The sequence below is a fragment of the Furipterus horrens genome, unplaced genomic scaffold, assembly GCF_987537825.1.
Source record: "Furipterus horrens unplaced genomic scaffold, mFurHor1.1.pri manual_scaffold_9, whole genome shotgun sequence".
NCBI classification, from domain to species: domain Eukaryota; kingdom Metazoa; phylum Chordata; class Mammalia; order Chiroptera; family Furipteridae; genus Furipterus; species Furipterus horrens.
Window position 1 is genome coordinate 95,463,595 of NW_028327179.1, and position 57,159 is coordinate 95,520,753.

At 42.6% G+C, this 57,159-nt stretch overlaps 4 protein-coding genes across 5 annotated transcripts in view; 3 read left to right on the top strand and 1 right to left on the bottom strand.

Moving 5' to 3' along the window:
• Positions 1 to 2,209: 2,209 nt before the first annotated feature.
• TAS2R4 (taste 2 receptor member 4) lies at positions 2,210 to 3,127 on the top strand. Its single transcript, XM_090286825.1, has one exon. It carries the CDS (start codon positions 2,210 to 2,212, stop codon positions 3,125 to 3,127), a length of 918 nt encoding a protein of 305 aa, XP_090142951.1.
• A 10,536-nt stretch (positions 3,128 to 13,663) lies between these two features.
• Positions 13,664 to 14,554, top strand: TAS2R5 (taste 2 receptor member 5). The gene has a single exon (XM_090286826.1). It carries the CDS (start codon positions 13,664 to 13,666, stop codon positions 14,552 to 14,554), a length of 891 nt encoding a protein of 296 aa, XP_090142952.1.
• A 12,412-nt stretch (positions 14,555 to 26,966) lies between these two features.
• PRSS37 (serine protease 37) lies at positions 26,967 to 32,656 on the bottom strand. Of its 2 annotated transcripts, none has more exons than XM_090286828.1 (5): positions 32,623 to 32,656; positions 30,601 to 30,742; positions 28,409 to 28,659; positions 27,659 to 27,795; positions 26,967 to 27,107 (listed from the first exon to the last, which is right to left on the bottom strand). In XM_090286828.1, the coding sequence occupies exons 1-5, from the start codon at positions 32,654 to 32,656 to the stop codon at positions 26,967 to 26,969; spliced, it is 705 nt and encodes a 234-aa protein (XP_090142954.1). The 2 variants fall into 2 exon arrangements, with proteins under 2 accessions (XP_090142954.1, XP_090142953.1); XM_090286827.1 differs by having other exon boundaries at positions 28,406 to 28,659.
• Positions 32,657 to 56,998: 24,342 nt separating this feature from the next.
• The window catches only part of LOC150002242 (olfactory receptor 9A4-like), a 991-nt gene continuing 830 nt past the window's right edge, over positions 56,999 to 57,159 (top strand). The window contains 1 exon segment of the mRNA XM_090286829.1: positions 56,999 to 57,159. This exon segment is cut by the window's right edge and continues 830 nt beyond it. Within this exon segment, the coding sequence (XP_090142955.1) occupies positions 56,999 to 57,159 (161 nt within the window).

Below are 57,159 nucleotides of genomic sequence, written 5' to 3' on the forward strand. Positions count from 1 at the left end.
AAAAAGCCAAACAAACATGTTTCCTTTTTCTTTCTCCTAAGCCATCTTGATGATCTTGGAAAAACAATTCAAAGATTGTAGTTATTACTTATTCATGACCGATCTCATTCTTCAAAGCCTTCATCAAGCTAAGTTAAGCTAAGTCATTCTTTTGCTCTGATCCTTTGCCTAAAGCTTTCCCTGCAGGCCTGCCAGGGAGCAGAGTTGGGATTCATGACCGCAGGGCTCCCACCAGGAGGTCCTCTTGGGCGCCAGTGAATAGTCAGGTGACAAGACTGTCTTAGGCCCCGGTGTTGCCAGTCTGCTCAGACACACATAGATCAGGACCCAGCTCACCTGAGGGTCGGGTCAGGCCTTCCTCTTTGCAGAGCCCTTGCTGCCTCTCACACAGCTCAGGCGCCAGGAGATGAGGTTCACAAGGAGCCAGTGTGTTTGTAAGGGCCTCACAGACAGAGCTTCTGGAGCTGAGCCAAGGGACAAACACAGAAGTAGAGTCACTACAGTCAGGGAGGTTCATAAGATACTTACATTGAACCGAAGGTCAAATGCTCATACCGCGGAAGAACGGGTTTTTAACACTTTTCCTTTATTGACTCTTTCAGAAATAACTTCTGACAGAACCAGCTTACTCACTGATCACGCTAACTGCATGATCGCATCTCAATTATAGTACCCCCGGCTACTGAGAACCCCAAATGTGAATGCAGTCGGTACTGCTCAATACGGCATCCCCTGCTTTGGGGGACATTTAATTCTAATATCTTCTGTATTACTTATTCTATTTAAGTGTGATATTTATAGTATCAAAACTTCATTACTTTAAAGCAGTAGCCTATTTATTTTATCGATACTTAAGTGGGAATACGTGCTATGATATACTCTTCCCTTTAATCAGTGCCTTGCTAGCACCCTCGGTGTTTGCCTGTGTAACTGATCTGGGCATGCCTCTGTCAGTGCCTGGTAGTTTTGTACCAAAAGTCTTTTGTGCAAAAAGCCACTGGGCTCCAGCCCAAGGAATTCTTCAAGGCTGGCCTTCAGTCATCTGTGTTATAGGGCCTCGTGACTTTACTACCCCCTTCTGGACCGAGTAATCTTCACATCTTAGCTCCTTCTTGCCTGCTCCCATTTGGGTTGGGTAGCAGGACATTGGATGCTTTGTGATGCTAGTTTCATAACCTACACGTGGCTCATCCAGGGTTGTGCTGTGGTTTCATCCAACTGCTGGAGTAGAGAAGAGATGCACTCACTGTTTTCAAAAGTATCATTTGCCAGGAATATTGTACCCTTTTGTCCCTGAGCAATTACAGAGAAACCAGGCAACGAGATGTCTTTCTATGTGGTCCACAAAACTATAACTAAAGCATTCCTGTGCATCTGGTACCCGAGTACTTTGATTGGCAGTTAAATGCCTAAGAGGAAATAGTCACCTGAGAGCTAAGCATAATCCCCGATCTATAAAGGAAACGTGAAATGGCTGACATTTCTTTTCCAAGCAGAAGCAGATTGCAGCAAATGACTGTGGCACCAATCCCTATCTGTGGCTGGTGAGGGGACGCAGAGTAAGGGATCATCGCGAGAGGATGGAATTAATGGAAAAAGGCTTTCTCGACGAGATGTCAGGTCCTTGAACTTGATCTGTTAGATAACTGTCAATCACCAGAGGTGCTAAAGGATGAAAGGGTAACATTGGTCAGAATGACAGCTGTGACATGACCAGATCACAGGGGAGAGAGAAGGTGGGTCCAGGCGACCCACGGATGTGCGGATGGGGTGTGGCTGGGCAGTAGTGAGGCGTATTCTGGGGTTGCTGTGAAATAAAGCTGCCTTCCCTGTGAAACAGTGACCGCAACCGTGCTGGGCGGGAACTCTGTCCTTTGGATTTGAAGTCCTCGGAGCTTGCCAGTACTGTCTCTTCAGCTGTCCTTCTCTCGGGGGAGTGGCCTCCCAGGTTCACCGAGGCTGCTCTGAATTAGGAATTTATAAGGAAAACAGCACATGAGGGAAGAAGTAGTAACGTAATCTTTGGAAGATTTGCATCTCAGTCAAAGCAGCTGGCTCTGAGACCACTAAAGGGCTCATTTGTCACACTGGGGAAAATTGAAAAAGGAAATGTCCTTCCTGGCTGGATACCGGTGCCTCCCTTTACATGTCAGCATTCCTCCTGTTCCCCGCGTCTGCACCACAACTGCCGGACCCTGCGTGAGAGAAGATGCTCAGAATACTCTTTGCTGTTACTGTCTCAGCAATTCTGAATTTTGTAGGACTCATTGTGAATTTGTTTATTGCAGTGATCAATTACAAGACTTGGGTCAAGAGCCGCAGAATCTCCTCTTCGGATAAGATTCTGTTGAGCTTGGGCATCGCCAGGTTTCTTATGCTGGGACTGTTTCTACTGTCCAGCGTCTACTTCTTTATGTCTGCTGAGTTGGAAAGGTCAGTCTTCTTGTTTACTCCTTTCCTGTTCAGCTGGGTACTTTTGGACTCCACCATTCTCTGGTTTGTAAGCTTGCTCAATGTCTTGTACTGTGTGAGGATCGCTAACTTGCAACACTCACTTTTTCTCCTGCTGAAACGAAATCTCTCCCCAAAGACCCCCAGGCTGCTGCTGGCCTGCGTGCTGATTTCTGCCTTCACCACGCTTCTGTATGCCGTGCTCAGACAGACGATGGGCATTCCTGAATTTGTGACCAGGAGAAACGGCACAGAACTGAACGTCATTGAGGGCGCCTTGTCTATGGTGATCTCTTTGTTCTTGAACTCGTTTCTCCAGTTCATCATCAATGTGACTTCCACTTCCTTGTTAATAAATTCCTTGAGGAAACATATACAGACGATGCAGAGAAATGCCAGTGGCTTTTGGAATCCCCAGACGGAAGCTCACGTGGGTGCTATTAAGCTGATGGTCTATTCCCTCCTGCTGTACATCCCATACTCCATGGCTGCCCTGTCCCTCCACCTCTCTTCTTCTCTGAGGGTGAATTCGGGACTCCGATCCGTGTGTATGATTATCTCCGCTGTTTACCACCTGGGACATGCTGTTCTCATTATTCTCACACACCCTAAACTGAAAACAAAAGCAAAGGAGATTCTTTGTCTCAACAGAGAGTGGAATATCAGTAGTAAATAGCGGCTGCAGCCACTTCATGGTTTGGGAGCAAGATTTTTTTCTGTTAGCAGTTTTGCCAGTGATCCGAGGAATTTATATTTGTAATTGCTGATCAGACTTCCTAGGCCTTTAAGTGCCTGCATTTCAGTTCATTTTGCAAATGTTTTGCTAATATTTTTAAATGAGGCATTTTATTTAAGGAATTTATTTGAGGCATTACTTATGTATTTTGCATGGGCATTGCATTCTGGGATCATGGAGGTCACCACATTGTTTTATCAGCTACTGAAGTATAATGGAAATACCCCAAATTAACCAGTACATCATAGTTCACATGTGTAATGTAAGCTCCGACAATTGTTTATCTTTTTTGTAATTCAAGTGCTTGGTTTAAGCCTTTCTTTTCTTTTCTTTTTTTAAATTGAGCAATATTAATTATTAACATGAGTTTCAGGTGTGCAATATTGTAATTTGTTTTCTGTTTACACACTAGCATGCTCACCAACAAATGTCTAGTTCCCATCTGTCAGCAGATAATTGATCCCCTTTACCCCTGTCACCCTCCGCCTACCCCCTTTCCCTCTGGTAACCACCAATCTGGTGTCTGTATCCATAAATTTGTTTTGTTTGTTCATTTGTTTTATATTCTACATACCACTGAAATCACACAGTTTTTGTACTTCTCCATCTGACATATTTCACATATTTCCAGGTCCATCCACATTGTTGCAAATGGCAATATTTCACCTTTTTTATGGCTGAGTAGTATTCCATCGTATATATGTGCCACATCTTCTGTATACATTCCTCTGTTGGTGGACACTCCGTTGTTTCCATATCCTGGAAAACAGTGTGGATATTCTTAAATGAAATGAGTAGAACTACCAAATAATCCCCCAATCCCTTTCCTGGGTATTTATCTGAAGAATATAAGCACAATAATTTAAAATATATATACATCACTATATTCATTGCAGCATTATTTACAATAGCCAAGATGTGGAGACAGTTTGACTTAAGCTTGGATTGCAAGGCATCCACTTCAGCAAATAAACACATTGTTAGTCACACAACTAGGTCAAGGGCCAGGCCACCTCCCCACACTGAGGCTCCTTTGTTTTAGAGATCTTGTTTGATTTTAATAACTGATCAATTGGGCAACATGTTTCTTTTTGTTTCTCTGCATAAATTCCCGCTCCTATCTTCTGAATTCACCAATAAAAACTATTCCTTCGAAATCCTGTGTCCCCACCCCCTAACTGCAATAAGAGCAGAACCCTAGGCACTTCCCTCCTCCTCTCTCTCTCTCTCTCTCTCTCTCTCTCTCTCTCTCTCTCTCTCTCTCCCTCTCCCTCTCCCTCTCCCTCTCCCTCTCCCTCTCTCACATTCTCTCCTTGTGACCGCACTGTGTGGCCTCAAGTGTGCTGTGTCATTTCCAGGTTCTGTGAGTAATAAACCTTTATTATTTCGAAGTTTCCTGATGGTTATTTCTAAAGGGTGGTTGCAGTCACAATAAGAACCACAAAGGCCTGTCCAGCCACAATATTGGTTATTGATAGGCTGAGACCAGCACACAATGTTATTATATTTCTGAGGTTTAGCTGAGGTGTCCTGTGTAAGGACTCAGCACTGGGAATCACTGGATTGGCTTAAAGTATAGCCAGAGAGGGCAAAGAGGAAAGGAAAAAAGGAACATTTCAGAGAGAAAAGGGAGCAAAGAAAAAAAGTGAAAGAAGATAGGTATACGCTGTGGCAGATGCACGTAAAAAGTGTCCTCGACTTGCTGGTGATAGTAACTGAGCTGTATATATACACACACATACACACACACACACTCAACACATACAAATACATACAAGCCACATCTTCTTTATCCATTTGTCTGTCGACGGACACTTAGATTGTTTCCATATCTTGGAAAAGAGAACAGACGACTGGTTTTTCCAGGTTTGTTCTAGAAGGAAGGGAAGAGCCCGAGTTGCTAGGTGAGGGGAAGTGATTAGGATTAAAGAAGACCAATCTAGGATAGTTCCAAGCATCTTAAAACCCAGGGAGTTAACCTCAGGGCAATGTCCAAAGAAAGTTACAGAGAGTACCCTTCTAGTGGCTTGATGGGATGCTAACCCATATGTGAATCTCTTAATTAAAGCCAATTCGATCTTCAAATTTAAGAAAAAGCAAGTTTCAAATAGTGGGATTAACACAATCTTTGTGCAACTTTATGGAAGATTGTACCTCAGCATGTAATAATGGAATCCAGTGGGAGGCCAAGAGGAGCCATTGGACGGGTAGTGGGAATGCCTGCCTCTGGTGAATTTACATCATCTTTTGTGAATTTGTGCACCGACTCGTATGAGCACTGCACAGTTCTCCAGGACAACGCTAGGTTTTCTTTTGCTTTGTTGGAACAGCAGAACTGTGGGTACAGAGGTGAAGGAGTGTGAAGGTGGAATACTGATAAGCTGTGGAATGGGAATTGGGGAAAGACAATTTATATAGTTTTTTGGTGTTTATAAAACAATCATGTAGCATTTGCAGGCCTCAAACTAAATAGTCTTATTCAAATAGCCTTCTCTTTATTAACAACAAAGAAGAGAAATCACCAAATTTTACAAATTATCTGAATTCTTTCATTTTGGCCACTGGAATGTTGACTGCAACGTTTAAGTAAGACTTACCCAAACCAGTATTTTATGCTAAAGACCTTGGAGGTACTCATAACTTTAGAATCTTCAGATTAGGAGATAAAAGGGTTACTAAGAGTGATTAAATGCACATTATGACATAAGAACTCTAAATGAGTAGCAGAAACCCTCAGGGTTCCCCAATATTCGCTTTTCCCTCTTCTCTGCCAAAGTAACAGAATTTTGGCAGCTGATTGCATTTTACAGCTTTCTCTCAGAAGTAGATGTCGCCATGTGACCAAGTTCTCCCGATAGAGTATGAGCAGCAGTGATGCATAATTTCTAGGGGACTCCCCTAGACAGGTATGCCCTTCCTTCCCCTTTGCCTGTTCTTCTTCCTATGCACTGGAAGGCAATGATTGGTCATCTGGGACCATGCAGATGAGGGGACCACCTGGGAACTGTGAAACGATTATCCATCCTAGAGTTGGCTCCGTCGTTCGCGACACCTGCTCTGGGTTGCTAACACCTTACCTGCAGGACTGTGCATGAGACGCAAACAACTCCATTCTCCCAGACACTGTATTTGCCTTACTCAAATAAATTATGCTACACTGCCAATTACGTACAGTAATATATCTTCATGATGAAGTAGTTTGTAGTTATTTATTGTCTCGTAGTCAAAGGACATTTTTATATGACTTGAGAAAATACTTGTGATAAGTGAAATGAAAATAAAAACATGTATATGCAGTATGATACCAATATTTGCAAACAGCAATGATCTTTAAGTGGAAAGTTTAGAATAACTTTTTTTCTTTTTTTTACATTTTCTAAGTTTTCTATGATGAACATATATTTCTTCTGTAATGAGAAGAATCACATACTTTAAACATACATGGTATATAAATTTTCTATTTGTCTGCCTATTGAAAGGATATAAAAGGTGTTCTGATGTCAACATTCATTCTCCTCTCTAAGAAAGGCTAAGTGAATACCTTGCTTCTGGTTGGTCTGGGTTCCTTTCTTGTCTTGGCAAAGTTCTGCTGTTTCATTTTTTGATTCCCTTACATTGCTTTTAGTTTGTCCCCATCGGGGCTGGATGTGCTGTTCCTACATTAGGACTTTTATTAGGACTGTTTTTGCTGTTTGAAGAAAGTCTTGAGTCTTTGTTTAGGCCCTTGCCCTGTGTTCTCCTTGGGCACAGCTTTAGCAACATTGTGGGCCTAGAGCTTTGCTGGTTCCAATGAGCTCTGCCACTAAGTATTTATTAACCAGGAATTTAAACAAATTTTTTGAAGTTAGTTTCTTCAAGATGTGATAACTTCTAGGCTCTCTAATGCTACATTCTCTGCCTGTTCAGGAAAGGAGGGGATGTTTGAAACTCCTTATTGAGAAGAGTCACTTCTGGAAAGGAAGGGTGGGTGCCAGGGCAGGGTCTGTATGACATCATGACACACTGTGGCAGCTGTGACTCGGGGGCATTACCATTAACTCTTAATTGCCACTAGCCCAGTATTGGCTTAGCTACATTTTCACATGTTATTTTATTATTATTTTCACTTCTTTGATGGTGTATGTATTATTGTACCCATTGTACAGATGAGAAAACTGAGGCACAGACAGAATAATTAAATGGCTCATTATAAGAAAACTAGGAAGGGGTAGACCCAAGCCTCCAGTTCATCTTCTGATTCTAAAATCCAGGCTTTTCCTACTATATCAAGGTAGGTTGAAAGACATAGGGATGGAGTAATACCATGCCCCATTGTAAAGCTTTATTTTCTTGAGGAAGAAAGTATTCAAAATGATGTCCAAAGCAGGACTTGTCCAGCCTAAAAATCTGCTCAGGACTACTGATATAAATATTTATCTGTCTGTCTCTCTGTCTGTCTACTGAGGTTGGGGAAGGAAGGTATGAAAATCTTGTGGGTGTTTAGTTTCCTTAGGTGAAACAGATATCACGGTGTTCTGTAAATAGTGGGCTTTTAGTCCTGAAATTTATGTGAGGTCCATTTTTAAACCAAGAAATATTAACTTTATAGAAGGAATCATTTAAAATTTTCTCTTGAATGCTGCTTCTGGAGAAGGAATAGGCTAACAGAAAGATGACGAGAAAGTAGAATTTATTTAAGAACTAAATGAAATTCTTAGCCAGTTAAAGGATTTAAAACACTCATTTATATTGCCGAAATTTCACTTACCCATGCTACTTTGGGTTCCCCTAATCATTGTTACCAGTATTCTGTTGAGCCCTTTTCAGTTGTTTAAAGAACAAACCAACAAAAGAAAGAATCAAGAGGAAGGAGACGTTCATCTTATAAAGCCTGAATGAAATGTAACTTTGAAGATAGCCCTAAATGCCAGTGTTCAGGTGACACTGAATCTCACTGAAGGCTTTAAAGGAAGTTTCCCAGGAACGTTCCTTTTTTAAAATTAAAGGTGGAGATGGGTCTTCTAGTCTAGCCTGCTGCTTCTCAGAGAGGGCAGGAGAGGTGAGAAGCAGTCGGGGTCTGCTGGGAATTTTCTTCACATTTTGTATGCCCTGCCTCCCATTGCTCCGGGGAATGGGGGAAGATTTCAGGACACTCCCTGCTCACAACAAGGGGAAGTGGTTTGACAAAATTCTCCAGGGGAAGGAAAGTGTGTGTGTGTGTGTGTGTGTGTGTGTGTGAAGATTTGCCTGGCATGGAAATTAACAAGGAAGTGAGAGAATTAATGGAGGTCGGGGAGGAGAGAGTGAAAGGGTGTGTGAAGGGTCAAGACCAGGGGGGCGGGGCATGGGCTGCACACCATCCCCCCACGCTGGGTAGTGGGTGTGAGGTCAGTTTTTGGGGAGTACAGTCGTGCCATCATGTCAGAAAAGCTGGACTCTGTGGATGTCAGCGGTAGGGTATATTCGGCAAAGCCATGACTGACTATCACTTTCGGAAGGAGCGGGAGACCCTGGTAAATGACTCAATGTGTGTACAGCCTGCTTGCAGATGCGCTGTCTAAACACAGGGACGTCCTTTACAGATTTGTTTGGTAACATTTCTGAGCACTTTTAAATGCAGGAAAATGGGTGGTCTCAGTTTTGCTGCGTTCATAGTTGGGACAGCAACTGTAGAATGATGACCTGAATCTCAAGAGAAGAAATAGTTAGATATACTGCTATTGCTCAGAAAACCTCTTTTCCTGGCTGGTGTGGCTCAGTTGGTTGGAGCATTATCCCTTACACCAAAAGGTTGGGGGTTCGATTCCTGGTCAGGGCACATACCTGGGTTGTGGGTTGGATCCCCGGTTGAGCAGATATGGGAGGCAACCAATCAATGTTTCTCATATCCATGTTCTTTCTCTCTCTCTCTCTCCTCCTTCTCTTTCTAAAATCAGTAAACATTTTTTAAAAAATTAAAAATAGAGAAGATCTCTGTATCTTTGACTTTAGCATATGTTTTAAAAGACCTTTAGTGTATGTTTTAAAAGACCTGAGGTAATTTGTCTTCCGTCTTCATTCTTGCTTCCTAGAAATTCTAGAATCATACAGATCACCTTTCTCTGGAAGCGACAACTAGGAACAATTCAGTTCTTTCCAAGACTAAGCAGACTTCAGGTGCTCCCCTATTTCATTGGAAGGAGTGAGTATGGAGAGAAATCCCCAGGGAAGGAAAGAAAAGTAACATTAATTAGATAATAGAATTTTCTGGACACCAGGCTGGGTGATATTATATGTCCTTTTATCATTACCATAGTCCTGCGAGGTAAGTATTACCCTTTTTTAAAAAAGATTTTATTTATTTATTTTTAGAGAGAGGGCAAGAGAGGGAGAGAGCGAGAGAGGGAGAGAAACATTGATGTGTGACAGTAACATCGATTGGCTGCCTCTCAAATGCCCCCAACCAGGGACCTGGCCTGCATGTGCCCTGGTTGGGAACTGAACCAGTGACCTTTCAGTTCACAAGATGGCTCTCAGTTCAGTGAGCCGCACGAGCCAGGGCTATTATACTCTTTATAAAGAGGAACCTGAAGATCTGAGAGGTTAATCGCCTTGTCTAACTAAGGACACAGCTACTAACTCACTGAGTTGGGAAGCAAACCCGCACCTGTCAGACATTGAAGTACACTGCCTTTCTATAAGTGGCCCCAGTGCCCCATTTATAAGTCCCCTCTGCAGGGAGCTAGTCATGAGGTTTGTGTCCCGTTGGGGTCTGGTGCCAGCATGAACCTGTGAGCTCTTTGCTTTGGATGAGGGGATCCCAGAGGGGTACGGACCCCGTGAACCAGGACCCCCACCTCCTTATAAGGTGATGGGGAGAGAAGCTGGAAAGACTCTGAATATACTCGTGTGTATGCTGACGACTTTTGTTCCTGTTACGCATGCTCGTTAAAAGCTCAATCTGCTCCGTGTCTGCATTTCTGGACTCATGGCGCGTTAAGTAAGAGAATTAATTTCCCGGGTTAACAGCCGCTACAGAGGAGTTGCCTTGACGCCACCTGGTGGCAGTGTGGCCACAATTCCAGGGTGCCTCCCCAAGGCCAGGGGGTGGGGTGGCGATGGGACATGTCCGGTGCGCACTAGGGATGGCGCTGCCCTTAGTCTTGCAACTTGGTGGGGGAGGGCATTTCTGGGGTGAAAGGTCAGATGCGAGTCTTTGAAATTGAAGGCTTGTAGGTACTTCTTTCTCTTTTACGTGGCTTTGTGTACCTTGGCTGGCCTTTTCCCACGACGATCTCCAGCTCTTCCCCCTCCGGCTCACCGCCGTCGCGTCTCTGGGGCACGCGTGGCTGCTGCCCTGCTCCCCACTCTATCACGACGGCCTTGCTGGGGACGTCTGTGGGGGCGGCCTGAGCTCGGAGGTCCTAGAGGCCACGCACGGCGCGGGAGAAAGACCCGGCTGGCCCTCACTCCGGGCTGTTGCCTGCAGCAGAACTAGTTTACGGTCAAATTAATTAGAATTTTTGTTCTCAATTCTTCTTCAATTCTGATATAGAATACGAGGGTAACGTGAAAACCAGAGCAGAAACCAGAGCTATCGCTCTGTAAGCAATGCAAAGTACGTTCTTTTCATACTCTCCAGAAGTCAAAACTGAGTTTTCCTGTTTTGCATGGGAAGGATCACATTTTTCTGAATTACTGCAGATGACTTCATTTTCTTTGGCAACATACTGTGTCTCCCCTGATGAAAATAAGTGGAAAATAGCTATTATTTTGAAATAATGTGTGTTTGAAAAAAAGACAAACCATGCATCAATTGCTAGATACTTTTTAGGCAAGCATTTTTCTTATTGAATTAACTCAATTCGCCATGCGGTTTAGCCTTTCTTAACACCAGTGATAAAGTAGTCTGTCAAGAAACATATTCATGGCAATTTCCCTCCTTCCCTCCTTCCTTCCTTCCTCCCTTCCTCCCTTCCTCCCTTCCTCCCTCCCCCCTCCCTTCCTTCCTTCCTTCCTTCCTTCCTTCCATCCTTCCTCCCTCCCTCCCTCCCTCCCTCCCTCCCTCCCTCCCTCCCTCCCTTCCTTCCTTCCTTCCTTCCTTCCTTCCTTCCTTCCTTCCTTCCTTCCTTCCTTCCTTCCTTCCTTCCTTCCTTCCTGGCTAGACGAGGCTTTCTGGATACATGTCAGCTGACTACTATGCTTTGTATGCAGTTCACTGCCCAGAACCTAGAGTGGGCCAGGGCAGTGTAGCAGGCAGGTGTAGTTATGTCTGCTGCCAAAAAGTCACCATAGAAACCATATTCTTGCTTTTCTCTGACTGGCTTCTTTCATTTAGCACAACACTGCCCCGGCCCATCTACGCTGTTGCAGAAGGCAAGACCTCCTTTTTACAGCCTAGTAGTATTCCATTGTATATGTGTACCACAGCTTTTTTTTTTTTTTTTTTTTTTTTTTAATTCACTCATCTACTGGATAGCAGCCCTTGCGCTGCTTCTAGATCTTGGCAATTGTAAATCACACTGCAGTGAACCAATGTTACCCCAATATATTTAATAAAAAAATTTAAAAAGATGAGAAGCCCCGCTCCTGAAGAGGTGCACATCTCATCCAGGTTTTCTGGCTCGTGGCAGATTGTGACCTTATCCTCTGTGTCTCCACAGCCGGGCCAGAGTTTTCGGGCACCAGGTCCTACATCTGGGTGGAGACGGGGCAACAAGGTGTACTCCCCGGAAGCAGGGCTGCACATGCTCCCTGCTGTGTTCCTGCACCTGGCACACTGGCACGGAAGAAGCATCTTGTCTTAGTCTCAATGAGTGGAAATCTGGTCCTACAATCCATTATATTCTTAGCAGGCTGGCTGAGGTCCAGAGAGGCCAGCGGTTTGTCTGCAGCTTCATACGGCATCCGAGGGCGCACTGAGGTCACATGCTGGAGCTCCTGACCCCTGGGACAGAGCTCTTCCCACTACCCCGGCGCTGCCTTCCTCGGGAGCTAGCCTGGCCTTCTTCCACCTTTTTTGTCTAATTCTTCTTGCTCCTCATTTGTTCAGAGTCAAGTGTAGCCTGGTTTGAACACTGTAATTTTTCTTTTTTAATTTCCTGTGTAATAACAAACTTAGCAACTTAAAAGGATACACATTTATTATGTCACAGTCTCTGTGGATGACGAAGTTTGGGCACAGCCTGCGTGCGTCCTCTCTGCAGGGTTTCAGAAGCTGCAGGGAAGACGTTGGCTGGGCTCTACATTCTCTGGAGCTCAGGGTACTCTTTCAAGCCCACTGGTCATTGGAAGAATTCAGTCCTTGCAGTCGTAGGGCCAAGGTTTTCTTACTGGCCGTCAGCTGTGGGCATATCCCAGCATCTGGAGGCTTTTCCGCAGTTTCTAACGTGGCAGCTGGACTCTGCAGGACCAGCAGGAGGGCCCTGTCCCTCGTCCCGGACTCGAAGTGATTAAGTCAGGCCCACCCAGAATGCTCTCCTTTTGGAAAAACTCAAGCTTGATTAATTTGGGATCTTAAGCATATCTGTAAAGGCCCTTCATCTTTGCCATATAACGCAGGCACAGAAGTGCCAGCCCATTTTATTCACAGCCCCGTTGCGGCTCGAGGGTTATTCAGGGTGGGAGTCTTGGGGGCCGTCTTAGAATTTAGTCTACCACACACACGTCGGTGTGGGGCTGGTCCCCAGGAAGTCTGAATCGGGACAGTAAATGAAACACTTGCCCTGTATTTCTGGATAACTGTGCTAGTCTTTTTTTCACTTCTCTGAGCCCATCTTCTGCCTCTTCTCCTTCCTCTAAGACCTGGATGTGAGGTATATGCCAAGTCAAGTGTGTGAGGACAGCTGGTCATCAAGGGCAGGTCGCTTCAAAGACCCTGATTAACAAGAATGGCCTCTCCACCTGACCTATATATATATTTTATTATTTGGCACTTGAATATAATGTTTTGACTCTCTGATTGTTTTCTTCCCCCAAACTTCCTCTACTTCTCTCTTTGGTAATGAACTATATTATACACTTTTGTGTTTATTCAGCTTTCATGCTTACACATTCAAAGTTCTTTTTGTGAAAATAAAATATCTTTTTTGTACACGTGAACTCACATCTGGCAGGATACAGAGTCTGAGAAGGCTTTGATCTGGTGTTTCTTGTTGACAAGTCTTCTCATATGATGGCGCAGGTGTCTAGACGTTGGCCCGTGTCCCCTGAGAAGGAAAGTTGGTGTCTTTGTTGCTGTTTCAAGTCTCGGAGTCTAGGCTCAGAGTTTATTCATATGGATGCAAATACAGAGGGGATCATAACTTCTAAACTCTGTTCCTGGTCATAGCTGGTTGGTGTCTGCTGGAGGACAGGTTACAGCAGGGCAAGGACAAATCCAGATTTCGTGGTGTGAAAATTCACTGTGAGTGTGGTGTCATGCTCAGGGGACCTGAAGTCCCACCAGGAGCCACGCACATTCCTCAGGACGGGAGCGGGGCACCTCCCGAGACCACTGAGAAGGCTCCTTGCCCGGCCATGCAGGCTGCTGCCGTGGGGCTGCTCATGCTGGTGGCAGTGGCCGAGTTTCTCATTGGCCTGGCTGGAAATGGAGTCCTTGTGGTCTGGAGTCTTAGTGAATGGATCAGAAAATCCAAGGGGCTCTCCTACCACCTCATCGTCCTGGGCCTGGCCGGCTGCCGATTTCTCCTGCTGTGCCTGATCATGGTGGACTTAATCCTGTTTCCGCTCTTCCAGAGCAGCCATTGGCTTCGCTCTCTCAATATCTTCTGGGTCGTGGTAAGCCAGGCCAGCCTGTGGTTTGCCACTCTCCTCAGTGTCTTCTACTGCAAGAAGATCACGACCTTCGAACACCGCATCTACCTGTGGCTGAAGCAGCGGGCCTATTGCCTGAGTGGCTGGTGCCTCCTGGGCTGCTTCACAGCCAATCTGTTTCTCGTCGTCCATGTTGACTTAGAGCCCTACGGTCCTTCCCAAGGGAACAGCAGCATTCGGGACCTACTTTCAGGCTGGCACTATCTGCGTGTATTGCAGCTCAACTCAGGAAACGGGGTCCCCTTCACGGTGTTTCTTCTTTCCTCCGGGATGCTGATTGTCTCTCTGTACAGACACCACCGGAAGATGAAGGTCCACACAGCCGGCAGGCATGATGCTCGGGCCAAGGCTCACATCGCCGTCCTGAAGTCCTTGGTCTGCTTCCTCGTACTTTACGTGATTTACTTCGCTGCCAGCCCCTACTCTATCACCTCCAAGGCCCCTCCGGCCGACCTCGTCACTGTCTTTATCTCGGAGACACTCATGGCTGCCTGTCCTTCTCTCCATTCTGTCATATTGATCATGGGGAATCCCAGGCTGAAGCAGGCTTGCCGGCGAGCGCTGCGGAAGCCAGTGTGTGCTTGGCGGTCCTGAGGCCCACGAGCCGGAGAGAGAGGAGCGGGCAGGATACTCTTCCCAGACACCCTTTGGATCGTGCTCTACGAGGGGGTTGACTTTTACACCTTTTAAGGTTTTCCTTCTTTCACGCAAATGGGCAACAGGAAATACCAAATAAAAGTACTATTTCTCTTTTGGCAATGCAGAGCACATTCTTTTCACATATTATGGAAATCAATGCTGGCATTTTAGGTGTGGTAAAAGGGCTGTTATGTTCTGTTTATATATAGTAAATAATTCATTTCTTTTAAAATTGCATATGTAAGTTACCTTTTTCCTATTGTAAGAAACAGAGGAACAGTAAATATAGTGATTACTTTTTGTGAAATTTCATCTGTCCATTAATGTTAGTAAATTTTGGATAAGCTTTTAAAAAAAAGTATCTAATTATTTTCCCATTTCCTTACGGTAGTAGGTCTAGTTCTGTAACTAAAAAACAACAATCACAACAAAATAAGACATCTTCATATTTCGGGACTTTTCTTTGAGCCCTAGAAGTCAGTTGGCAGCCATGATTGATATTAAGCTTCAAAGCCCAAATCTAGAGTGGGGCAAGAGGGGAGTGAGGTGTGCTTGCTTCTGCTCTCAAAAAGAACACCACTCCTTGAAGAGGTCAGGCCTTGTCCTCTCTGGTCATTTAGCCATCCTGACTGTCCACGCTGGCCTCCCCACGGCCCAGAGTCAGAGTCTGAGCATGCGGAGTCCTGGAGTTGGGTGGAGATCATCTTGAGGGGCAAATGCATAGCAGCATGAACTGTGTCTGCTTTTATTCTCCTTCGTTCCTAGTGCCTAACAGGCACTTAATAATTTTTTTTTAAATGATCAGTTTGCTGTGCTCACTAGTTTTACAGCTTCTCTTTCATGCCGTAGAGAAACTGGGGCCCAGAGAGGGCCATGGCCTGCCCAGAGGTTCATCGAGAGCTGCTGGCAGCGCTGGTACCAGAATTTAGTGTCCTGGTCCCAGAGTCTTTCCTGGACGTCATGCTGCCTTTGTAAAGACCTTCGCCGTTCCCGCCTCTGAATCCCATCCCTCTTCCCATGTGCTTTCTCAGCCTTATTTTTCAGCCTTGTGTGAACACATGGCTTTTGGTTCTATTCTAGGGGATCTAGAATCTAATGGATGGTACTTAATATACTTAAAGTTTTTTTTTTCACTTCTTACACAATATACTATTCTACTTGTATTAATTTATTTTTGCTAATGTGTCTTTTCCTCACTGAAAGTTGTGAATCGCGGTACATGGGATGTCAGTCGTTAAGGGCTGAGCTGACTCTGCCAATATCACTGTGAGTTGTACTGTCTTTTGTCTTCCGGGAATGATAAGTCGTCCTTTTCAAGTAGAGAGATGCTCCTCTTTGATTATATTTTTAGGCGTAGGATGAATTTTTCATTATGCCACATGGCTCTGTTTATACAGCTGTCCTTTGTGACCAACCATTGTAATGATGATAATAAAAACCAGTATCTAACATTTTTTGAGGGCTTTATATTTTATCAAGTATTCTTATATATAGTCCATCATTTCATTCCATTTTAATATAGCAACTCTGCAGTGAGTAATTCTGACCCTACTTTATAGGTAATAAAACTTAGGCTGCAGTGGTAATTTGCTCAAGATCATCAACTATCAACTGGTAAAAATACAGATAAAACAGCTCCAGATTTTTGGACTCCAAGTCTTGTGTATTTCCAGTAAACTTTAAGACCGTCTTGTTCATACTTGTAAGAATTGATGCTACCCTTAGACTGTGGAATTCTCAAGTTTATGAGTATTTTTAAACAGATGAAAGAAGCAGCTAATCTTGCAAGTCTAGTGTTGGTGGGATGCCTGAGAGCCAAGGTCCAAAATTATGAAAGTCCGAAGTTTCTATGACTTGCTTTCCTTAGGGACAAAATATTTGTGTTTTCCCGGTCACCTTTTGGAATTGGATTTCCTTCCTTTTCTGGACATTTAGCTCATGATGGGTGTGAGGCTGCTTTGTGTTTTATCCAAGGAAACAAATCTGGAAGCAAATCTGTGTTCTTGAATTGATTCCTATGTAATTAAATCTCCTGTAGTTTGCATTCTGAGAGCTGCAGCTGAGTCCGTGTGCATGTGTGTGCATGCATGTGTGTATGTGTGTGTCAATATTACTAGCCTTCCTTTCTATTATGGGGTGTGATCGTGATCATGTGGCCTAGAGGAGGACTCATAAAGATTTAAACGGTACAGAAAGGCAGAAAATGAACTGCGCATCTGCCGATTCCTCTCTCTATTGCTAGTCTCACTGACCAGATATCGTCACGTGTTACCATTTGTCTTAGTTCTTCTAGAGGTTGTTTCCACAACTGTAAATAAGAACATGTGGACTTCCGGCCAAGATGGAGGCTTAGACGGACACGCTAGGTCTCCCTCTACAACTATAGTGGAATACAACTACTTCAAAACAAAGGATAACTAGAAATTCCAGAAAATAAAGCTACACGGAAGCCCAACATATGAAGTTATAAACCAGCGGTGCCATTTGGGCAGGTAAGAGTTAAAGAAGGCAAAGCTGTTTGCGGAGCGGCGGGCCGGGGCGGCGAAAAATCCCGGAGGCAATTAAGCCCCTGGCCTGCGCGACTCCAATCAAGCCCCTGGCTTGCGCGACTCCGGGCGCTGGGGAGCAGCCGCAGCATCGCCTTGAACAGTGAGGCCCAGGGGGGCGGGAGGACGGATCCCGGTCTCCTAGCTGAATAACTGTGTGAATCCATCTTGGACCCCCGCCCCCACAGAAAGCACCACAGAGCTGCGAAATAGGTCGCGGACAGGCAGGCGCCGGTCGCTGATTTGTGACGCGTACACAGGCACTGCCCCCGACAGCCAGCCCAGGAAAACAAAACGCATCTGTCAAAATGAGGCAGACAACTATAGAAATCCCGGTAACACAACTCACCAGGCAGCAGATAGAGAACCTGACAGATGAACAGATAAGAAACCTGTCAGAGGCTCAGTTCTGGGCCATTGTTATCAGGTGGCTTACAGAATTCACAAAAGAGCAGGAAAAAGATATGAAAGAAGCGAAAAACTTTCATAACGAAAGGAACAAAACCACATACGAGACAGATGGTGAGGAATCCAGAGTCCATTTCAACAAACTGGAATATGGAGAAGGAACAAGCAGTCAACCAATGCAGCGAGAGGAAATGGCAAGCAACAATGAGAGGATCAGAAACCTCTGGGACAGCTATAAAAGGCCCAACATAAGAATCACTGGTTTGCCAGAGAATGAGGAAGATGAACTAGAACTTGAAAAATTGAGTGAAAATATAATAAAGGAGAACTTCCCAGACTTGGGGAAGGGAATAGACTTGCAGATCCAGGAAGCAAGGAGAGTTCCCAAGAGACTAGACCCAGGGAGAACCACTCCAAGACACATTATAATCAAAATGTCAAAAATTAAAGATAAAGAGAGAATCTTAAAAGCAGCAAGAGAGAAGAAAAGAATTATGTACAAAGGGGTCCCAATTAGACTATCAGCTGACTTCTCAAGGGAAACCCTACAGACAAGAAGGGACTGGCAAGAAATATTCAAAGTAATGAAAATCCAAAACCTACAACCACGAATACTCTATCTAGCGAAATTGTCATTCAGAATAGAAGGACAGAGAAAGTGTTTCCAGGACAAAATAAAACTGAAAGAGTTCATTAGATCCAAACCACTGTTATATGAGAAGTTAAAGGGACTGGTTTAAAAAACAGAAGCTAGGGAGATGAAACAAAGGCAAACGAAACAGGCAACGAGAATGGAAAAGGAACTGTGGGTAAGGGAAACATAGTGGGGGGAGGCCAACAGGGAGGGGGAGTGGGGAGAGGGAGGGAGATGATATAGGAATTGGGGATCATGGTAGGAGGGAATGGAATAGACGGAGAGAGGTTGGGAGGAACTGTAAGCACAACTAATGGACATAATCTAAAAGGGGGGGACAACTGGAGGGAGGGGGCCACCGGGTGGAGGGGAGCAGAGGGAAGGGAAAGGGGCACAAATGTAATATTTTAATCAATAAAACACATTAAATCTGAAAAAAAAAAAAAAAAAGAACATGTGACTGTAACAGCATAATCAATAAAATATATTTAAAAAAAAAAAAAAAAAAAGAACATGTGTCCCTCTTACTCGTTTCATCAACTTTGAACTGTAACTTCTGAATCCCATTCATCCAAATTTGGGGATTATCTCACTTAACCCCAAATCTATTCTCCTCTCCAACATTTCATTAGTTTTGTTTATTTGTCCTTCTACCAGCCATTAATTTTAAAACTTTGAGCAATATTTTTTAACTTATATTTTTGAACCATGACTTATGACAGTAGGTACAGAATCTGCATGGGCAACAGCAGACCCTCCATATCACCCTGCCCAGGCTCTGTAGCTTCAGCTTCATTGGAGAGGACACTCCAGCGTCATCACAAGATGTCGATTTAACACGGGAGGAGACAGATACCGTGTCACTCCCTAGTTGGACTGCACAGCCATTCTCGGCAGTGCAGATAGACTCTTAAGAAGCTACACCATCGTCTCTCGAGACGGACGGCTGCCAAGAAGACAGAATCTGAATTGATGTAGAAATAAGAAGTTAGTGCTTCAACTCTCCTGTACTCCTTCCAGAACCCAACCCATACTGTTCACCTTCCTGTGACTCAGGGAGGAAATAAATCTTTGGGAAGAATATTGGCTACCATCTGAAAGAATCGGGGGGAGGCTGGAGAGGCAGTGTCAGAATGGGAACCAAGAGGTTTAAAGAACAACAGAGAAAATAACCCAGTCACTCGACAGGACTGATGCCGGTGCCCCAACTCACATTTTATCTGTCAGCCTCTGAGAATGTGTCCCTTTCAGTCATAGCTCCGAGGTCCCAAATCCTGGCGAAGAGCCTCTGGTTGGCTGATTCTAGGTCACACTCCTGCCTAGTGGACAGGTCCTGGGTGGGGGGAGGATTCCCCTTTGGCTTCTGAACTACGCATTTTTAAAACAGATGAAATAAAGTTCTCAACAATTCATTTCAGCAGCAGAATCAATACAGCTGATGGTGAATTAATGAACAGGAAGGTCAGCCCAAAGAACTCTCTCAGGAGGTATGGGGGAGCAATAAAAAGATGGAGCGTGTGGAAGGGAAGAAAGCCGTGTGACACACTGAGCTGACAGACAGGGCAGGGTCGGAGCAAGCGAGCACAGACCTCGTGGGGAGCAGGAGTGCAGCGAGGTCTCGGGCAACGGGACTTGTTTGGCCAGGATCTGCTGGCAGCCATTCTGACAAAAAGTTAAAGAGGGAAAAGCACGTTCCTTCAGAAAAACATGCAAAGAAGCAAAGACAGGTGGAGGTTCAAGAGCTGTGTCGCCTTCTAAGCAGGCCCTCAGCGGCGGGGATGGCAGCGCGTTTCCGGCTGGGGGAGTGAGCTGAGCCAGCACGCGGGACGTTAGAGGAGAAGTAGTAGCTGATATTAGAGAATGCGGGATGGACTCAGAAGGTGAAATGAAACGAGGAAGAAAAGGTATTTCTTTAAATCGTGAGCAGTGGAGCAGCTGAAGGAACAGATTCCTGACATGGGCGGTGTCGTAAGAAAACTATGAAGTCAAGAGCCAAATAAAACTTGTATCGTTCTAGTTGTCTTGATCAGTCTTTTTACACTGGCTTTTGTTTTCTAAACATTTTCCAAGCTATTGTATATTTGGGTTGCAGAACAATCTGCAAGAATACTTTTTTTTTCATGTGCATTATTAAAAATGTTCGCAGTGAGGCTAATTGTTAACTTTATTGAGGATGATGGCTTTGTGCCCACAACCTAGTGCAAAATAAAATCAAGTAATACAAGAAATAAATAAATAAAAAGAAAATAACGAATGGTTCAAAGGGTGTCAAACAAGAAAGATTAAGTTAGGGGGAGCTCTTCACGATTATGCACATTACAGAAAAGTTTAAGACTATCAAAGGTGACAGGAAAGTTTATAGAACTTTAGGAGAGAAAGAGATAAAAAAGTCAGAGTGACATTTCTCAATAGAATGCGGAAAAACAAGATGTGGCATTATATTTCATTCCAACAAATGTTTTATTCTTAAATTCAAATAACACCAAGAAGAAAAGTTTAGAAATATTTTTCTGGCTAAAATGTTTATTTTGTATTAATTACAGGCCATTAATTTCTAAAATGTCATTAAAGGCTCAGTGGGTTGATGATTATGAGTTAGTGAGCAAATTCTGAAGTGTTTTAACAATAAAAGAAAATCGTGAAACTCTTAAGTGATTTTGAAAGACTGTGGTATCATATTTACAACTGAACTAAAAAGAGTCAATGTTGCATGTAAATAAAGATGAACTCTAGGTGGGAAAAATTATCTGGCACAAGTAAGTACCAGGGCTACAAAATTTGATAGAATGAAGTAAAGGAAACAGGATGAATAGATGAAAAATTAAGCTTATATATTGAAGACAGAATAAACTATTGGGGTAATTTACTGTCAATTACAATGAAAGCCTTAGCAATACATAAGTATGCTAAGAAGAAAGCTGAACGTTTTGCTGAAGTGCTTTCCTTTGGTGGGAGCTGGTGGAGTAGTGTCAAGAACCTCTACATTCTAGACGATGCTGAGTTCCTGGAAAAATTATGAGTGAGAATTCAGTAGCTGAAAAACATTCCTTTTGTGTTTTTAAAAAGGTCATTGTTAGATAAGGCTATACTCTGGTTCGTAGTTTTAATGGTAATGAAACTGATCTTTAGAAATTAATGCCCTCAAAGATTTGTTCTTTGAAAGGGGAATAACCCCAGCTTCGAAGCTGTGAATGATTGATGGTTAAGTGCAAAGGACCACAGAGATGTAGAGCTTTCCAGGGTTTTTATGAGGGTTGTTTTTACTGCCGTTAGTGCTGGGGTTACAAAGTTGCATAGGTTTTTGACAGTCTTCTGCAACGTTATTTTCTCCATAAGCTCTTTTATCTTTTTGTGGATGATTTTGATATATGTGTTTTCTAAGAACACATATATCACTTTATAGCAGGGAGACTTATTTGTCATAAGTTTGTCATGAAGATTAAATGAATTAATGTATGTAAAGTGCTTAGAAGAGTGCCTGGTGCATAGTAATATCTATAAATATTTAATATTATCATACCTTTCATATTATTATCATACTACCCTTTGGGAAAGCGAGTATTTGCACTGGCAAGGGATAACTGAAGTTAGAGAAAATAGAGTAGAAATACTTGATAAATATGGTTTGGCAGCATCTTCCCTAGTATCTGTGTACATCACTACCCCTTGCTAGTTTTTCTAATTTTGCCCACACCTTTATAAGTTATTAAGTTCTCTTCAATTATCTCTTGGAGTGTACTGTTCTTTTGACTTACATATATTAGTATGTCAAAAGTTTGTTCTTTGGAAAGTCTTACAAAGTAGAAAATCCACTGGTAAGATAGATTACTAAAAGAGAAAAGCTGATGACATAGTCTTGTATATAGAAAGTCCTAGGGACTCAACAATAAAACTATTTAATAAACAATTTAAGCAAGGTTACAAGAATGTGAGATCAATATACAAAAATCATTGTATATCTGTACACTAGCAATGAACTTTTCAAAAATGAAATTGAAAAATGTTTCCATTTATAATAGCAGGCTTTCTATTTTATAGAAAGAATAAAATACTTAGAAATACATTTAACAAAAGTATAAGACTTGTGCACTGAAAACCATACAACATTGCTGAAAGAAATTAAAGAAGACCCAAATAAATGGAAAGATATCCCATGTTCATGGATTTGAATACTTAATATTGTTAAGTTGACAGTACTCCCCATATCAATCCACAGATCAACACAGTTCCTATCAACCCAGTTGGACTTTCTTTTCAGATATTGATGAGCTGGTCCCCAAATTCATATGCTTTTTCAAGAGACCCATAATCAAAAATAATTTGAAAAAGAACAAATTTGGAGACTCTCCAAATTTCCAAACTTACTACAAAGCTATAGTAATCAGAACCGTGTGGTACCGGAATAAAGAGAGACATGTGAATGAATGAACTAGAATTGAGGGTCCAGAAATGAACCCTCACAATTATGGAATGTGGTCAAATGATTTTAGTTAAGGGTGCCAAGATAATTCAGTGGTAAAAGAAGTCCTCTCAACAAATGGTGCCAGGAGGTTGGATCCTTATATTGACTATAAACATATCATAGACTTAAGTGTAACACTTATGACTATACATCTTTACATCTATTAGAAAAAAATCTCTTGATATAACTCTTAGATTCACACCAAAAAATATAAGCAGCAGCAACAACAACAAAACAGATAATTTTGTAGGTAATTTGGATTTCAACAATTCTAAAAACATTTGGGCTTCAAATGATACCATCAAGGAAGTGAAAAGACAAACTACAGAATAGGAGAAATATTTGCAAGTAATATATCTGATAAGAGGCCTGTGTCTAGGAAATATAAAGATTCTTACAACTCTGTGGTAAAAAGACAATCTAATTAGAAATGGATCAAGGGCTTGAGCAGATACTTTTCCAAAGAAGACATAGCAGAGGACAACAAGCACATGGAAATATGGCCAACCTCCTTAGTCCTTAGGGAAATGCAGAGTGAAACCACAGTGAGTACTATTGCATACCCACCAGGATAGCTAAAACAAACAAACAAACAAACAAAAAAAACCCAATAATATATGTTGATGAAAATGTAGAGAAATTGGAAGCCTTATTCTTTTGCTGGTGGGACTATAACCTCATGCAGCCATTTTGGAAAATATTCAGCAATTCTCCAAAATATCCAAAACACACAGTTACCTTATGAACCAGCAACTCCAGTCATAAGTATCATATATGTCCAAGAGAAATGAAAATATATTTTCACACAAAAAAACTTGGGTATGAACGTTCATGGCAGCATAGTGAAGAAGTGGAGGCAATCCAGATGTCCATCATCTGAGGGATAAATGAAATATGGTATCTATATTCACAAATAGAATATTATCCAACCATAAACAGGGAAGAAGTGCTCATATATGCTACAACATAGATAGAAATTGAAAACTTTATGCTAAGGGAAAGAAGCCTGTTGTAAAAGACTACATAGTGTATGATTCCATTTACTATATGAAAGTTCCAGAATAGAAAAATCTATAGAGATAGAAAAAGTAGATTAGTTGTCCCCAGGGGCAAAAGATAAAGGTAACAGGTAGTGACCGCTTATGCATACAGGGATTCTTTATGGTCCTGAACATGTTCTAAAGTTAAATAGTAGTGATAATCGCTTAACTCTGTAAATATAAAAAAAAAAAAAACACACTGAATTATACACTCAAAGACCTATTAAATTATTAAAGACGTAAAGATTGTTGAAACGTTTGGGACGTAGAACTAGCAGGATTTAGCTATATGAGATATGAGAGAAGTGAGTCTAAAATTCTTGGCCCGAGTAACTTGCAGGACCGTCAGCTTACTTGGGGAAGACAGTGGGTGAAGGATGTCGATCTGGGGGTAGGACTTGGAGTTCAGTTTTGGACTTGTTAAGTCTGAGATGTGTATTAGACATCAAAGGAGAGATGTTGAGTAGACAGCTGAACATAGGAGACCGGAAGTCGAGGGAAAAGTCTGATCCAGAAATATACATTTAGAATCTGTTAGATTATATATGGCATTCAGAGCCTTTGCCCATTTTTAATTGGGTTGTCTTTTTGGTGTTGAGTTATATAAGTTCTTAATATATTTTGGAAATTAACCTCTATATCAGGTGTATCATTAGTGAATATATTCTCCCATGCAGTGGGTTGCCTTTTCATTTTATCGATGGTTTCTTTTGGTGTGTAAAAACTTTTCAGTTCGATATACCCCCATTTGTTTATTTTTTTCTTTGTTTTCTTTGCCCAAAGAGATATATTAGCAAAAATATTGCTTTAAGAGATGTATGAGATTTTACTGCCTATGTTTTCTTCTATGATTTTTATGGTTCACAGCTTACATTTAAGTTCCTTATCCATTTTGAGTTTATTCTGGTGTGAGTGTAAGTTGGTGTTCTAGTTTCCTTTTCTTTTTTCTCTCTTTTTCTTTCTTTTTTTTTTTTTTTGCAAGTACGTGTCCAAATTTCCCAACACCATTTATGGAAGAAACTGTCTTTACTCCGTTGTATGTTCTTGCCTCCTTTATCAAATATTAATTGACCGTAAAGGTACACCCCTGTGTTCATTGCAGCGTTATTTACAGTAGCCAAGATCTAGTAATAGTCCAAGTTCCCATCAGTAGATGAGGGTATAAAAAAGCTGTGACACCTTTACACAATGGAATACTACTTGGGTATAAAAATGAAGAAAATCTTACCTTTTGCGACAGCGTGGATGGACCTGGAAAGTGTTATGCTAAGTGAAATAAGTCAGTCAGAGAAAGACAGCACTGTATGATCTCACTTATATGTGGAATCTAACAAACAAAATAGCTTAATGATAAAAATAGAAACCGGAGCCTAGATACATAAAACAGGCTGGCAGTCGTCAGAAGGGTCGGGGATTGGGAGTCTGGATGAAAACGGTGAAGGGATTAAGCAGTGTGCAGATGATGTGTTATTCAGTTGTACACTGGAAACCTGTGCCGTTTTACTAACCAACGTCAGCCCCATCAATTCAAGAATAAAGAAATAAGTAAATAAATAAATCATAAGACTGGTATAGGTCGCTAAGGAAGCAGGTGTGTATAGATAGAAGAAGAAGTCCAAGGCTAAAGCTTGGGGGACTCTGGTGTTAAAAGGTCAGAGAGATGTGGCTGCATTCGTGAAGGAGACTGAAAGGAAGTCGCCCGTAGGGTAAATGGAAAAAAGACCATGATGTCCTGGAGGCCAAGTAAGAAAGTGTTTTCAGGAAGAGGGAATGACTGACTTTGTCACATGATGCTGATAATAGCAAGTCAACGAGACCTTTGACTTTAGAGATGTACAAGTCCACTGGTGACTTTAGAAAGAACAGTTTTAGACAGGGCTGAAGCCCCCATTTCCTCCCTGGTTGGTGGCTGAGGGGCCTTCTCAGTTTCTAGATTGCTCACATTTCTTGCCTTGTGGCCTGCTTCTTCCATCTTCAAAGCCTGCGATGATGGGTCAGGTCCTTCTCCTGCTTTGACTCTCTACTGCCTCTTTCTCTGTTGACATATCTCTTTGGCCAAATAGTCTGCTTCCTCTTCTGCTTTAAAAAACCCGTGTGATTACATTGGTCCCACCCACATAATCCAGGATAATCTCCCCATTTTAAGGTCCATAAACATGAGCATATATCTACAAAACTGCATTTTTTCAACATAAAATAACATATTCATGGCTTCTGGGAATTAGGGTGCAGACATTTTTATGAGGGGTGTTTTTATGCCTAACGCAGAAGTCATTAAAGTGTAGATTGTATTTTAAACTTTGGGAATAGAAAATATTGCCCAAGGATAGTAGTGGTTATTTCCTGTACCTTCTGCTGGGAGATTACTTTATCCATCCTCAATTTATATGCCCCCATCTCTTGGGTATCAGAATTCCTCTATCACTTCCAGATTTGGGATATAGAGAGAGGCGTTTTACCTAGTTCTCGACAAGAGGACTGGTACCTTCTTTCTTGACCTTGTTAATCTCATGATCTGTGGCTAAACCCAAATTTGATCCATCCTTCACCTCTCCTCAGCCATCTCTGCCTCTTGAACTCTGCTGAGATTGTGCCCTTCTTGGGCCTAGGTGACTTATTCACCTCGCTCTGGAGCTGCCAGGCCTCCTTTTAGGCTTTTAAAAAATTTTTTATTGTTGTGAACTCCTTCCCAAAGTTCTGTTTTTCACTTTCTACCCGCCCCCACTAGCTGTCTCCCTGCTGCTGCATGATACAGTCAGTACATCAGTGAGATCAAGCCCGCGCATCCTTAGGAGAACTTATTGCAGTGCCCGGAGCCTGGCCACAAGTGAGAACCTCCAGCCCTTTGAGTGATAAGAGAAGTGGCAGGAAAATAGAAGACAACAATAGATGCCACACGAACTCCCCGATTTGGAGGCTAAGAATGTGGCATTGAGAATCTGACCCAGGATCTGATACCTACCAGCTATAGACAATGTTAAGGAACCTCTTTTAGTTCCAGTTTTTCCCACTTGTAATGTGGAGATAAAAGATAACCTCCAAGGTTAGTTTTGAGTAGATGTACCCCAGCGCAGTGTAGGAAGTGTTCGTTTCCTCTCTTGTTTCTGGTGCTCCCCATCATTATGGGAGATGAGCAGAGGCGTGAGTGAGAACACGCAGGCTCCTGGTGTGACGCAGCCAGGTATTTCTATTGGGATGTTTTATTTTGAGCTTGTGGGAAACAGTGCTCGCATGGTCCCTGGCGGAGTGGCTGGGCTGCAGAGCGAGCAGGTGGGTCTCATTTGTCCTTCGTGACGCTCTCAATCCAGGATATATATTTGTAAACATTGGTGTAGATGCCGACGTCCCCACCCATGAAGTGTCCGACCTCGATCCCCTGGAGCTTGTCTTTGCAGACGACAGTAGCAACAGCCACCTCCTACCAGGGATGGCGCGGAGAGAGGGGGAGAGAGATTTGGTCAGATCCCCTCAAAGGAGCCCTCCAGCCCCTGGTTGGGTGAGCCCTGCCTAGAGGGGGCACACTGGGTCCTGGGAAGAGTACCAAATGGCGAGACAGGACGCTTGGGTCATTGATCTCGCTTTGCTGTCCTTATCCTTGTGTGACCTTGAGAAAGTCAGAGAAGAACCTTCTGAGAACTCACATGTAAAACGAGTCAAACCCCCTTTATTTGAACTAGTGAAGCCAACTTCAGTTTGTGCAAAGTCTGAATTATTTTTTTTCAGCAATGCCCATTTTCACGTGCAGCTGTGAGAATAACAGTGTTATTCACTGCAGGGACGACACGGGACCCTTAAGTGAGTAAAGGCGTTGTTGGTAAGGAGCGCCCATGACTGAAGAAACACCAGGGCTTGCTGCAGCCCTATCAGACCCTCAGAGAAAATTTGAGAGGATGAGGGCTTTCCCTTTTTCTTAAGTAGTCCACTAGACACAAGCAAATTCATGAAAGCTGCATACAGAGAAAAGCTTACCCCAAAAATTCGGTTGAACACTTTGACAAATTTAACACATAGGGAGTTCCGGTGGCTCTTTCCTTGCTCGGTTTTCTGGCAGTCTTGATCGGACATCACAGGGGCCTCCAGGTTCTGCCTTAAATCGGGGTGTCGGCCTGAGGGAAGACAGGGGTAAAGAAAGCTTTCTGTTCACGACTGTTACTTAGTCCTTCCCGCCACCCCCTCTGTGGCGCCTGGTGTTGTATTTGTGTGTCTGAAGACAATAAGGACTGAAGAGAAGGGAGGAAATGACCCTGGGTGTGGTTATGAGTCACTGCTGAGGAGTTTTAAGGAGCCTTTATATCTCTATCAGAAGCAGAGTTTTCTTCCTATTCTGGGTCCAGTCTTGGGGGAGTAAGAGGAGACCTGACTCAGGTTCTCAGAGGCCTCCTCTACGTGTCACATGAGGCTGTACAGGACGGAGGGGCTCAGCCTCTTTAATGTGAACTGCGCCTCTGACCATCGGGACCCGCGTCCTCTGTGCGGTCAGATGGCCTGCGGACCCGGCTGCTGAAGCCCTGAAGAGAGGCAGGAATGGGGCATTAGACGCCTGGGAAAGGAGGAGCTTTGGACTTCGGGGCGGGTGTCTTTTTGCCAGACCACTTGTGTGGTCTCTGCCTTTGGTCTCCCCCCAGTCTCCTGTCCTCCCCTCTCGGCTCTGCAGACGTGGGTGATCCTCCCGAGGGACTACTGATGACCCCGCCTCGCTGTGGGAGGCGCACTCACCACTGTTGTCCCGGCTCCAGTCCAGCCCTGAAAGCAGACAGACGGTGCCCGGCCGGACGTTGCTGGTGGCGAGCGGAAGGGGCCGCACCTTGTGGTTGAAGCTGGCTGCCTTCGCCAGCTTGATGAGCATGAGGTCATCCTGGGGGTAGCTGTCACTGTAGTTCCAGTAGCGGATAATACTGATGGGGCTGATGATCTGCTCCGTCCCATCTCTGACTCTGCTCTTGAAATTTCCCAGCATCACTTTCAGGTTTCTGGAGGGAGAAGGGTTTGGAAGTAAGTAATCACTATCACCATCACCATCACCATCATCATCACCATCATCACCATCATCACCATCATCATCATCACCATCATCATCACCATCATCATTACCATCATCATCACCATCATCATCACCATCACCATCATTATCATCACCATCATCACCATCACCATCATCATCACCATCATCATCACCATCATCACCATCATTATCATCACCATCATCACCATCACCATCACCATCACCATCATCATCACCATCATCACCATCATCACCATCATCATCATCACCATCATCATCACCATCATCATTACCATCATCATCACCATCATCATCACCATCACCATCATTATCATCACCATCATCACCATCACCATCATCATCACCATCATCATCACCATCATCACCATCATTATCATCACCATCATCACCATCACCATCATCATCACCATCATCATCACCATCATCATCACCACCATCATCACCATCATCACCATCATCATCACCATCATCATCACCATCATCATCACCATCATCACCATCATCATCACCATCATCACCATCATCATCACCATCATCATCACCATCATCATCACCATCATCATCACCATCATCACCATCATCACCATCACCATCATCACCATCATCATCACCACCATCATCACCATCATCACCATCATCATCACCATCATCATCACCATCATCACCATCACCATCATCATCACCAAAGCCGACATTGACTGTTACAGTGCGCCAGGTGCTGTAACATTTTTCTCCACCTGGATTTTGGGTCGCCTCATTTACCATTCACAACAGATCTGGGGAGTGGATTCTATTTTTAATCCGCATTTTTCAGATGAAGTCCTGGAGGCACACGAGAGTAACTCAACCTTGATCCCACAGTTAGTGGTGGAGCCTTTAATGGCTGTGTTTTCCGGAAGCATGCTTAATGCAGAGGGGAGGAAAGCTATGCCTGGCACGGACGTATTACTTCCCTCCCTTACAGCTCCAGCCTATGCAGCTGGGCGTTTCCATTCTGGTGCAGGGAGAGAGGGGGACGACCTGCGTGTTGGGTAGCTCCTGTTGGCTTCTTCAGATCCCCGCCCAGCCCCACTTTGTCCTGCTCTGTGCCTTTGGAAAGTGACATGTGTGGGTTAAATCACTGGGCTTTGCCCAGTAGGAAGCACTGGAAAGTAACTGGAGGAAGAAGTAGGGGGGTGGAGTATTTATCCTCCCAGCCCCCTTCCTGCAGGGGTGCCACACATTGTCTGTTGGCTATGTCTCATGACCGAAGGTTACAGCTCATATAAGACCGTCTCTCCATACGGTTCCTTTCTCTCTCCTCCCCATCGGCACCTGTTTTCTCTCCTCGCCCATTTAGATTTAGGGGTAGGAACCGTACCTTTCTAGCACTGACCATGCGAGTACGGAACCAGTCCGTGTGTTTTTTCTATTTCCCTTGTCTGTCCCTTTGTCGTAAGTTGTTTCTAAAAATTCGCCTGAATTTATCCAATTTGAGTGCAGCCCAGGTTAGCTGCTGTCCCTTAACTTATAAAAAACACTCCTATTGCCCGTACAAAGCTTGGATGAACTGATGAGAGACCGAGGAGGCATCATATCTAGAACAGGGCTCTTCAGTGGCAGTGCTGTTGACATTTGGGGGCTGGATTATTCTGTGTTGTGGCGGCTGTCCTGTGCCTTGTAGGATCTTGAGCAGTATCCTTGCCCTGGCCTCCATGCACTAGGTCAATGCCAACAGCCCTGCCCTCCCCACTCCCGACTCTGTTGTGACAACGAAATATATCTTCAGGCTTTGCCAAATTTATCTGGGCAGGCAGGGGGTTAGGGAACATTGGCTCTATTTGAGAATCACTGACGCAGAATGAGTAGAAGCTATTTCAGGGGACGGGGGGCGATGCCCGACACTCACGGTAAGTAGCAGTGAGCCGGGGCCAGCACCCAGCTTTCTTTGATGAGGACGCCCACACAGGGGTTGAAGTGGGACCTGAGGTACACCAAATAGGGGGCGTGGTCTTCCTGCTGTACAGCCGAGTGAGCAGAGAACAACGTCCCTGAGAAAATAATATTCTTCATACATAAGATGTTCTTAGAGCAATAATGCCATCAGCAATTTCCTAGTTGAACAGGAGTATGTACAGTTTTAAAAAAGTAATCAATTGGCCAGGAAATGTTTGACATTTTTTTTCTAATAAAAATATGAATTAAAATGCCATACCATTTTATCTAATATTTATAATAAGCACTTTTCTTTAATGTTGGTAAGAATCAATCAAAGAAAGAACAATGAGAAAGACTCACTCACTGCTTGTAGGAGTGTGAATTGATTCTGACTTTTTGAAAAGCAATTTAGAAATAGGCATCAAGAATTATAAATGGTTCATCACCTGTGGCCTAATTGTCCCAGACCCAAGAATCCATTCTACTGAAGTAATCAGATCTAGACAAAGATTATGGATAAGTATGCTCATATTAGCACTATCTATAGTAGCTAAACATTGGAAACATAAATGTCCAACACAATAATGTTGGACATTGAAATGAAAAAGTACATGTACAACTGGAACACCTTTCATATTAAAATTGTATAAATAATATTTATTAAACAGCAAAGAAACTATTGGTAACTTTTATTTTTTTAAAATTTATTTATTTATTTATTTGTTTTTATTTTTAGAGAGAGAGGAAAGGAGAAAGAAAAGGAGAGAAACATCACTGAGTGGTTGCCTCTCACTCGCGCCCCCAACTGGGGACCTGACGTGCAACGTAGTCATGTGCCCTGACTGGGAATTGAACCAGCGACACATGGCTTGCAGGCCGACGCTCAATCCACTGACCCACAGCAGCCAGGGTGGTAACTTTTCTTTAAGTTAAAAATAATTACATTCAGTAATTCAATTGTCTAAAGACAAGTAGAGAAGCCAAACATAAACCATTTAAATTCAAAAATATATAAATAAATAAAGTCAGGGAGTAAATTCAGACCAAGCATTAGCATGTGTTGTTTGAGAGGTGGGATTATTTGGGAGGTGGGAGTGATATTTATCTATTTTTTACTTTATAATATTTCAAAATTTCCTAATATGAACATGCAATATCTTTTATAAACGAACTACTAAAAAAAAACTAGAGATGAAAGAGGAAAAAGGCTAATCCCAGTATCAGAAACAAAGTCCTGCTCTTGCTCTGGCTGCCCTTGGTACTTCTGTTAGTCCATCCCAAACTTAGCTAGGCCTACGTCTCACCAGAAGCTTCCCTCTGGGATCACACTTAAAAACACCAGGGGAAAAAAGGCAGAGAATTAACGAGGATAAGACATTGAACTCCTGGATTTACTTAACCTTCACCATGACCCTCTAATGTACGTAGTAATATCTCCATTTTGACTATGGAAACTGAAGCACAGATAGATGGAGTCACTTGTCCAAGCTCACACAGCTGATCTGTGACGTGGCCCAGGCAGCCAACGGCCTCCAGAGAAATCTGCCATCGGAGCTCCGTGAAGGCCAGGGGGTGCGGGCTGTAGGGCCCCCGCATTTGATCCTTTCTTCCCACCTTCTCCATTCCCTGCATTCTGTGTTTCTAAGCTTTTGGTATCAAAAATGAGCTCTCCAGCCTCATGGCTACACGGGGACTTTCCCAGTGAGCGACGAGGCCCACATTTGAGGAGGCCACGGAGGACCCTCACTGTTGAGTATTCTTCAAGGCAGGCGTGCACCGTGAACCACCCCATAGTGTAGCACTGGAAGAGTGGGCTCGGCCTGTCCTGAGAGCCTGCGGGTGGGGTGGAAGAGGGGAGGACCCTGATTCTGCTCCTGGCCCTTTCTCTTGACTCTTTCCTTGCGCCCTCCACACATCCTGTGCCTGTTTGCCTCACTCCGTCCTACATTAACTTCTGCCTTATAGGACAGAGTAGAAGGTCATGGATACATACCGACAAGGACACTCAAGCAGAAGATCAGTTTCATAGCCGTCCAGATCTTTCCCTGTGACGTGTAGAGAGGATGTGTAGCATGTGGAACTTTCAGCTCAGGCTTCCCCTTGAGAACACCTGGTAGAATCAGTGGACATGGTTAGGCACAGGGGCACGCAGTGGGATGGGAAAGCAGCTCTTGTCTCAAGCACAGGGGGCAAAAGAGAGTTCTAGATAGACAGGTGGAGGCCCATCTGCTCCAGGAAGATGGGGGGGGGGTGTACCTCTATAGGAGTCTTTAGGGAAGGAAAAAGAAGCCTAGTTCCTTAAATAATTTCTCAATCCAGGTTTCTCTCCCTGCTGTTTCCAAAAGCCCATCTGACTAAAGATAGTTCAGTTGTCTGTGGGCAAGAGAGCCTAGGCTCAGGACATATATTCCCCCATGGAGTTTCTGAGACAAGGACCGTGGGGGACAGGATTCTACACCTTAGCTCAAGAAGGCACTGTCCCCAGGTTTGCTCTGAACCCCCTAATAGTCACTTATACTTCCCCTCAGCCCCTCCCTTCTTTATTACACTGGCTTCATCTTTCCCTGTTGATCACTGTTTCATCATTTGGTCATCATCACCAACTTGGTCTGGTTGTCCTGGTTGACAGCTTTGAGCTGAGGAATTGTAGAAATGAAAGGCATTCACAGAACAGTTCTTTTGACATTGGGAGGATGGTTTGAATTCTAGATTCCTTGTGTTGGCGACAGTTAAGGAGGCAAGACCTCTAAGTGCTTTTTAACCTAATGAAGAGATTTCCCCGCCAATTTCATCCTGGGATGATCCGGAGCAGACGCTAACAACAAAAAGAGCAGTCGTGCTAATAGCTAGCATCCATTGAATCCAGAATGCTATGCCCTAAGTCCTTTACAGACATCGTTAGTGGTGATTTTATATTAAGTTAATCTAATATGATGTAAATTCGGTGACTCTATCACTGTCACCCCTTAGATTTTCTTAAGCCCATAATCTCATTCCAATATCACAACAACCCTGGAAAGAGGAGACAGGGCTGGGCTTCTATTATTATTATTTTTTTTTCTTTCAGAGCTGTTGGTGACAGAACTGAAAGAGGGACAATTTGAGTCGTCGTCGGCAGCCGTCTGTCTCGAGAGACGATGGTGTAGCTTCTTAAGAGTCTATCTGCACCGCCGAGAATGGCTGTGCAGTCCAACTCGGGAGCGACACGGTATCTGTCTCCTCCCGTGTTGAATCGACATCTTGCGATGACGCTGGAGTGTCCTCTCCAGTGAAGCTGAAGCTACAGAGCCTGGGCAGGGTGATATGGAGGGTCTGCTGTTGCCCATGCAGCAGACCCCCCCTCTCTTCGCAGCTGAAGGGTCCAAGGGAAAGACGGAGTCGATACAGCTTGGCTTCAGGTGCGCCGCAGGAGTTGCCGGTGTTGACTACAACGTCAAACCGCCTTAGGGACTCCGGCTCCGGATTTTCTGTCGGGGTTTACTCCCTTAGCCTTTCCCCTGAAGAGGTATGCCGCAAGGCAGCGGAGGTTTTTTGGAGTCAGAGTTTTCCTTCTCTGACAATTTGAGTAATTATCTCAAAATCATACATGACCGGAAAGACTCGGAGTAGAATCTGGGTCTTGTTAGATACGCACAGCTTTTCAACCACATCCTCTAGGCTGCAGCTGCTCAACCAGCATCGTGGATCCTGGCCAACTACGCTCCCTCCCACCAAGCCCCTCAGTGTGAAATGAAAAACAGACAGGGTGCGGGCTTTGCTGAATGTCACAGTGAACACGGAAGTACGTTCTGGAGCAGGGCAGGTTTACGAAACACAGGGTGGGGCAAACGTAGGTTTACAGTTGTTCTGTGGAAAATCACACGCTAATTAATAAACAATAATGCAAGAATAAACTCCGTGTTTCACGTACCCACAACAGTAGACCCACGTTTACCCCACGCTGTATACAGAGGTTTGAGGCCAGCGTGGATCTGGGTAGGGTTTTCTGTGCTGGGTGCTGGGGTTAGTTAACACTGGGGAAAAGTTCAGAAAGAGACGCTTTACGCCGTGGTCGTTTGGGAGTGGGAGGGCTGAGAGCAGAAAAGCAGGGTTGCTGTCTAGGAAAGGTCTCTAAAGACAATAGATTTTTGGCAGGAGGTGGGCACTGGGGACTGCTACCTACCTCTGGGTCTCACATTGGTACCTCTAGCCTGGACCGCCCATCCCACATCTCCACATGCCTCTTAGAAGCCATTGCTGGCATCTTCTTTAGACCCCTGACGTGTAGCATGTTAAAATAACACTTCCATTCCTCCTGCCGTTCAAAGGCATTCTTTTACCTGTTTTCCTTATTTTGGGAGAGAAATCTAGGTAGGTCCACTTGTTCGATTTCTCTATTTCTCACTCAGTCCCAGAGTCCAGCCACTCCTATCTTTCCATTCTCACTGCTGCCACCCTAATCCAGGCCCTAAAGGCATCTGGCATGAACTAATGCATGTGACCCTCGACAGTGGCTCAAGTGGACACCTTCCCTTTGACTCAGAGCTTTTTTTTTTTTTTTTTTTTAATGCAAATGAGATCATATTAGTCTTAAAGCTCTTTAACAGTTCCCTAAAGTAAAGAGACACCAGTCATGGTTTAGGGACCTCCATTGATCCTCAGTTCCTCTTTGTCACCCCCCTCCTCTCATCCCCTCTCTGACACCCCTCTCCCACCTGCCCACCAAACTTAAGTGTGGGTTTTCTTGTTTTAATACTGATAACTTTTTCTATTACCTTAGCCTTTGAATTCTTCCTTTAGTCTGGCAATCCCACTTACAGTTTCCCTTTCTGTTTTAGGTACTAATAGCTGATACGGACATTTCTCTTAAAGCTTCTCTTTGAAAAAATAAGTTTAGAATCCTATGGATGGATGGGTGGTGTGTGTGTTTATGAAATAGTCAACATTTCCTCATATGTTTGTAGATTATTTGTTATTAAGTTTTTTATGTATTAGTCCCCAGCCTTATTCCACAGAATATCTCAAATTTATAGGAGTCTAAATCTATTAGTGTTTCATTCTGCCATCTGATTTTCTGTTTAAATAATATTCTTATTATGTTTTGCCACCAGGCATAAGTTTGAAAAAGGCAGCTACTGAGAAAGTTGAGGGAGAGAGTGTGCAAGTGAGTGTGCAAATGAGCATGAGCGGGCCACATCCAGGAGGGCAGTGTAGTCAGGACAGATGTCAGGGTCTGAGGCGGCCACTGGTATGGACGTCGGTTGGGAACTTTTATTCCCACGATGCGTGTGGTTGTGCAACATGAATCTGTGCAAGTGAAGCAGTTCTGAGGGGCGTGGGCTGAGCGGGACACGTGCGTACGCGGGAGGGGAGTCACACAGAGGGGCGGGACAGCTCTGCTGCATCACCGCTGCCCAGAGAGGAGAGGGGTCAGTGGGACACGCAGAGGGAGGGGTGCAAGGCACACACTGTGGGGAAGGAACTGGCGAAAAGAAAGAACCGAGAGGCCGAGGAAGGAACTTGGGATGCATTTTAACTCCACGGAAGGTTCACTTGACTCCTTTGGAATTCTTTCCCCTAGACGAGAGGTTACAGCTCAGATCCTCAGGACTCACCATCCCACCGGGCAGATTTCCCTTGGACTGAGAGGATCTCCGTGTCTACTGTCCTTTTTCACACCGAGGCTCGGGACTGGAAGGGGAGCCCTCTAGACTAGACTTCTATAGACTCCTCATCCCGGTTCTGTCCCCTGCACCGTCTCCCGCTGCTCAGAATCCCCTTGCAGGCCCTAAGTCCTATACCTGCTTTGTGCCAGCTAGCTTCCACTGCAGCCTTACCTTCAGGACAGGACTCAGGCGTGGGCACGAAGTGTGTGCTCTTAGTCTTGCTGACGGTGACTGGTGAGGGACTGAATCTCTTTGTCAAGTTGATTAGGACTCTGTTAGGGGGTGTCTATGGAGCTTGTTGGGGAGGGAGAGCTGGCGAAGCAGGAACATGAAAGTTTGGGAAGTGGGTGATATTCTAGTCATGTTATGTGCAGGCTCAGTCACCTGTTGTACTTGACTGAACCTTTTCATTATGGGTGTAAAACCTCCTCCGAGTTTCTGAAAACCTGGGGCTGAAACATGGAGGCATGCCAGAAGGGGGGTGGGAGGGAAGATCCTGGAAGGGGTACCAGGAGTTGATAAAAGACAGAAAAAGCAAAAATCGCAGGTATTTTGCTCTAAGGTTCAAAAGGAAACAATCTTATTCTTTGGGCTTTAAAACATAATGTATAGTAATAATAATAATAATAATAATAATAATGATAATAATAAATAAATCACCATTATCACCACCATGAAAGCATATTCTTATGTAGTACTTATATAATGAACACTGCCCTGTTTTCTACATATTGTTTCATTTATTTCTTATTACAACTTTGTGGTATAAGTATTATTGTTTTCATTTCATTGGTGAGGAAACTGAGGCACAGGGCAATTAAGTAACTTGCGCACAATGAAATTAAGTTGGCTCTGTAATTAGGCAGTAATGCTCTCCTACTTAATAGTTAGGTGGTTTTGGACAAATACCCTAACCTCTCTGAACCCCGGTCTTCCTATGTGAAACATGAGGAAAATAATATCTATCTTTTAATAATACATAATGCTTCCTAATCCTATACTAGAGTGAGTGTAGTTCACAACGTTAAGTGCAATAGGGGGTGGGAGGATTTTTCATTCACATGGAGGAACCGGCAAGTGTGACAGTCATGAAGTGTGACAGGTTTAGAAGACCACCTCTTCAGCTGGAGAGCAGAGGAAGGAAGTGGGTTGAGAGTTATATAGTATAAGGGTCTTCCATCCCTGGTTTTAGAAATGATCCTGGATGTAATAGAAAGCTTTGAAAGAGTTTTAAATATGGGAGTTCCATGACCACATTTATGATTTAAAAAGATTCATGTGACTTCAGTCAGCATAATTCTCTTGGGATTTTCCCAAGGTGTGTACATATCAATGGTTTGTTCCTTTTTATTGTGAATATTATTCCATGGTATGGATGTACCATACTTTGTTTAATTACTCACCCAATGAAGGACTTCAATGAACAAAGCTGCTACATTTTTGTGTGATAACTTTTTATTTGTCTGGGATACAGTCCCCAAAATGCAATTTCTAATGCTATGGTAATTTTATGTTTACTTTCATACCAAAATGCCAAACTGATTTACAGTTGGGCTGCACGATTTTACATTCCCACCAGCAACATATGAGTCAGCCGTTTTCTCTACATCCTCACCAGCATCTGGTGTTGCCATCATTTTTCACTTTAGCCATTATGTTACATGTATAGTTTTAAAGTTCATTTACCCAATGATTAATGATGTTAAATATTTTTCATGTGCCTATTACCATATGTATATATGTATATTCAGTGAAATGTCTATTCTCGTCTGTTGCTCAGTTTCTAATTAGACTTCGGGTTCTTTTTTCTTGATTGTTGAGTCTGAGAGTATGTAACAAATAGTTTAGATTCAAGTACTTTGTCAGTTATGAGGTTTGCACCTATTTTTTCCCCAGTATGTAACTTGTCTTTGAACTCTCTTCGGAGGGTCTTTTATGGACTAACCTTTTTACTTTCGATGAGGTCAGATTGATCAATTTTTCCTTTTATGGGTTTTGGTTTTGGTGTCAAGTCTAATAACTCTTAGGGTAAACCTAGTTCCTGAAAATATTCTCTTGTTTTCTGCTATAAGTTTTTTAGTTATATATTTAAGTCTGTAATCCATCTAAGTTAACTTTTGTTAGGGTATGAAGGTTTTTGTTTTTGTTTTTTGTCTATGGACGTTTAATTGCTCCAGCAATATTTGTTGAAAGATTGTACTTTATTGAATTGCTGTTGTACCTTTGGCAAAACTCAGTTGGACAGCCCTGACTGGTGTGGCTCAGCGGGTTGGGTGTCATCCTGCAAACTCAAAGGTCACCAGTTCGATTCCTGGTCAGGACACATGCCTGGGTTGCAGGCTGGATCTGGGTTTGGGTGTGCAAGAGGCAACCAATGGATGTTTCTCTCCCTCTCTTTCTTCCTTCCCCTCTCTCTAAAAATAAATAAATAACATCTTCAAAAAAATCAGTTGAACATACTTGTATATGTCTGTTTCTGGATGTTCTGATACGTTCCATCAATTTATGTGCTTGCTCCTCTGCCAATGCTCACATTGTCTTGAATACTGCATCTAGATAAGCAAGTCTTAGTATTGCGTAGTGATCTCTTCTACTCTACTAGATATTTTTAACGATTATGTTAGCCTGTGACTTTTCCTATAAAATTTTCAATAAGTTTCTCTCTGAATATAATAAATCTTGCTGGAATTTTGATATGAATTTTATTACACCTGTAGATCAGTTTGGGTAGAACTGACATTTTTACTTTTTTGAATTTTCAGTTTATGAACGTAGCATGTCATTCCTTTAACTGAATATTTAGTTTTTTGATTTGTTTTATCAGCATTTTATAGTTTTTAGCGTGAAGATCTTGTACATATTTTGTTAACTATATGCCTAATTAATTTTCTTTAGAGTAATTGTACACGGTATTGTATTTTTAATTTTGGATTTTATATATTCATTACTAGTATGAAATGTTGATCTTGTATCCTGTGACCTTGCTAAATTCACCTGTTCTAGGAGTTTTTGGTCGATTCCTTGGAATTTTCTATGTAAACAATCATGTCACATACAAATAGGAATGGTTATATTTCTTCCTTTCCAATTGGTTTGTCCTTTATTTCTTTTTCTCTGCTTGTTGCAGTGGTTAGAATGTGCAGTGCTATTTTGAGTAAGAGTGTTGGGAGTGGACAGTGTTGTCTTATTTTAGATCTTAGGGTGTAAGCATTCAGTTTTTCACCATTGAGTATAATGTTAACTGTAGGGCGTTGTAGGTGCTTTTTATCAAGTTGAGATAACTATTCTTCTTTTGCACTTACTGAGAGTTTTTATTAGGCATGGACGTTGGGTTTGTCAACTGCTTCCCACCATCTGCATCAATTAACATAATAAATTTTGTTGATATGGTGAATTACATTGATTGGTTTTCGAATATTAAACCAGGCTTGTATGCCTGGAATAAGCCCCATTAAGTGTATACTTTTCTGTACATTACTAGATTTGATTTCCTGTTATTTGCTGAGGATTTTTATAGCTTCAGGATGATAGCCGTTTTAACAGGTGTGAGATGACATCTCATTTTGGTTTTGATTTGCATTTCCCTGATTGGCAAAGTTGAGAATCTTTTCATGTGCCTGTTGGCCATTTGGATGTCTTCTTTGGAAAAATATCTGTTTAGTCCTTCTGCCTATTTTTTAAAAATTGGGTTGTTTGTTTGATTTTGTTGAGGTGTATAAGTTCTTTACATATTTTGAATATTAACACTGTATTCAATATGTGACCTGCAAATATTTTATCCCATTCTGTAAGCTGCATTTTCACTTTGTTGATTTTTTTTTTTTTTTGCTATGCAGATGCTTTTTAGTTTGATACAGTCCCACTTGTTGATTTTTGCTTCTGTTGCTTGTGTCGTAGTCAAAAATTCATTATAAGATCCATGTCGGGGACCTTCCTTCTTCCTTATGTTTTCTTGTAGGGTTTTTACAGTATTCCATTCACAATAGCATCAGAAATAGTAAAGTACTTAGGAATAGATTTAATCAAGGAAATGAAAAATCTGTACAATGACAACTACAAGACTTTGGTGAAGGGAATTGAAGATACAAACAAATTGAAAGATTCCTCATGTTAATGGATTTTAAGAATTAATATTGTTAAAATGTTTATACTACACCAAGCCATCTATAGATTCAGTGCAATCTCATCAAAAATTCAAAGGCATTTTTTATAGAAATAGAAAAAGATCATAAAATTTGTATGGAGCCACAAAAGACCTCTAATAGCCAATGCAATCCTGAGGGAAAAGAAAACGTTGGAGATATCATACTTCCTGATGTCAAACTATACTGAAAAGCTATAGTAATGAAAACAGTATGTTACTGGTATTAAAATAGACACACAAACCAATGGAACAGAATAGAGAGCTAGAAATAAACCCCTGCATGTATGTCAACTAATATTTGACAAGGGAGCCGAGAACACCCAGTGGGGAATGAATAGTCTTATCAACAAATGTTGGGAAAATGGGACAACCATAGGCAGAAACATGAAATTGGACCCCCTATCTTACAACACTCACAAACATTAACTCAAATGGATGAAAGACTGAAAGTTAAGATCTGAAACTATGAAACTCCTAGGAAAAAACATAAGGAAGAAGCTCCTAATTGATTTTCAAGTTTGAACCAGTCTTGCATGCCTAGGATAAATCTTGTTTGGTCTTGGTATAGAAGCATAACAGAAATAGACTCATAGATACAGAAAATACTTTTATGGTTGCCAGATGGGAGGGGGGATGGAGTGATAGGTGAAAAAGGGAAAGGAATTAAGAAGTACAAATTGGTAGTTACAGAATAGCCATGGGGGTGTAAAGTACAGCAGAGGGAGTATAGTCAGTAATATGTAATAACTGTGTATGGTGTCAGATGGGTATAAGATTTATCAGGGTGATCACTTCATAAGGTATTCAGATGTTTAATCTTTGTGCTGTATGTCATATAATATTGTATGTTAACTATAACTGACAAATACAAAATATTAAAAAACCAAAATAACCTAGTTCTTTCTTCCTATCCCTTATACCATTGCTGTCATTTATTTCACTTATATATAAGCATATACACATATGCATAGTTGAAGGCATTGTTGCTATTATTATTCTGAGCAAACATATCTAATATATTAATTACAAATGAGAAAGTAAAAGATTTTTTAACTTCATGTATTTCTTCTTGGATGTTCTTCCTTTCTTTATGTAGATCCAAGTTTGTGACCTATATTATTTCCCTTTAGTTAAAGATCTTGTTTTAACATTTCTTGCAAGGCAGATGTACTGGCAACAAATTCCTCAATTTTTGTCTGAGGTAGTGTTTATTTCTTATTCACTTTTTAAAAATATATGCTTTATTGATTATGCTGTTACAGTTGTCCCAATTTCTCTTCCCTTAGTTCCCCTCCACCCAGTGACCCCCCTCCCTCTAGTTGTCCCCCCACTTAGTCCATGCCCATTGGTTGTGCATATAGTTCTTCTCAACATCTTCCTATCTACTCCACTACCTCCTACTATGCTTCTTAATTCCTGTACCATCTCCCTCCCTTTCCCCCTTCCCCCTTTCTGCTGACCTCCCCCCATAATGTTCTCCATACCTATAATTCTTTTCCCACTCTCATTGCCTACTTAGTTTGCCTTTGTTTCGATTCCCTAGCTTCTGTTGTTGGTTGTTGTGATAACAGTTTTCATTTTAATGTTCATAGTTTTGATCCTCTTTCTCCTAAACAAGTCCCTTTAACATTTCATATAACAGTGGTTTGGATCTGATGAACTCCTTCAGTTTTACTTTGTCCTGGAAGCACTTTCTCTGCCCTTCTATTCTGAATGACAGCTTCGCTGGATAGAGTAATTGTGGTTGTAGGTTTTTGCTTTTCATTACTTTGACTATTTCTTGCCAGTCCCTTCTTGCCTGCAGAGTTTCTTTTGAGAAATCAGCTGAGAGTCTCATTGGGACCCCTTTGTAACATAATTCTCTTCTTCTGTCTTACTGCTTTTAAGATTCTCTCTTTATCCTTAATTTTTGACATTTTGATTATAATGTGTCTTGGTGTGGTTCTCCCTGGGTCCAGTTTATTTGGAACTCTTTGTGCTTCCTGGACCTGTAAGTCTTTTTCCTTCCCCAAGTTAGGGAAGTTCTGCTTCATTATTTTTTTGCATAATTTTTCCATTTCTAGTTGTTCTTCTTCACCTTCTGGCAACCCTATGATTTGGATGCTGGCCTGCTTATAGCTGTCACATAGGTTTCTGAGCCTCTCTTCATTTTCCTCACTTTTCATTTCCTCTTTCTGCACTGGTTAACTGCTTGTTCCTTCCCTACGTTCTGATTTGTTGATTTGATCCCTGGTTTTCTTTCCCTCACCACTAGTTTTGTATGTATTTTCATTTATTTCAGCAGGACTAGCCTTCATTCCTTCATTACTTGTTTAAGACCTGCTGTTAGGTCTGTTGGCATTTTTATAATCAAAGCTCTGAACTGAGCCTCAGAAAGATTTCCAATCTGCTGCTTCATTAGGTTAGATATTTGCTGTCTGGTCAGCTGTGTCACTGGGATCTCTATCATGATCTGTGCCATCCTGACAGTTTTGTGTTTACCTTTGCTTCCTGGGCGGGGCTGTCACACGTCCTACGCAATAGGGGGCGGAGCCCCGTGCACTCGTCACTACTGGGTGACCCTTCTCACCACACTGTGGCATTTTCTTTGGGGGTGGGGGTCCAAGAGGGATTCCTGCTGTTCACTCTCCGCTGAGAGACTGGGAGCCTCTTCCTCACATTCCGAGGCAATGGGGGTCTGCCTTCCCCAGCATTGGAACCACAAGCTGGCAGGTCTGGTGTGCAGCTGGGGGTGCTTCCCAGGCGCTTCTCACCTCCCCTTAAATATGGGTGTCTGTGCTTGCCACCGCCTTGCTGCTGTTGCTGCTGCTGTTGCCACCAGCACAACTTGACCTCTCCTCCCCAGCTTCGCCCCTCCTACCCATCCAGACGAGCACCACTTCTTTATAACTTCATACGTTGGACTTCCATTTATTTTCTGGAGCTTCTGGTTATTTCTGGTTTTGTGGTAAGTTGTGGAGGGAGATGGAGCGTGTCAGTCTAGGCCTCCATCGTGGCCAGAAGTCTCCTGTGTGTGTTTGCCTCTGTTCTTCTTATTCACTTATGAAGGGTGATTTTACTGGGCACAAAATTTTAGGTTGGTGTCTTTGTTCTCAATATTTAAAATATTTTTTCTCCACTCTCTTCTTTGCATGGTTTCTGAGGAGAAGTTGTATGTAATCCTTATCTTTGTCCCCCCATACATAAGGTGTTTTTTCTCTAGCTTCACTCATGGTTTTTTCTTTGTTTTTGATTTTCTGTAGATTAAAAATGATATGCTTAAGTGCACGGTTTTGTGGGTTTTTTTGTTTTGCTTTTTGTTTTGGCATTTGTACTGCTTAGTGTTCTCTGATCTTCGTGGCTACCTGTCATTAATTTGTAGGAAATTCTTAGTTGTTATATATTTTTTCTGCTCTTTTTTATTTTTCTTCTCCTGGTTGTTCCATCATAGATATGTTACATATTTTGTAGTTGTCCCATTGTCCTTTGATATTCTGTTTTGAAACTGCATTAGTAAGAAATAAGTGTATTGAACATTCATTATATGCCATACATTCTTCCAAGCAACTTACATATATTAACACATTTAATTCTCAGAATAAGCCTAGGATAGAAGTTTAAGATCTCAGTGTACAAATAAGGAAATCAAAATACAGAGATTTACATAATTTGTTTAAGTTCATACTAGTAGTGATGACAGAGCCAGAATTTGAATTTAGGCACCTGTTTGCAGAGAATAAGCACTGTACTGTATTAAGTACCTGTCTGTACCAAGTATCTCTCCCCATATTCTCATGACAGAACTAAAGTTTTAATTTTAATTAATTATTTTCTGTTGGACTCATGATGACCGGTCCCAGAGCATCCCTATGGTTGCCTAGAAGGATAAGTGAGGGAGCTGAAAAAAAGGCTGCATTACTATGGTTGTGGATAGAACCAAGAAGTAGTACGATTTGAGGAGACCGGAAATGAGCAAGGGTGTCTGGAGAGAAGTAAGGAGGTCACGTAGGGAATAAGAGCATTCACAGGATTTGGAGTCAGATAGACTGAAGTCTGAATCCTTGGCCCAGCCATCACACCCTATTTGTATGGCCTCAGGAAGTTTCCTGATATTAAATTCATAATCTTTAAAATAAAATTTATCTACAGTTTTTTTCTATGAAATTTAAAAAAATTTTAAAAGTCTGTGAAGTGCTTAGTACAATGTTTTTATAGCATAATTTTTCTGGTACGATAAAGTAGTGATGAATAAATGGTGAATATTGATATGGTCTGACACTCCATCCTAAAACTTCCATATCCACCCTGTTTCTTTTAATCTGCTGGGTTATCTCTTGATTCTCTTCTCTCTGTTGTGTTCCAGGTGCTGCTCCACTTGTTAGTGCAGGCAGCAGAGCATCTAATATATGTTCCACTTATTATATCTGAAGTCTAGTTACCAGCCTTGTGTGGGGACTCTGATTGCCCGTCAGTGGGTGGTGACAGCCGCACACTGCTTCTTACCGTAAGTAATGGGGACTCCGTGCCACAGCTCCATGGCTGGGACTCAGCATTCCTTGGGGTTTCGAAACAATGTGTGCTGGTCAGGAAATCCTAGGGCTATGATGGTTAACAGGAGCTCAGTTACTCAGATAAAATTTGACTAAGGAATGTTTCACATTCTTATGTCCAGAAGGAAAACTAATATGGCATGACATCTTCCATACATAAAAAAATAATCCTGCAAATCATTCTTAATATTTTTAAAGATTTATCCGAAGTGTTAGATGTGTAACTATAATTCATTTTTTATTGCTGTATAGCATTTCAGTGTAATATACAGCTTGTTCATTCTTTTTTTGACACACATTTGAGTTATTTCTAGTTTTCTGTCACTGTTATTTTGAACACAGTTACTGTAAACACACTGTGCCATGTTTCTTAAAGAATATTCTTGTGTATATATTTATAATATTTATATGTGTTGGTATATATATCTCTCGAGTTATATACCAGTAGTATATATAGTGTATAGAGTAGTCCCTCATGGTTTTGCTTTTCATGGCTTCAGTTACCAGTAGTCAATTGTGGTTTGAAAATATTAAATGGAAACTTTCAGAAATAAGTAATTCATAAGTCAAGGCAAATATATATATATATATATATATATATATATATATATATATATATATATATATATATATAGCTCTAATTTAATTGATCTGTGGTCAGACAATGTGATCTATGCAATACTGATTCCTTGACTACAATTGAAATTTGCTTTTTGGACCAGGATGGAGTCAATTTTTATAAACCTTCCCTAGGTGCTTGAAAGAATGTATACTCTCAAATCTTAGGGTGGAAGGTTCTGTATATGTTAAGTTTACCAAACTTTTAAATTGTGTAGTTCAAATCTATATTCTTACTGATATTTTCTTGCTTGCTATTAATAATTGAGAGAATTGTGTTAAAATATTCTCCAGTATTAGTAGAATGGTCAAAATAGTTTCATAAGTTTATTAAAGATAGATTTTCAGGTTATTTTGCTAAGTATCTGTAAATTTAGGTACATTTATAAATTATATATTTTGTACATTCCTGATAATATCAAACATGTTATTATATGTTACTGATTTTACTCAGATAGATATTTTTTTGTCTTAAAGCCTTTTTAGTCATATATTAATATACCTGCTCTGATTTTCTTTTGTCATCCTAGTATATAATTTCATGTATTTTCTTTTCCTTTTCTTTACATCTTTCTGTATGCTTTTGATTTAAGCATGCCTCTTAATTCACATATAGTAGGATTATTTTTACATAGTAGGATTTTTAAAAAGCATAATATTACAATTTCTGTCTTTTAACTGGTGAGCTTAGGCCATTTGTACTTATTTGATTATTGCTATATTTGGACTTGTTTCTGCTTATTATGAACTGGTACTCTGTTTATGTTTATCTAAAAATACTTTTGCCATTTTATTAGATTAACATTTTTAGATAACTTTTAAATTTAACTTTTGTGGAATATATGCACACTATTTCCATTCCTTTAGCTATTGCTTTATAAATTTTAATATGGTTATTTATGTAACAAAGTCTAAAGTTATACCATATCTTGATGCCTTCCTCATGTCTCTTCTCAGTTATATTCCATCCATATCCCTCAGATGCAACCACTATTCTGTTTTTTTCCCCCACCATAGTTTAGTTTTTCATGCCTTTGAGTTGTTTTAAGCCAAAATTCATTCACCATAATTTACCCAAAAGTCATCTATTTATCATGAGCGCTCTTCAATATAAATAAACTTCTGTGTTTACTTATAAACAGATTTTGTGGCAAATTAAAATAAATTCTTAAAAGAAGGGGAAAAAGGGAAGTAGAGGAAAAAACAACTATAAGAGGGGACCCATTTTATATAGTTATTAAATTAACACTTAAACACGAGGGATTTTCCTTCTACATGAAAAGAGAGTAATCTTAGAACTAGAAAAAGCCAATTTGACAAACACAGACACACGAGAGAGCTGTTACAGCTGACTTTAAACAGTAAGGTGGGCCTAACAATTCCATCATGTTATATAATTAAAACACCAGTTCTTATTAATCTGTGGGGTATGGAAACCGAGGAGTGATCCATTAACTGGTTGCGCATTTAGACAGTCAAGAGCGAATCTTTTTTTTTTTAAACATTTTTGAGAATATAAATTTTAAATATTTTATTTATTTATTTTCTAGAGAGATGGGAAGGGAGGGAAAAGAGAGGGAGAGTAACATCAGTGTGTGGTTGCCTCTCACACACCCCTAACTGGGGACCTGGCCCACAACCCAGGCACGTGCCCTGATTGGGATCAAACCCACCAGCACTCAGTCCACTGAGCCATGCCAGCCAGGGCCCAACAGTGAATCTTATCATGAAGTTTTCTTTCCTTTCTGTTCTAATGCATCCCTCAAATGAACAATCTTTCTCTTGTCAAAAATTCTTCACAGTGGCCACTGCACTTTCTTACTTACTTACTTATGCCACTTAGAGCAATATTTAAACATGTTGGCTACAAAGGACCGAAGAGACTGGGGTGATCCAATGAAAACTACAACAGTCAGTAAAACTACTTGACCCAAGACCAGTCTTCCTCAACTGGGGCCCAGCAATTTCCTTCACTCCAAGCAGATAAAAATAAAGACAAAACAAAATAAGACAAAACAAAGCTCTTGTAACATACAATGTTTTAAAAAATTGACCCAAGACAAAGTTTATCTAAAGGATTCTGCTTGAGGAGATCCTAACTTGTCAGTCCGTGGGGTTGGCTCAAGGGTGGACTTACCAGGCCCATTTCTGACTTATTCCTTTAGACTTTATCTTATAAACTCCCAACAAAGTGACCAGAACAGACTGAGACAAATGGTATTGTTATTAGGAGACAAAATAAACTTAGCATTTGGATGTTCAGCCAAAGAAATTGGTGCTCACTTACCAATGTGGTGCTTAACCTTACTGCCAAGGTTGTAGAGACCCCTGAGTAAGAGGCTCAGGCGCCTCAGGGAAGTGTTCTGTTCGGAGTTTAGGGCCTTGAGCCATGGTAGTGAGTGGTTCTGCAGTGGATCTCAGAGGGACAGCCAGGAATTTTGAATATTGTTCTCCTAAAGGACCACCAGAAAACGCTGTTAGCCCGTAAAGTTTTGATAGCGATCAGTAGAGCATAGTACATTCAGATGGTCCTCTCTCTAAGCCGTAACTTATTTTCTGTGTCCAATCTCACATTTCTTGTTCCCTCCTACTCACCAGAGAGCCCCCCAATAGAACCTACTGCTTTCATAGAAGCCTTGACTATGCGTTTGCACGCTTATTTCAACTTTCTTGGTCTTGAATTGGAGCTGCTCTCGGGAATTATGCTAAGGGCAGAGCCCATGCCATTGCATTGCTTGACTCACGAATTTATATAGTGCACAAGCCACCTGACCACATGTGGGAGCTACACAGGAAAGACCAAATGGACAGAGAAGAGAAGGTTAAGTGGGTTATTATAGAAGGAAACTGGGTGTATATGTGAGAGAGAGAGATTAGCCTTGTGATGTGTGACAGAATCCATGTTTTCTTGTCTTCATTTTCCAGTGATCTTCAGGTTTTCTTTCATGGTGGTTCTCGAAGTTTTCACAACTCTGCTGGGCAGATAATACCTCATGAGAGGATCTTCACTCACCCCAACTTCACTGTCACCTCTCCTAAAAACGACCTTATGCTGATAAAGTTATCTGTACCACTCACCTTCTTCTTCACTGACGTTTTGCAGTTACCTGCTCTTGTGAATAATGAAGTGAAAGATTGCTTGATTCACACCTGGTTACAGATTGAAGATTTTTTTGGTGAGTGACTATGAAAAAAAAAAAGTTAGTTGTGTTCTTAGATATATTCACATCTTTAGGATCTCTGAGGAATTAGGGGAAGGAATTGGAAACTAGAATCCCAGTGCCAGATTTCTAAGCGCATGTGTGAAGTTGTAAATGGAGCAACAATATTGGCTCCGTAAAGGAGAAGGGGTGGTCTCCTTTAGGCCTTTGGGAATCAAATCCAAAATCGAGGTGTTACATGTATGTATCACATTGGCACACATGGTAGAGGGCTGGGATTCAGGGATCTGTGTTTGAATATTGGTTTTCCTATTTACTCTTTTAATTTTTTAAATTTATTTTTTCTTATTGTCCTGTTATATTTGTCCCAATTTTTCCCCGTTGCTCTACGCTGCCCTTCCCACCCTCCGCTCCCACAGTCAATCCCCACCCTGTTGTCCACGGTTCTGCCATTTATTATAGGGTTATGGACACATTGTTTCAGAGAAGGAAAACTCTGACTCCAAAAAACCTCCGCTGCCTTGCGGCATACCTCTTCAGGGGAAAGGCTAAGGGAGTAAACCCCGACAGAAAATCCGGAGCCGGAGTCCCTAAGGCGGTTTGACGTTGTAGTCAACACCGGCAACTCCTGCGGCGCACCTGAAGCCAAGCTGTATTGACTCCGTCATTCCCTTGGACCCTTCAGCTGCGAAGAGAGGGGGGGTCTGCTGCATGGGCAACAGCAGACCCTCCATATCACCCTGCCCAGGCTCTGTAGCTTCAGCTTCACTGGAGAGGACACTCCAGCGTCATCGCAAGATGTCGATTCAACACGGGAGGAGACAGATGCCATGTCACTCCCGAGTCGGACTGCACAGCCATTCTCGGCGGTGCAGATGGACTCTTAAGAAGCTACACCATCGTCTCTCGAGACGGACGGCTGCTGACGGACACATTGTTTAACTTCTTTGAATCTTAATTTGAAAATCTGTGAAAACCACATTTTCCCTTGACCTAACAGGAGCGATGCTGTTGTAATTACAACATCACCAAGAGCTCCCATTTATTGAGCACTAGTCATGTACCAGGCACTAAGTCCCCTCTACATATTATTCAGTTGTTATCATACATCACAGAGATGTTTTGTTAGGATTTCTGTCTTTTGAATGATAAAACCAAGACTTGAAGATTAATTAATTGCCCAAGGTCACAAACTTGGTGGTGGCATAGCTTAGATTCAGATCTTTCTCGCTGCCTCCTCACCAACCGCCTCCCGAGTCCGATCATCTGTCAGAGATGATAAACTGAGCAGGAGAATATGTTTCATCCGGAGCGCGTTCCACCGGTTCAGTTCTTCCTCTGAGTCCGTTCTAACTGAGAATAAGCCCTGAAAGAGGAGGAGGCCGGATCCCTTAGGAGAAGGCAAACTGGAATGAAAATCTCTCTTATTTCTTGTGCTTAGGAAATATAGACAGTATCCTGCACAGCATGAAGCTCCAACTGAATCCTGGTTTAAACTGCACAAAAATTGCTGGGCGAACAATTCCTTGAAAACATGTTCTGCATGGGACCCCTCCTAGGAAGCAAAGAGCCCTGCCGGGTAACTTGTCTCACCCCATTTGCCCGTGGGCTCCATAGCTTTTCCCCCACCTTTGGTCTCTGTTACCTCTCAGCTTTCGTCAGGGGTGTGGGATTTACAGTTGGTTTAGGGTTCAGAGAGTAAGGCCCTGAAGAGTGACTCTGTCTTCCACCCCGTGTTAGAGATGAGAGAAATAGATTCCCTGGCAGCGCAAAGCTATCTTCCTGCTCTCCTCCTGCTGTGGAAGGTCTGTCTAGGGGTTACTGGGAGGCAGGGGTAGTCAGTGCAGCGGAGAGAAGCTTTCCTATGACTTTCTTACGTGCGGGGCTCCTTTGCATGGCAGACACAGTGGCTTTCATTTTTGTGCAGGTGTTGAGGAGTCCCCGGGTGGGAGGGAAGTTCTGACCCCCTCTGCTCTGTCTGGCAGGTGGTCACAGCCGCTCCAGCCATATGCAGCAATGAGTTACAAGGAATTATGTCTTGGGCAACTGGATGTATTCTGACAGGACACACTATCGTCTTCACTGACCTCCACAGCTACAGTCCATGGATCAAGAACATTATTTCTACAAAATAAGCTCCCAGAGTGCCCCATTGACACCCTCACATCCCAACTGACCCACGGCAACCACATTATGCATCTCAGTCCCAGGCTCTCCCAGGATCTAGGCTTGATTGGAATTTCCAAATAGATCATTGGCTGACTCCGGGTGCCCGCATGGCTCTAGTTTCTCTAACCGCTTGCTTACTTATCCCCAACTCGTGAATAAGGGTTCATAATATTGAAAACATGAATGTTGGTTTCAAGTAGTGGAGGTCACCCATGGAACCTTTTGGGTTCTACTAGCTTAGATGCTCCTCGAAATATTCTCTGCTTCATCCTAAGAACAAAAAGACAAGTTAGAGGTGAAGGACAATAACTACCAGGATTCTCTCTGGGCGAGAGAGAAACCACACGCCACATAGTTGAGCATTAATTTGCTGAAAACTAGATGATTTAGCAATTCTTCTCAAGACCACCTGTCAACTGGGTCAGTGGGAGTGTGTGGTGCGTGTGTGTGTGTGTGTGTGTGTGTTTCAGTGGGTGGTTGTAATCGCTTTCACTAGCTACTTAAAAGCTACATAGAATCCAAGGTTTGCTTAGGTTTGCTGGGTCTACGTGAAGGTCAATGCCGCTATAGCTCTAAGGCACGCCGCTCCTGTTGAAGATCACAATGCACGTCTGCATAGATCAAAGAGCATTCAGGTTTTCAGTTAGCAAAACTTTTCCAGAAATGAGACTCTGGGGAATTTTCTTGCTTATTCACACATACACTTATTTCTCTTAAAAAAAAAAAAAAGTACTGAAAAATTGCACCATGTTAGACAGTGTCCCAGACTCCATGAAGACTGTAAAAGTGGACCCCATCCCCGAACTAAGAACTCTGAATGAAAAGCCACATAATGAGGCTAGGACATGCCCACAAGTAACTGCAGTGTCGTGCTGACCCTGCTAAGTTCTTGAGGGAAGGTCAGGGTGCTTGGGAAACTCCAGGGAGAAAGCGATCACCTCTGGAGGGAAGAACAGCTTACTTGAAAGAGTAAGCATGTGAGCTAGTCCATCAACTTTGGGAACAACATTAACGGACAAAGATGGGAGGAGAGGGCATTCCAAGAATCAGCGTGAACAGAAGTGTGAATTCGGGGAGAGAGGCGCAGCATTTGGTGAGTAAGCATCTGGCAACCAGCAAACTGTCCAGAATGGGGAGAGCACAGGGTAAGTGAACTCAGAAGACTGGCTGATGTAACTGGGGGCTAAACGTTTCCCTTTGAGGACTTTTTTCATCCAGGGAAACTAACAAACAAAAAGTCACTCAGGGAGAGATTGAGTAAATAGGGAGGGTGGAGCAGAGGGAGTTAATTCTGTTTTTGGCCCCAAACTGCTGAACACTCAGTGTGCTGTGGGCAGATGTGCCTGTAAATCACCCATCGTGAAATGGGCAAACATCTTGAAAGAGTCTTCAAAAAATATTCACTGAAGCCAAACGCAGCCTCTCACAACAACGCCAGCTGGTGCACTGACACAGACGAGTTCCTAGAACACTCACCTAGAGGGGGAAGCCTGTAGTACAAGGGGCCTGTCCCCAGAAGATAATTCCATTTTGGGATGTGGTCCCACCTAGTACTTTACCAATATTTTCTCCAAATTTATTTTCCTGTGTTTGACTTTGCTTAAGGTTATTTTGACAGGCGAAAGTCAAACTTTAAAACATTTTTATATAGTCAAATGTATAATTTCTTTTATGCTTCTGGATTTTGTATCACAGAAAATCTTCCATACTCCCACATTTAAAGGAAATGTACCAATTTTTTCTCCATTTTCAAATTTTACATTTAGCCTTCCTATCTATTTGGATCTCACTCTAACATAAGAGGCGTGGAAAAAATTCACTGAACATCTATTATATGCCAAAATGAAACTATTTCTATAGGATATCTTTGAGTCTTATACTTTCAAAGTTTGTAGGTTCTAAGGCATCATCCAGGACAATTTGTTATTTACAAGAAACCCTCTACAAAATAGTATTTTGTATTAATAATGAACAGTAGTTTAAGAATCAGGAGACCCTGGTGCCTAAATCTGTTTTGCTCTTAAATTGGTATGTGACCTTGAGTAAGTCATCCAACCTCACATCCTCTAATATTAACTATTGACTATCCTACATTTCAAAGATTTTATTTATGTGTATAAAGAACTTGAACACTTCCTAATTTCAGAACTTACTGCAAATCTTCAATAATCAAAACACTGTCTTATAAGCATATGGATAGATATATAGACCAATAGAATAGAATTAAGAATTCAGAGAAATAAACTCATATGGCCAATTGGTTATTTATTTACTCCTTTGTTTTTTATTGTTTATACTGTTACAATTGTCCCCCCCAACCCCCATCCTCTTTGGATTCTGTATTTGCCATCAGCCTGGCTTCTCACTTTTCCATCCGTCCTCACATGACCCAACAGCTGCTCAGAGGCTCACAGGCAGGTGCCAGGACAGAGGTGTCCTGGGCAGCTGTCAGCACAGTTCCCACAGGGATGGGGGCCTTGGGGTTGGGTGCTTGCTTCACAGCGTAACCAGTGGCTCCTGATCCGTTCGTGTCCTTTCTGGGGTCTGCACGGGGTTAATGCTGAAATAGAAACATCCTTCCCAGAACCTCTGGGGATACATAGGCCCAATATAGTGCCACTGCATGAGACTATAATTTGATTCAACTCTTCTGAGGGTGACTTGATAACAGCTAATAATGAACTGTGATTAAAAAGGTGTACAAATTTACAGACTTGTGAAGATATATATTGCGTCAGTATTTATAGAAACTGGAGAAAACAAAATGTTCATCAGCCTGCTCATTAAGTAAATGATCAGTATATCCCTAAAGTGAATATTTATTAAGTAATCACTGAAAGTGTGATTGATATATAGTTGCTAATATGGAAAGTTTTAATACGCAAGCATGCCTACACACAGATATATAAGATTGCATTTTATATCTAAAGAAGAAAGCAGGGAAGTATGTTTGTTAAAATATCATTTACTTAAAAAGAATATATGGAGACATTCATGTACATATGCAGGAAACTTCCGTATGATCACACTAGAAATTTATAATAATATTTAGCTCCAGGAGATGGATGAGGAGAATAAAGCAGATGGTGAGAGAGACATTTGTCTTCTATCTTTCCACTTCATTTTAAAATTATGACCTGTGTTAATTTTATGAAGATGACAGTTATTTTTCAAAGTATAAAACTAATTGTTTTATATGTAATTTCGCTCTTTTGCTCAGCATCCCACACATCCTCACTTTCATGTAGGGTTTACTTATTGACTTGCCAATCCCAAATAGGGTGTCTTCAAGCTCTACCCCTCAATTCAAGCAGCTCAGGGAGGGGACCCCAGAGCCTTTGAGGGCCTGGAAGGGCAATGTATGGCTGAATAGCCACAGCTGGAGTGCACGCATGTCGGAGAGCCCGGATGGGCTGTGGCATGGACAGTGCGTGAGGCTGGGTGAGGTGTTGGATCCTCTCTGTTCCTCTCTCACCAGGTTCCCATAACGTTGGCCAGGCGGCCTGTGGTGGAGACAGTGCAGAGATCATCTGGGGAAAATGGGCTTCCTGGAACCTTGCAGATGAGGAGCAAATTCCGACAGAAGTCCACTGGGTAGTCCCTTGGTTTTGGATGTGTGTCTTGGAGCCGTGAGTGGGGTCACCAGCATGGGGCAGCGTAGGTGCTGTAGGGCTAGATGGAGTCAGGGAGAGGCGGAGCAGACAGAGGGCTGGCTATTCACTGCTTGAACTGTTCGGTGACAGGTGAGGGCCAGGCAGGAAGGCAGCCCGGGCGCTGAGGACTGAGAGACGTCAAGTTTGCCCGTGGCGCCAAACTTTTCCGTGTTCTAAAACTGGATTGGCCTCAGGAGGGAGGAGTGAAAGTTTATTCCGTTTTTCCTTGACTGTATCCCTCGTGTGTCTCTGAACTTGTGCAAATTGCTCCTGGGTGTATAACTGTCCTTGGGGACAGATAAGGGAGAGAAAGAAGGAGGCAGAGAGAGTGAGAGGCGGCAAGACGGCTGGATTCCCCTGAGCACTGATACTTGTGGGCTTTTCCCCAAGTTCCTTGGTGGGGACAGTGTTCTTTACTATGAGCGGAGACAGCGGGAGTTGCCCGCGCTTCCCAAGTGTGGCTGTGCGCTAGGTGGGTCATGCCTGAAGAGCCATTGCACTTTCCGGTCCAGTCCCCTTCCCTGGAGGTGAGTGTCTTCCTGGGGTTCCTGCTGGTGAAGGAGAGAGGAGAAGAGTGTCATCATGGGGGGCCTCCTAAAACGAGTACCTAGAATCTGAAAAGTGGACCGAGGGAGCTGAAGATTGGGGATGCCCAGTGCTGGTGCTGTTACCCTGCTCTCTCCTTATACGTATAAGAAGCAGGTGCCATTCTGGAGGGGAACTCTAGGACGAGAGACTGCAGGTTGACTGGGGAGTGCTTCGGAGAAGAAGTGTGTGGAGGGGAAGGTTGTCAGGTTGGATAATGTTGGTTTATTCATTGATTTGTTCTTTATTCATTGAGATGTTGGCAGACTCTCTTCTTGTCATTGGTGGTGACCCAAGAAAGGTAAAGAGCTTGCCTTCAAGGTACTTAATTCTAATGTTGGGACTTTGATGATAAATTAATAATGAAGTCAAAGTATAATATGATTTGAGATATGGATGAGAGCCAAAAGAAAGAACAACACAGTCTAAAAGAGAGTGAAATTGTGCGTGTGTTGCTTTGAGGGAATGAGTGAGAAAGGGCCCCCAAAGAGAAAGCATTTGAGTGAAGATCTGCACGGAAGGAGCCCAGACACCCTAAGAAACTCAGTGTAATCTACTTTGGTGTCTTCTAACATCTTTCCTTACCCCAGGGCTCTGGAGAAAACTGGAGGTCACACAGCTAAGCAGAGATGCTGTTTGGGACTTTCCAAGTGGCTCTATGAGACTGAGAGATCACGGCAGTTGGGTTAGGGGGACAGACCACCCAGGCGTGGTCTCCCCTGCAGGAACAATAGGTCCGAGGCCTGATGCAGACAGAGGAAGCTGCCTCAGTATCACAGCTGTTTCTTGTCGCTTAGCCTCAGGGTGGAGACCAGAAAGTACAGATGGGAGTTCCTCCTGGACCTCACTCTCTGTTGTCATCAGGGGATGAGAAGAATCAGAACCTCAGAGTTAGAGAAAATGAGACCCCTCGGAGCTTTATTGCACGAGAGGTGGAGGACGGCTCACATCGTGACAATAATGAAAAGAAGGAGACAGTCCACCCGAGTGCCAGCTCCCCAGAAGTCAGGAGAGGGCTGAATATTTGGTCTCAAATAGCTCTTTTCTTATGACAATGTCCTGGATAGATTCTCACTTCCCCCAACATCCCCACCCATGGTAAATATAACAGAGGAAGAACTTTAAAATGAATATGAGGCAAATAGAGTCTATGCTTGGAGCAGACAAAGGAAGGCAGCGCCCCTGCCTGGGTGGGATTGGCCAGGAATACTTTCTTGTAACTGTTTAAATGTATTTGGAGGACATGCGCATAACAGGCACAGAAGACAGCTGAGGGCATTCAGGGTGGGAGGGGCGGCGGTGATAACGGTCTCCTTGCGGTCAGGGAAGTAGACAGGGTGGCAGGTAGGGCAGAGGCGCGCAGTGAACTGAGACAAGGGAACATATCCTGGGGTGGTGGGTTTTCATGCCTGGGGTGCAGTGCTGGCAACTGTTGCCCATCTTCTTGGACATACACTTTTCTCTTCATATAGTCCATGTTTTCTTCTCTTTATTAAGTTTTAGACAGAGGGGAAGGGAGGGAGAAAGAGAGGAAGAGAAACATCAATGTGTGGTTGCTTCTTGCACACCCCCAACCGGGAACCTGGCCCACAACCCAGGCATGAGCCCTGACTGGGAATCGAACCTGCAACCCTTTGGTTTGCAGGTCGGCGCTCAATCCACTGAGCCACAGCAGCCAGGGCCCATATTTTCTTCATAAACCGTTTAACAGCAGCCTTATACAGAAAATAATAGCATCATGTAGTGGAACCTAGGAGCAAGATGTATTTCCTCAAGTTGGAATGTCTTTAATCTTTTTGAGATCAGAAACATTTTACCTCTCTTTTGCTCTTTGGATTTCATAGGGAGCAGGCGCTGAGAACCAAATGATGGGCAATTACTCCAGTGCCATTTAATTTTGTCTCCTTGGCTTCCCTGGCTCCCGAGAACTACATCATTTCCTCTTTGCCACCTTCCTCCTCTTCTACTCGGTGACATTAATGGGAAACACGGTCATCATCGTGGTTGTCTATGTTGATAAACGTCT

Coding starts and splice junctions, on each gene's coding strand:
- TAS2R4 (XM_090286825.1), top strand. CDS start 2,210: ATGCTCAGAATACTCTTTGCTGTTACTGTCTCAGCAATTCTGAATTTT.
- TAS2R5 (XM_090286826.1), top strand. CDS start 13,664: ATGCAGGCTGCTGCCGTGGGGCTGCTCATGCTGGTGGCAGTGGCCGAG.
- PRSS37 (XM_090286827.1), bottom strand. CDS start 32,656: ATGAAACTGATCTTCTGCTTGAGTGTCCTTGTCG. Junction 30,743..32,622: donor CTGCTTGAGTGTCCTTGTCG/GTATGTATCCAT, acceptor TTATTTTCTCAG/GGACGTTGTTCTCTGCTCAC. Junction 27,108..27,658: donor TGTTCAACCGAATTTTTGGG/GTAAGCTTTTCT, acceptor CATCCCTGGTAG/GAGGTGGCTGTTGCTACTGT.